This window comes from Hipposideros armiger, unplaced genomic scaffold (genome assembly GCF_001890085.2).
Source record: "Hipposideros armiger isolate ML-2016 unplaced genomic scaffold, ASM189008v1 scaffold_298, whole genome shotgun sequence".
Lineage (NCBI taxonomy): Eukaryota > Metazoa > Chordata > Mammalia > Chiroptera > Hipposideridae > Hipposideros > Hipposideros armiger.
Genome location: NW_017731648.1, coordinates 231713 through 298833, shown reverse-complemented (window position 1 = coordinate 298833; position 67121 = coordinate 231713). Strand labels below are relative to the sequence as shown.

At 51.7% G+C, this 67121-nt stretch overlaps 6 protein-coding genes across 14 annotated transcripts in view; 2 read left to right on the top strand and 4 right to left on the bottom strand.

The window, feature by feature from the left end:
• EIF3G (eukaryotic translation initiation factor 3 subunit G) overlaps positions 1-4489 on the top strand; it is a 12103-nt gene extending 7614 nt beyond the window's left edge. The window contains exons 2-11 of the mRNA XM_019659214.1: positions 104-150; positions 683-766; positions 877-965; positions 1111-1170; positions 1990-2094; positions 2190-2379; positions 3510-3617; positions 3743-3879; positions 3960-4066; positions 4375-4489. Of these exons, the coding sequence (XP_019514759.1) occupies positions 104-150; positions 683-766; positions 877-965; positions 1111-1170; positions 1990-2094; positions 2190-2379; positions 3510-3617; positions 3743-3879; positions 3960-4066; positions 4375-4390 (943 nt within the window). The 3' untranslated portion in view covers positions 4391-4489. The remainder of the gene's footprint in view (positions 1-103; positions 151-682; positions 767-876; positions 966-1110; positions 1171-1989; positions 2095-2189; positions 2380-3509; positions 3618-3742; positions 3880-3959; positions 4067-4374) is intronic.
• Positions 4490-4772: 283 nt separating this feature from the next.
• Positions 4773-6336, bottom strand: P2RY11 (purinergic receptor P2Y11). Its single transcript, XM_019659236.1, is given in 6 exon segments — positions 4773-4942; positions 4945-5505; positions 5508-5587; positions 5589-5615; positions 5617-5767; positions 6153-6336. Coding segments are annotated over 6 exon segments (1173 nt in total).
• Positions 6337-7479: 1143 nt separating this feature from the next.
• Positions 7480-11205, bottom strand: PPAN (peter pan homolog). The gene is made up of 12 exons (XM_019659412.1): positions 11104-11205; positions 10848-11018; positions 10241-10342; positions 9997-10047; positions 9714-9884; positions 9052-9128; positions 8769-8876; positions 8545-8668; positions 8380-8458; positions 8158-8287; positions 7924-8087; positions 7480-7843 (listed from the first exon to the last, which is right to left on the bottom strand). The coding sequence occupies exons 1-12, from the start codon at positions 11119-11121 to the stop codon at positions 7644-7646; spliced, it is 1395 nt and encodes a 464-aa protein (XP_019514957.1). The 5' UTR covers positions 11122-11205; the 3' UTR covers positions 7480-7643.
• Positions 11206-11258: 53 nt separating this feature from the next.
• Positions 11259-18931, top strand: ANGPTL6 (angiopoietin like 6). 5 transcript variants are annotated; one of them, XM_019659407.1, is made up of 8 exons: positions 11259-11423; positions 12318-12397; positions 13737-13842; positions 15586-16168; positions 16860-17022; positions 17586-17773; positions 17853-18123; positions 18632-18931. In XM_019659407.1, exons 1-8 carry the CDS (start codon positions 11380-11382, stop codon positions 18820-18822), a joined length of 1626 nt encoding a protein of 541 aa, XP_019514952.1. In that variant the 5' UTR covers positions 11259-11379; the 3' UTR covers positions 18823-18931. The 5 variants fall into 5 exon arrangements, with proteins under 5 accessions (XP_019514952.1, XP_019514954.1, XP_019514956.1 ...); XM_019659409.1 differs by lacking the exon at positions 11259-11423 and having other exon boundaries at positions 12316-12397; positions 13754-13842; positions 14385-16168; XM_019659411.1 differs by lacking the exon at positions 11259-11423 and having other exon boundaries at positions 12322-12397; positions 13754-13842.
• A 104-nt stretch (positions 18932-19035) lies between these two features.
• Positions 19036-23620, bottom strand: SHFL (shiftless antiviral inhibitor of ribosomal frameshifting). The gene is made up of 8 exons (XM_019659413.1): positions 23253-23620; positions 22672-22795; positions 22433-22482; positions 20994-21032; positions 20673-20822; positions 20117-20220; positions 19858-20012; positions 19036-19335 (listed from the first exon to the last, which is right to left on the bottom strand). The coding sequence occupies exons 1-8, from the start codon at positions 23271-23273 to the stop codon at positions 19112-19114; spliced, it is 867 nt and encodes a 288-aa protein (XP_019514958.1). The 5' UTR covers positions 23274-23620; the 3' UTR covers positions 19036-19111.
• Positions 23621-36141: 12521 nt separating this feature from the next.
• LOC109391674 (complement C3-like) lies at positions 36142-62156 on the bottom strand. 5 transcript variants are annotated; one of them, XM_019659439.1, is made up of 42 exons: positions 61995-62145; positions 61645-61852; positions 61007-61181; positions 60771-60841; positions 60586-60674; positions 60424-60506; positions 60113-60200; positions 59162-59264; positions 58943-59063; positions 58558-58673; positions 57773-57913; positions 57483-57692; positions 57071-57280; positions 56614-56772; positions 56240-56369; positions 55265-55342; positions 53485-53682; positions 53188-53299; positions 52805-52893; positions 52570-52709; positions 51956-52162; positions 51230-51281; positions 50982-51068; positions 50607-50810; positions 49352-49427; positions 48937-49105; positions 46004-46099; positions 45689-45842; positions 44663-44832; positions 44341-44499; positions 43159-43218; positions 41925-42015; positions 40350-40395; positions 39455-39529; positions 39289-39376; positions 38902-38988; positions 38573-38678; positions 38000-38089; positions 37626-37712; positions 37453-37542; positions 37213-37348; positions 36142-36364 (listed from the first exon to the last, which is right to left on the bottom strand). In XM_019659439.1, the coding sequence occupies exons 1-42, from the start codon at positions 62057-62059 to the stop codon at positions 36232-36234; spliced, it is 5049 nt and encodes a 1682-aa protein (XP_019514984.1). In that variant the 5' UTR covers positions 62060-62145; the 3' UTR covers positions 36142-36231. The 5 variants fall into 5 exon arrangements, with proteins under 5 accessions (XP_019514984.1, XP_019514986.1, XP_019514985.1 ...); XM_019659441.1 differs by having other exon boundaries at positions 51956-52033; XM_019659440.1 differs by lacking the exon at positions 39455-39529.
• Between the last annotated feature and the right edge of the window lie 4965 nt (positions 62157-67121).

Here is a 67121-nt window from a genome sequence, read left to right as displayed (position 1 = left end):
CCTAGGGGGTTCTCTGGGGCCTGGGTACGCGGAGGCCGCGGGAGCCTCGCCGACTCAACCCCTTTCTCCCACAAACTTGTCCCCTACAAACTTGTCCCCGCAGTTCGAAGCCCAGCTGGGCCGACCAGGTGGAGGAGGAAGGAGAGGACGGTGAGTATGCCTGGTCGCCCGAGTCACCGCGGCCAGCCTCCCAGCCCAGTCACTGCCGTCTGCTCCAGCCCCCTACCTTGGCACCGCCGTGCGACCCCGCATCTCCCTCCACGGCCAGCCCCTGCCCCGCGCCATCCTCATCTGGGCCAACCTATCGCCAGTTCCAGATGTTCACTAGCCAGCCCCTCTTCCTCCCACGCCACACAGCCCAAGTCCTCACAGCTGCGCCCCCTCTCCGGGGAGGAAGTTGTAACAGCCTGCCTTGTGCCTTTGTACCAGCTCCCGAGTGCTTTGATGGCCTGCCTCTGCCTTTATGCCAGGCGTGTCCCCTATCCTTGCCATTGCTCGAGGTTAACTATAGCCACTCGGTGTCTCCGAACGGCTGTCCCAGGGTACTTCCTGGCCAGTCCTCTGCCCTTGGTCCCACCTTCCTCAGCTCCTGGTGTGGGCATCATCGCAAAGGGCCCTTTATTTCAGCTTGGGAGCTCCCGCCCTTTCACCTCACCTCTCCTCCCCACACTCCCTCTCACAGACAAATGTGTCACCAGCGAACTCCTCAAAGGGATACCTCTGACCACTGGCGACACCAGCCCAGAGCCTGAACTACTGCCAGGAGGTGAGTGTTGACCTCCACTCCATCCCTGGGCTGCCTCTGTCCCCAGCCACATTTCTGCTTGGTCCCCATTACCCGTGGCTCAGTTCCTCTCACCTTTTCCTCTCTCCCAGCTCCACTTCCGCCTCCTAAGGAGGTCATCAATGGAAGCATCAAGACAGTGACTGAGTATAAAATAGATGAGGATGGCAAAAAGTTCAAGGTGAGGCTGGGGGAGCAGGTGGGGGCACTTGGAAAAGGAGGTGGTGGTCTGTGTTGGGCAGATTGGTGAGGAAGATCCCTTGGACCCAGGAGCCTTGAGGACAGGAAGCCCAAACCTCTCCTCTCCTCTCCTCTCCCATCCACAGATTGTCCGCACCTTCAGAATTGAGACCCGAAAGGCCTCAAAGGCTGTTGCAAGGAGGAAGGTGAGACCCTGCTCCCTTGTCTTGGGCGCTTACCCCAGGGCTGACTCAGAGGAATTCTTTTTCTTGGTGCCTTTATTTTTAGAAGTGAGGTCTAACAGTTTAACCTATTTTATTGGAGGAAAACTGAGGCTAGGGGCGTTTGTACTCTTTTGAGACCCCCTAAAGTCCAGGTTGCAGGAGTGGGTAGGGTTGATTCTTACGCTTCTTGGCTTGTCTACTAGGAGGAACAGAGCCAAACGCTCCCCTGAGGAGGTCATAGCGGAAGTGACAGCAATAAATACATTTGGCACAGTTATCTGCACACTGTGTGCCAGACTCCATACCAAATGCTCTGCGGGAAGTGTTTTCTCATTTTGATCCCCATAGCATCCCACGGAGGTAGGGAGCATTTGTGATCCCTGTTTTATAGGAGAGGAAGCTGAGGCTCACTTTGTTTATCCCAAGGTCCCTCGAAGTTTGGGTGACCCCTGCATACCCCTGAGTATTGCTCCCTGGTGGAAACTGGGCTACCACCTGCATAGCCCCCTGAGGAGCTGTTGGCTGTGCATCTGTTTCCCTGAGCCTCTGTTCTCTTTTCTGGAACATGGGGTTGGGAGCTGCCCCTGCCTCCTGGATCTGGCATTAAGCCTGGCACTCACTCAGGAAACGGGAACTGTCATTGTCACTGCTGTTAGGAGCATTTGGAGAGGGTGGAGAATGGGGTTTAAGGCTTAGACACCCTGAAGGGTGCTGTTGCAGGTCTGGGGTGCCGGAGGGATGGTCCTACCTGCCCTTGCCCTGACCTGTCTGTTGTCTGTACCTACCCTGCCCTGAGCCCAGAATTGGAAGAAGTTTGGGAACTCAGAGTTTGACCCACCAGGGCCTAATGTGGCTACCACCACAGTCAGTGATGATGTGTCCATGACTTTCATCACCAGCAAAGAGGTAAGTGGGGCACGAGGGCGGGGAGGTGGTGGCCAGGCTGGTAGTGGCAGGGGTGCAGCAGCCCCCCTCTGAGCTCCCCTTGCCCGTCCTGCCAGGATCTGAACTGCCAAGAGGAGGAGGACCCAATGAATAAGCTCAAGGGCCAGAAGATCGTGTCCTGCCGCATCTGCAAGGGCGACCATTGGACCACCCGCTGCCCCTACAAGGACACACTGGGGCCCATGCAGAAGGAGCTGGCCGAGCAGCTGGGCCTGTCCACTGGCGAGAAGGAGAAGCTGCCTGGAGGTTCTAGGGCCTGGGGGTGCAGCTGGCAGGCTATACTGCAGGGGGACCGTGGTGGAGGGGTGGTTGTATGCACTTCTGGAGAGTCCTGGGCTGTCACCTGCTCTCTCTGTACGGGCTGTCCCCATCGCAGCTCTCATCACCCACACTACAGTGTCAGCACCACAAAGGCTATGGCCATAGTCCGTGTTTGTGTGTGTGAGAGAGAGACCAGCCAGATGGGTGCTGTGACTGCTGGTGATGTCTCCTGTCTGTCCTTGTCGGCGGCTGTGAGAACCGCTCATGTGCGTGCCTGCATGTATAACACCAGAAGTAGTTGGGAGATGATCGACCCCTGTATGTGAGACATGCCTGCAGTGATTCTGCTGCTGACTTGGTGATGGTCCTGCCTTGAGTGTGCCATCTGTCTGCCATGGATGTGGCAGCTGCTCCGTATTTCTGTGCACGCGCGCGCGCGCACACACACACACACACACACCTGAGTAGACAAACAGGTGACTGTGCAGTCCTTGTCCTTTAGCTTGCTTTGCTGATGATGAGTTTGGAGTCCAGACAGCTCTACATTTGACTATTGTGTGGGGCATACTTGTCACCTGCCATGTGTGTGTCATCTGGGAACTGTCCTTGCCCTGTGTGCCTGTGTTTCTCTGTTGTGAGACTAGGCTGGGTATTCCTCAGCTCTCAGCCTTGTAGGCATCTCAGATCGAATCAATCCCTTTGACTTCTTGCTCTCCCTGTGCTGCTGGCTTCCCAGATGTAACTTTTTTTATTTTTATTGGGGTACAGCCATGGTCATTGGTTACACATTTCTTTCATGCTACAATGGCATAGTTGACTCTTTTAAGGAGGGCACAGCTCTTAGTGGCCTATGTGGGGATCGAACCGGCAACCTTGGTGTTGTCAGCACGACACTCCAACCAACTGAGCTAATCAGTCACCCACCCCCTTGCCGCCCCCCAGATGTTCTTTATGTCATCATGGCCACCAGGCCTCTGGGAGACCAACCAGATGCTTGTGGCTTTGACAGATGGTTCCCGGGCTAGGTCAGGGTAGGAACTGCCGGCATCCTGGGTAGGTCTGTCCCTCTGCTGTGCCAGGGTGAGTCATGACCTGACCGTGCTTTTGATCTCCAGAGCTGGAGCCTGTGCAGGCCGCCCAGAACAAGACAGGGAAGTACGTGCCACCAAGCCTGCGGGACGGGGCCAGCCGCCGCGGGGAGTCCATGCAGCCCAACCGCAGAGGTAAGGCAGTGAGAGCACCCTGATGCCAGGCTGGTAGGCAAGCACCTCCCAGCACCCAGTGATTATCCTGTGGGCGGCGCCCAGGTGGGCCAGCCCCTCAATGCTGCCTCTCCTTGTCTGCCTAGCGGATGACAACGCCACCATCCGTGTCACCAACCTGTCAGAGGACACGCGTGAGACTGACCTGCAAGAGCTTTTCCGGCCCTTTGGCTCTATCTCCCGCATCTACCTGGCGAAGGACAAGACCACCGGCCAGTCCAAGGTGGGCTGGTGGCCATGAGGGGGCGAGGGGTCACCTGTCAGGCTGTGCCCTGAACACCCGTCTCCCTCCCCCACCTCCAGGGCTTTGCCTTCATCAGCTTCCACCGCCGCGAGGATGCCGCACGCGCCATTGCTGGGGTGTCTGGCTTTGGCTACGACCACCTCATCCTCAACGTCGAGTGGGCCAAGTAAGACTGCTCCCCTGTCCCATCACCGTGTCATAGCTGTCACTCGGGCTGACTGGGGCCCCACGCCAGTTGAATAGTCACCAGTCCTGTTGTGGGTTACAGGTCATTTATTGTCCTTCTCATCTTGAGGAGGGCCATCGTGGCCGGGCCATGCTAGTCACCATGGGTCTGGCTCCAAGTGTGCCCTGTGCCGTGCCCCACCCCCAGAGGTCCCAGCTGTATGTGTGTGTGGAGGGGGTGTTCCCTCAGGGTCTGAAGCCCCTACACTTGCCCTCATCACTTCTGTCTCTCTCTCTCTCTCTCTCTAGGCCATCTACCAATTAAACCAGCTACCACTACTGCTGCTGCTGGGCCTCTGGCCCTAGAACCCTGCAGCGATAGAAGGCAACCTCCAAGAGCAATAAAAAGGCTCCAATCCTCCTATGCACGTCCTGTTTTTATATGGGTGGCACTTACTTTGTGGCAGGTAGCGTCAGCCCTCCCCCTTTCCCTCTTCCTGTGTGGGTTTGCTCCCAGGCCCTGCTCAGGGTTGGTGCTGTGGGCGGAAATACTTGCTGCTCTAGCCTGGGTGTTCATTGCTTCCACCCCAGGCCCTTGTTTCGGGGAGGAAGTGGGAGTTTGACACCTGCTGTGTTGTCACCCCTTCCGCTGCAGGGTCCTTTTGGTGAGGAAGAGGCTCCAAGATATGCCAGGTCATGGGCTCAGTTCAGGTGGTTGTGACATAGAGGGGCAGAGTTTGGCCAGAGCTCTCAGTGTTCTCTGGGGTCTGTCCCTCCCTGCAGCCGAGACAGCATAGGTGGCAGCAGCCCGAGCTGGGTACTACAGCCATGTAGAGCAGCAGGTGGATGCAGATGGCCAGGGGCATGAGGCCCGCGTCACCTGGTGGCCCACGTAGGACCCCAAGTCCAGCGCCTCCACGGCCTGAGCCGCGTCTGCAAATTCTGGGCAGTGGGCTCTCGAGCGCAGCTGGGCAGACTAGTTGAGCACCAGTGTGACATAGTAGGGCACATAGGAGCAAGCGTAGAGAGCCACACCACTGGCAACCAGCACTGCCAGTTGCATTTTCTGGGCCGCTGTCAAGCCGTGGCTATGCAGCACGGCCCACCTGAGGGCGCTGTAGGTCACCAAGGTGAGCAGCAGCGGCAGGCTGTACGCTTTGTACGCGTTGAGCTGGTTGTCACCTGCTGTCCCCAGGCACTTGATGCAAGCCTGAGGCATTTTCTCAGTGCAGTTGTCTTCCTGCTGTGGCACTGTCAGGTGGGAGAAGCTGAGTGTGGGTGCAGCCAACAGGGCTGCTAGCACCCAGCCAGCGGCGCTGATGGCCAAGGCATGCTTGGGTCGCAGGTGGCCGCGTGTGAAGAAGGGGTGGACAATTCCCAGGTAGCGGTCGATGCTGATGCAGGTGATGAAGATGATACCTCCCAGCATGTTGCAAAGAGGAAGCGCTCCAGGTAGCATGTGGCCTCCCCATAGTGCCACTGTTTGGATGGTTCCAAGTAGGAGGCCAGTGGGGACAGCCTCGGCATAGAGCAGGTTGCTGACTGCCAGCTGGGTGCCATGGGCGCTACTCCCCTGTGCTGAAGCAGAAGGCCACGGCCACCAGGAACTCGACCACGAGCAGGGGCTACAGGAAGCCTTCCTGGAAGCTATTCAGTTTCCGGTCAGCAGCCCCTGAGATGTTGGCTGGGCAGGGTGGGACACCTGTGAGCAGTGTCACCGAGCCAGCCCTATCCCTCCTTAACGTGTCTCCCACTACTTTCAGAGCCACACAGTGCTGTGCACCACACCTGCATGAATCCTCTGCCGACTCACTTTCTGCCTATGTCCATAAGTGGTGTCAACTGCAGCTGCTTTTTACAGAAGGAATGGGGCCCAAGAAAGGCAGAAACCCAGAGTTTGTCACTCAATTGACGTTCACTAGGCTCTTTCTGGGTCCGGCACCTTTGAGTCAGCTGGGGCAAGAACCAGGGGGTTGCTGCCCTGGCAGGATGCACAGAACGTGGCAGTGATGACTGGGAGCGTTAGGCCTGGGGTGGAGGAGCAGGAACCCAGGAGTCTGACTCCACTGCAATCCTCCAAGTCCAACCTATCAGCAAGCCCCCGCCTTCAGAATCTGTCACCCCTTTACTGCCACCAGAATCCAGCCTCTTGTCATCTATCTGCATCAGCAGTTGCTTCTGCCCTGGTGTCCCCAGCTCCTCCCAACAGTCCTCATCAGCTCCCCCCACAGCCTCCAGAGGGCGCCTGTGAGCACCTGAATCAGGTCGCATCCCTCTGCTCACAGCCCTCCAGGGCTTCCTCACTGGGAAAGCCAGTTCTCACCTCACCACAAGGCCCTGCTCTTGCTCCCACCCACTTGCTCTCATCTGCTGACTCCTACAGTTCCCACGCTGGCTTCCTCCCGGCTGCTCGTGAGACACCTCCTGCCTCGGCCTATGCACTGACTGTTCTCTCCCCATCCCCAATCATAGGCTACAGACATCCTTCAAGCTGTTTCCCTCACTTCCTCCTCTCTGGTTCTGAGGCCCATCCTGACCACCCTAACATTGTCACTGCACCCTGTGGCTCCCTTCCTGCTTATTTTTTGTCCACAGCCTGTATCTCCATCTGATCACTGAGGAAAGTCCCCAGGATAGTATCTCTCTTGAGGGCAAGGAATGCTGGCTTCTGGCTCCCGAGTGCTCAGAACAGCACCTGGGAACACTGCAGCATGGGGGAGAGCAGAGCCCTGGAGTTGATTCCCTCCCACAGACTTTCTTGAGAAATGGCCCATTACCAGTGGGTCCAATAGGCTGGCCACTGTGCTAGGTGCACAGACCCCGTTCTTGCTGCAGCCTGTTTCTGTGCTCTCACTTCTGCCTCTCCATCCCAGCTTCTGGCTCGAGCTCTAGGGGAAAGCCACTGTCCAGACATGATTCTTACACCATCTCCCCGCCCCCTCCACCCCAGTCCTGGGCTGCAGAGGTCTGGGCCCTGATTGTGCCCAGCTCAACGACCCAGCAGCACTCACTCAACTGTGGCGGCGGTGGCCATGGCACACCAACTTGCTTCTGGGTCTGCTGCACTCGCTGTCTTGGCCCCTCCCCCAAGTGAACAGCAGCTCCACATTTAGGTGGCTGATGTTACAGGTCAGGCACCAGCCTCCCTTCTGCTGATTTCCTTCCTCACTGTACTCTCTAGATCTGGGTCTGCTGATGGGCACTGTCTGGGGGAGGCTGGGGAGGGGCCCAGGGTCCAGAGCCACCAAAGACCAGAGTCAAATATACCCGCTTCCCTCAGCTGTAAAACAAGGTTCTGTACTTCCACTACTAAGGCTGGGGGTCATAAACCAGGTCCAACTCCCAGGGGCTGCTGGCCTCTCTGGACCCTGTGCCCCAAGCCCCCTCACCCCCCATTCCAAACACAGCCTGTGATTCATGAGAAATCAGTGTTTATTAGAGTAGGCGGTTGGGGAACCAGCTCCTTTATGAAAGGAAACAGGGATGCACCTGGACACCTGGGCCAGAGCCCAGGGCAGCATCTCTCGGGCCCCAATCTGGGGCATTCCATCCTCGGCTTAGGCTTGGCCTCAGGCCACTCACTTAGGTGGCCGAGGTCGGCCTCGCCCACTGTTCTGAGCAGCCCCTCGGGGCCCCAGCTTGGCCTGGGCCCTCCAGGGTTTGCCCTTTGCCTTTGGAGGCCTCCGGTCACTGCCTCGGTCCAGCTTCCGCTCCTTTACCCGCCGCTTCTTGCTTGGAGGCCCGTTGGGTCGTCTCCGTCGGGCCTTTGGGAACATGTCTGCAAGAAGAGACTGTCAGGGCCACCAGGGCACAGGAACAGGCCCACAACGCCCGGCCACACTGACTCCTGCCATGCACCTTCATCAGGCTCCTCGCCCACTGCCTGGCGGAAATACTCGGCTTCATCCTCCTCCTCCTGCTGGCCGGCCCCCTCTGCCTCAGGGGGGGCCCCAGGGTCTTCAGCATCGCTGTCCCCATCAGCCTCTGCCTGTGATCGTTTCATGCCCGCCAGGCTCTTCTTCCTGGAGAGGGGTGTTGGTCAGTGTGGCAGCCGGCTCTTAGGACCCACCTCCCTACCCGCCAGCCACACACTTGTGGGCCTCTCGCTGCTCCCGCTTCCTCTGTACATTCTGGGCCTGCTGGTCCTGCCTCTGGGCCTTGAGACGCAGCTTCTCCTCCTTGGCTGCCAGGATGGCCTGCAGCTCCTCCTCTGTTTTATGCACTGAGAAGAGATGGTTCACCAAGATCCAGGTGTGCCCACTACCTTGTGACCCACCTCGGAGGGCCTCAGACACCCGCCATCCCCGTCCTCACCGAAACTGTGGAACAGCACGTTCCCCTCCCCGACACCCTCCTGGATCTTGATAAGCTGCAGTGTCATCCGAGGCCCGATCTGGAGGGACATTGTGGGGGGTAAAGTCAGTTCTTCCTTGGGGATGGAGGCTGCCAGAGGAAGCCACTTCTGCCACTGGGTCTCACCTCAGTGAGCCGAATGGCGCTCTGCTGGGCCCGCATGTTGCCGCGCCCCGCGATAGCCTGGGGCAGCTCTGTAATGTTGTGTTCGCCATCGGGCTCTGCCTCGCTCTCCGACAGCCCCGCGCCCCTAAGCAGGGCACACACAGCTCAGCAAGGGATCCCAGGCTGCTGGGACAGTTCTGGGGTCCCCTGGACTGTGGTAGTCTCCTACCCCGCCCCCTCCTCACGTGGCCAGCAGCTCGCTGATGTCCTGTAGACGGCTCATGTTGGGGAACTTCTCCTGGAGAAGTTTCTTCATCCCTCGACTTGCACCCACAGGAACAACTTTGATGCTACTGTAGGGGCCGGAGTGAAGAGGGGAGTTAGAGGTCACAGGGTCTGAGGCCAGCCCTCCTCTCCCCTTTCCACAGTGCGTCAGGGTGTTTACTTTGAGATTGAACAATCAGCCTCAGCAGCAGTGTTGTCATCAGCTGCACACAGAGCAGCCCCTCCACCCCCGCCCATGCTCACTAGTGGCGGAAGTCCAGCTCCTGGGAGTCCGGGTTGTAACTGATGAGAAGGCAGCGCTTGATGGTGTTCAGGTTCACCTGGAAGAGACAGGATAAGGGCATGGCACACATCAGCTGCCCCCGGACCTCGCTGCATGCCGGAGCCCAAGCCAAGCCCTGCAGGAATGGACGGAGCTACAAGTTGTGTCCGTGGACTGCTGGCTAGAAATCCTGGTTTCAGGGCCCCCAGAAGGCCACCCACATGATCGCATCTAACAAGCCGAATTTGAGACCCGCTGATGCCAGGAATTAGGAGCTGGGATTCTGGAGCCAGCTTAGAAAATACAATCCTCCCCTGATGCCTTATATCTAACGTCAGGCCAGTTATTTCACCTGTCAGCATCAGTTTCCCTTTCTGTAAGATGGAGTCATGACAACACAGACTACACCCCTTAAACCAGGACTCAACCAAACACCATTGGGTTTTCCACCTGCCAGACGGGAAGGCAGCTCACGGGGAGCCTCTTGCCCTGTGTCACACAACATAAGTCAGATTTGACTTTGGGAGCCAGAGATCTCAGCCTCAGTGCTGGGAAGTGAGAACTGAGCAATCAACCACAGGGCCTGTGTGGTACCTGCTACCAACCATGTCCACCCACACCTGCCACTCCAGGCCCAGCCCACCTTGTGCACATTGATGGAGGGGAACAGGTTCTGGAACATGGTGGCCATGAGCTTCACATGCATGCCGTGGGGGCCAAAGCTGTTGAGCACCAGGAGAGGCGGGTGGGTGAACTGTTGCTCGTGCATGCGGTGCCGGCGCAGTGAGGAGACCACATCACGCACCAGTGTGTACTGCAGGGGGGCGGGGGTTAAGGAGTGGGTGATGGCCAACCACTCACAGCTGGCGCCATCCCCAAGCCCAGCTCCCACCCTACATGGCCCTCATACCAGCTCCAATCCTTACCTTGTTGATCTGGAAGGTCAAGGTGGGGCCTCCTGGGAGGCGAATCAGCTTCTACAGAAAAAAGGATCAATGAGGGTGGAGGCTTCCAGGTAAAGAGTAGGGGGAGTGGGAACCTCTGCCCCATCTCTTCAGAGCGTTTACTTTGAAGCCAGAATCACAGCAGCTCAGAGGCACGTGGGTTCATCATGAGAGTTGGGGGAGAAGGAGGGTGTGGGGGAAATAAGGGGTGTGGGTGTCCACTTACAAAGTAGATACTGGTCTCCGTTTTGCTCAAGATCAGGAAATGTGTGACCCCAAGGGGCCCAGCCACTGCCACACAATCCTTCAGAGAATTTTTCTTTCGTACCTGGAAATTAGAAAAAAGAAAAAGGAACGATCATAGACCCCCCCTTTCATCAGACTATAAGCTTAAAACTGCCATGCCCTTTCTTGCACCTAATCCTCCCCAGAAGGGAGGTGGGTTGGGGGGGGGGAGTGGAATGCTCTTGGTCTCTAGAGCCAATGAGACTTGAATTCGAGGACCGCCTCTTGTTTCCTGCGCCCATGTCCTCATTTTGCAGATAAACCAACTGAAGCACAGCGAGATTCAGTAACTTGTTCCAGGCCTTTGAGAGAAGCCAAGTTTCCAACCCAGTTCTGCTGATTCCAGAGTCCCCCTCTTAGCCACCAGTCTCAGGCACCCAGCAAAACCCTAAGCTGAGTGCGTTCACTGCTGCCCCGGAAAACCCTGAGAGGCAAAGACGACGATCCCCAAAGGGGTCCTTCTCCACCCCGGGAGGCTGAAGCCCCAAGCGGTTGGAGCCGCGACGACGGGGCCCAGGGCAGGTGAAAGCCGGCTGAGGGGTGCAGACCTGCAGGCGGCTGGCAGTGAGCGGCTCCATCACCCGTCGTAGGTCCAGGCTGAGCTGCCGGACGCCGCGACCCGCGCGGCCCCGAGAGAACACGAACGAGTGCGGCTGCGCGGCGTAGGCCTCGAGGTTGCGGAGCTGAGCCTGGGCGCGCGCGCGCTTCTGGTGCCGGGACTGCAGAGGCGAGAGGCGAGCGGTGAGCGCTGCGGCCGCCGCCCGCGCCGCCCGCGCCGCCCGCCTCCCCGGCCGCCGCACTCACCCGCCCTGACTGCCCCATGCCGCCGTCTTCTCCACGAGGGCCGTTCTGCCGGCCGCTTCCGGCGCCACACCACTCATTTCCGGCACCGGCGAAGCTATCACGTGAGGCGCCGCTGCGCGGTGATGTCACTAGGCAAGCTAACGCACCAGATAGCGATAGGGGAAAAAAGAAAAAAAAAAAAAAATTGGAGGGGTTGCTATGGAAACACGTGGTGCCTGTTTCTACGGAAACGGGGGCGGGCTGCGAGAATCAGGAAGTCCGTGACAGCGCTAAGAAATGAGTCGCGGGTTCGAATCCTGCCTCGGCCAGTTCTGCCAGCGGTACGATTTTGAGAGCCACTGTCCCCACCCCGAGACTCCTAAAGGACCCTAAACTGAAGATAATTATCATTTACCCTCTGATCTGCGAATTAAGAGAGACGATGTACGCACAGTGCTTGGCACAGTGGCGCTAGGCACTTGGGGAGCAGCTAGAGAAGCGGGGTAGCGCTGTGGCTGTTACTCATTTGGGCCCCCAACTCCTGACGGCCAGCTGTCCTCCCACGGGGCTCTGCCTGCGGATGGGTTGAGGATGGAAACTCCACATCACCTTCTGGAAACTTAGGGCAATGTGGGCGCTTGGTGAAAAATTCATCCCCTCCCGGTTTCCACTCCAAGCCCCAATCTTGGCCTCAGGCCCCTGGCTTCTTCCCCAGAACCTTGGGGTGGGGGGAAGAGACGCCCCCAACATCTCTCTCCCTGTCCCATTCGCTTCCCTTCCTCCATCTGCCTCCCCTCCCCCATCTGCCTCCCCTCCCCCTCTGCCTCTCCTCTTCATCTGTCTCCCCCTCCCCAATTCTTCCCCCACTGTCTCCTCCTCCCCATCTCTGTCTCCTCCATATGTCTGTCTCCTTCTCCCCCAACTTTGTCTCTGCCATCAATTGTCTCTTTCATCACCTCTAAGTTTCCATCTTTCTCTTCTGTCTCTATCGCCATTTCTCTCTTATCCTGTCTCTCCAGACTCCCTGTGTCTCTCCCCTTCCCTGTGTCTCGGACTCTCCCTTCTATCAGCCCCTCTCTGTGACTTAGGAGGTTTTTCTCTTTGCTGCCAATGGGGGAAGCTGGAGGGGGCTGCGGGTGGGGGGCTGAGGGGCCCAGTGTGGGGGGCCTCAGCCCAGGCCTGGAGCCCAGCCTGGCAGCCTGTCTCAGATCTGGGACGACCATTTCCTCTTTCAGGCCCGGAGTCCACTCAGGTTACGAGTTCAGGACAGAGGAACTGGGGAAGGAGGCTGCTAGTCTGCAAGGCCTTCGCACAGGTTGGAAAACACAGGCCTGTGCTCTGGGGTGGGGTTGGGAGGGTTGGGGGCTCTGCGTGAATCTCTGTACCCCTGAGAAATGGTTGTGTGGTTACTTCAGCCTGTTTCTGTGCCTGCATGACTGGCCCTGTGTGAAGATGTGACTGTGTGTGGGAGACAAATGGACACATGCGTGCTGTTGTTGGGGGTGAGCTGTTGCCAGGGGCTTGCTCTGTACCCGGTCTGCATCTCTGTGCTTGCCAGTGTGTGATCCTCTGTGTACCTGGGTATGTATGTGTCTGACACACAGGTACAGACACACTCAGCCCACAGGAGGTTTTCCTTTAAGTTGTGATGTATATGTGTGTTTATGTGTGTGACCAAATTTTGAACACACAACTGCTGCCCGAATCTGTGTTGTATTTCTGGTTGTGTCTTTGGCAAATGGAATCTGCGTGTGCGTGTGCCAGGCAAATCCATAGACACACATGCACACACACATTCCATCTGTCTATCTTTGCTGCTTTGTGCAGCGGTTTGCATGTCTTGTTGGATGTCTGTATGCCTTTGTGTTATGTACACATGGATGTGTGTGACTATCACAGCATACAAAGTCTGATAATTAAGTTCCTGAGCTTGTTGCAACAATGTTGCTAACCTGTTTTTGATATCAGAGGGATTATTCATTATGAATTTGTACCAACAGGACAAACAGTTAACCAAGTTTACTATTTGGAAGTGCTGAAAAGGCTGCGTGAAAAAGTTAGATGACTTGAACTTTTCGCCAACAATTCGTGAACTTAATTGTCTGACCTCGTATGTATGCGAATTCTGGAGCCAAGCTACTTGGGCCGAATCCCATTGCCAACCCTTTCCAGATGTGTGACCGTGGGCAAGTCACTCACCCTCTGAGGCTAGTTTTCCCTGCTATAAAATGAGGCTACACACAGAAGGCAGTTCAGGTTGCAAGGATTAAATGAGATAAAAGGTGTAAAGAGTTTAGAGTCATGCCTGACCCACAGCAGGTGCTGCTGTTGATTATTGCCCTTCTCTGTGGTGTGTGTGTGTGTGTGTGTGTGTGTGTGTGTGTGTGTGTGTGTGTGTGTGTGTGTGTGAGGCCCGGATCCCCTGATCCCAGGGCCTGCAGCCTGCCAGGCTCTGTGCTCTGCAGTGGGGGGAATGTCCAGGGCACTGACCTGTGTTATCAGGCTCTGGTGGCCTGGACAGGGGGTCTGGCAATTCAGCCTCAATTCTCATGTGGGAAATCCTAAATATTTACAGTTGGAGCTCCTGGTCTCAGCATCACAGCTTTAGTCCCAGGCTCTGGGACTAAGCCTCCTCCCTCCTGTTCTCCCATCAGCCTCTCCCCTTTCCCAGCTTAGAGGCCCCTGCTGGAACCTTGGCTCCTCCTCAGACTTCTGTGCCTGCTGCGAGCGTCACTGGATTCAGGGTCTTGGTTGTGAAAGGTGAGAGAACAGGAGGGTGGGAGGGCAGGTGAAGGCTGATTCTGTCTGTTGAGAGACTGGGGCCTCTGCTTGACTGAGGGGGCTTCGCAGGCCTCCTCCTCACCCCAGGCTGAGATCTTGGAAGGCAGCAGATGTTACACACTCTAGCTCCAGGAGATGTGGCCCATTTTTGTTGTGAGGGGCCTGGTGGCCCCTCAGGTAGACAAGTAGAGGACCCCGCTCTCCTGTTGGGAGCTCCTGCTTCATGTGTGAGTTCAGTTATAAATGTGCTTTGTCCAGCTTAGAACCCCCCACCCTCCCCTGGTTCCCATATGACTCAGAGTAAAAGCTGAAGTCCTTCTCGAAGCCCTCAGGGCCCTGCACACTTTGCTCCTCACCTCCCTGCCTTCACCTCCTTCCACTCTCCCCCTCACTCTCTCTGTTCCAGCCTCACAGGCCTCCCTGCTATTCGTGGGGTACATCAAGCAAGGCCCCACCTCAGGGCCTTTATACTTGCTGTTCCCTCTGCCTGAATGCTCTTCCCCTCCTCTCTCTTCTTTCAGGTCTTCACTCAAGTGTCATCTCTTTAAATAGAGGCCTGACCCCTCTATTTAAAATGCCACCCAAGCCCAGGACTCCCACCCCCTTCCCTGCTTGAGTTTTCTCCTAAGCACTTATCACCCTCTGACCTATCCACTGTCCATTTTCCCAACTAGAATGTCAGCTCCTCGAGGGCAGGGATTTTGTCTGTGTTGGTCACGGCTGTGTCCCCATTGCCTGCAACAGCTCCTGGCACACAACAGGCTGAGGGAGTGTTTGTTGACTGTGAATGAGGCAACGTGTGACGATGGAGACCACAGGACATGTGCCTGGGTGACGACCAGGACACGTGGGTTAGGACATAGTGGAACTTGGTACAGGGTGTTGAGTGGACACCTGAGACATGTTCTGAGTGTCTGCAGGTACACATGGGAGGCATGTGTGCCCCCCTCTGAGAGTCTGTGAACCCCAAGAATGAAGACAATGGGGACTCGTGTGTGGACCCTACAGCGTCGGGGGTAGGTGGCCACAAGTACACACCCTTTAGTGAGGACACTTGTAGGGGGCCACTTGTGTGAGCTAGGGAACACCTCGGGGCACAGCAGACCTGGGGCATGTGGGTGTTGGGGGGTGGGGAGGTGTATAGCACCAGGCCCTGTTTTAGGTGCTAGGGACGCACTTGCTGTTTCCCCTGCCAGGGCCACTCTTCTTCCTCAGACAGCCCCAAGCCTTCCTCCCTCCCTTACCTCCTTCAGGTCTTTGTCCAAATGTCACCTCCTCCAGGAGGCTTTCCCTCTTCTCAGATTTCCCCTGCACAGATCCCCATGTCTCTCCGCTCTTTATCTTTAGCACTTAGCGCCACCTAATACACTTTATTAATCTTATGCTTTATGTTTTTCCTGGTAGGCAAGGATTTTGTGTTTTGTTCCCGCCTGTATTCCCAGCTCCCAGAATTTAGGGCGGCACACAGTAAGCTCTCAATGAATGCTTGTTGAATGAATGTATGAGCCACGGCAGTCCCTCAGGGCTTCTGGAACTCAGTGGAGAGTCCAGGGCGGGATACCATTGGGTCGTCTCCAGCCTCGGGCGTTTCTGGACTCGGAGCCACGCAGGTGTAGACACGACTCCACCTGGGAGCAGCTGGGTTTAGCCCAGCCTGAGATTCAGGGGTCGAGTCTGGGTTCCCGGGTCCCCCCTTCCTTCCTGTTCGTCCTCTGCCTGCAGGTCCGCCATGTGGGCGCCCAGGCTGCGCACGCTGCATCTGCTGCTCCTGCTGGGCGCATCGTGGGCACGGGCAGGTGCCCCGCGCTGCACCTACACCTTCGTGCTACCCCAGCAGAAGTTCACGGGCGCCGTGTGCTGGAGCGGGCCAGCAGCCGCGGGGCCGGTGCGAGAGGCGGTGAACGCCAGCGAGGTGGCGGCGCTGCGCGTGCGCGTGGGCCGTCACGAGGAGCTGCTGCGTGAACTTCAGCGGCTGGCTGCGGCCGACAGCGCCGTGGCCGGCGATGTGCGCGCGCTGCGCAAGGAGAGCCGCGGCTTGAGCGCGCGCCTGGGCCAGCTGCGCGCGCAGCTACAGCACGAGGCGGACCCAGGAGCCGCGCCCGGCCCGGGAGCCGAGCCCGCCGCCGCACTGGCGTTACTTGGGGAGCGCGTGCTCAACGCGTCGGCCGAGGCGCAGCGCGCCGCTGCCCACTTCCATCAGCTGGACGTCAAGTTCCGCGAGCTGGCGCAGCTGGTCAGCCAACAGAGTAGCCTCATCGCCCGCCTGGAGCGCCTGTGTCCAGGGGACTCGGGCGGGCAGCAGCAGGTAACCCCGTAGCCGTCCCCTCAGAATCGCAGCCACTTCCTGTACGCATTGTCTGTAAGATGGGTCTCCTGCAACCCCAGAATCTCTTATCTGCAGTTATGAAAATACGAAGTTCCAAAAATTGGATTCCTCCCTCTCCTCCTATATCTCATTTGGGTCAAAACGCAACTGGTGGCTACTTAGTCTTTACTTAATCTACTTCATATGACTATTTTTAGAATCCTGTAATCAAGCATATTGTGTGGGTAAAGACCAAACACCCATGTTATGGAGGTGTTATGTAATACACAATATAGACCCTATGTTACTGTTTCTAACTCCTGCCATATTATTCTGAATTCTGGAACATGTCTGGCGCTGGGTTTTGAATAAGAGATTGTTGCTTTGTGACAGCCTCTACCATACAGGGTTGTTGGGAGCATTCAGTAAATTAATACTCATTGTTGGAGGTACGCATATTATCCTTACTTTACAGAAAAGGAGTTGGAGGCACAGATTGGTTAAGCTGTGTACACCAGAGCAGGAATTTAGGCCCAACTGTCTGCTTTGACAGTTAGTTAGGCTTTTGGGGAGGATCAATCCATGCCCCTGCCTGATCTCCCACCCATCTGGGTGCTGGCAGATTTAGGAGCTGAGAGTGGCCTAGGCTGAGGGTTAGTGCAATCACATCTGACTTTCTTGGTCACCCCAGGTCCTGCCACCGCCTCTGGTACCTGTGGTTCCGGTCAGTCTGGTGGGTGGCACGAATGACACCGGCAGGAGGCTAGACCCAGCCCCAGAGCCCCAGAGCCAGCAGGAGCCCTTGGCTTCTTCCATGCCCACAGGGTACCCTGCTGTCCCCACCAAGCCAGCGGGTAAGATGAGGGCAGGGCTGTTGGGGGTGTGAAGAGCCAGGGGACTTCCAGTGCAGCATTAGTAGAAGGAAATAGGAGTCAGGATTTTAATGGCAGATTCCTCTCATGGTGGAGGACTAGAGGAAATGATACTTTTAATCTGGTGATGGAACGTGGAGCTACGGCTCCTACTCTGGTAAAGACCAAAATTCTTAACTACGGTGTGAAAGCAGGACATGAGGCTCTCTTATATTGATGAGGGGACAGGGAATTTAGGACTGCTACTTTGGTGAGAATTTGAGCTGGTTCAGAGTGCCATGTTCAGCACTTCTATTCTGGTGAGGCCATAGAGACAGGATTTAAGAACCCCAGGCTCCACATGTGCTATAGTGAGAGAAGAGTGACTTAAGAGTCTTATTCAGGTAAAGAAATGGGCATAGGCATTTGGGGCTCTTATTCTGGTGAGGGAATGGGAGAGGCAGGACTACTATTCTGATGAAGGAACCAGTGAGAATTAGGAGTCTTACTCCAGTAAGGGGTTGGTTGGTCCAGGCTGTGCCTCCCCCGTATCTCTGTGCTCACAGGCCCGTGGCAGGATTGTGCAGAGGCCCATTGGGCAGGCCATGGGCAGAGTGGAGTGTATGAGCTGCGACTGGGCCGGCATATGGTATTGGCATGGTGCGAGCAACAGCTGGAAGGTGGAGGCTGGACTGTGATCCAGAGGCGGCAAGATGGCTCTGTCAACTTCTTTACTACCTGGCAGCACTATAAGGTGGGTGCAGGTGGGCAGGGGCAGGGCTGGGCAGGGGAGGGGACCTGCTCCTAACTTCCTGACTTTCCTGCCCTGCCAGGTGGGCTTTGGGCAGCCTGATGGAGAATATTGGCTGGGCCTTGAACCCGTGCATCAGCTGACCAGCCGTGGGGACCATGAGCTGCTGGTGCTCCTGGAGGATTGGGGGGGCCGTGGTGCACGTGCCCACTATGATGCTTTTTCCCTGGAGCCTGAGAGAGACCACTACCGCCTACGGCTTGGCCAGTACCATGGAGATGCAGGAGACTCTCTTTCCTGGCACAATGACAAGCCTTTCAGCACTGTAGATAGGGACCGAGACTCCTACTCTGGTAAGGAGCTCTTATTCTGGTGTGTGTGTGTGTGGAGGGGAGTGGGGGCAGTAGGACTCCTAGTGAGGGAATGAAAGGGATAAGACTTCCTTCTGGTAAGAATCAGGGTATGCAAGAGAACAGAGGATAGGACTTTTATTCTGGTGAGAGGATGGGGCGATTCCTTCTCTGATGAGGCAATAAAGATAGTCAGGACTCCTGTTCTGGTGAAAGGCAGGGCATGCATGTGGGGAAGTATGGGGGTGTTGTGAGAGCTAGGACTTAGTCTATAAAGGAGACAGAAAAGATTTTTTTCCTGGTAAAGGAATGAGGGGTAGAGCTCCTAGTTTGCAGAAAGGGTAGGGAAAGTATGGTTTGTACTTTAATAAGCAGATAGGGAAGGAATTAAGACCATTACTCTGAAGAAGAAAGTGGGGGCCACGGGATGCCTGGCAAAAGCCTTGCACTAGTGAAGTACTGGTAGAGGCTTTTATTCTGGTAAGAGGACATGGACTCTCTCTCCCCTCAGGTAACTGCGCCCTGTACCAGAGGGGAGGCTGGTGGTACCATGCCTGTGCCCACTCCAACCTCAATGGTGTGTGGCACCGTGGTGGCCACTATCGCAGCCGCTACCAGGATGGTGTCTACTGGGCTGAGTTTCGTGGCGGAGCTTACTCTCTCAAGAAGGCTGCCATGCTGATCCGGCCCCTGAGGCTGTGACCATCTGTCCATCTGTACCCCAGGTCCCATGGGATGTTTGTCAGCAGAAGCCAAAGTTGTCCTGGCCACACCTCCTTCATGGTTTAGTATGGGCCATGTCCCACAGACCTTCCTGTTGTCGTCAGTCTGCTCCCCAGGGCCCTGAAAACAGGACCCAGGAATCCCCCTGCCAACATCTCTTAACCCAGGCAGCTCCCCAAGGGCACTTAGATCTCTGTTTGAGCTCATATTTTATAATAACACAAAATATCCACAGACCGTGTCTGGTTTGCATCTGCACCTGGTAGGGTCACTCCCTGTGCCCACCCTCCTCCTCTTCCTCTTCCTCCTCCTCCTCCTTCAGGTCGTCCAGGATGAGGTTGTCCAGGTCTTCCAGCAGGCCCTCCTGGCTCAGGCAGGTGGCCACAGTGGAGCCACTGCTGATGTGGGGGTTGCTGGGGTGTAGGACTTTGGGCAGGTGGTTCTGTTTCCGGCTCTTCGGGTGTGCGCAGGATGTCCCAGGCACATGGGGCTCTGGGGAGGGAGAGGTTCTGAGGTCACATGAGACTCTGGGGCCAGCAGGCTGAGGCCACAGACTCAGAGCTGAGGCCACAAGCTTAGAGCTACAGGAAATTTGGAGGTGAAAGCCATAGGAGATCCAGGGACATGGGTGTCACCTGAGGCTCCAGGAGACAAAACAGGAGCCAAGAACACAGAGACCACAGAGGCAGAGGCCACGGGACATGGGTGTGGGTCACTGGAGGGAAATTACAGAGCCTCATAGGCAAGACCGTGGAAGGTGGCTGATGCCAGTGGAGGTGTGTTTTAGGAAGTTCAGGGGTCCTAGATGAGGTGCTATAGGTCATGGAGGCTGGGGAGCCATGGAAAACATGGAGGCGGCGATGGCATGGGAAGTGGCCACGGGGACAGGCCTTGAGAGGCATGTGGAAGAAGCAGGCAGAGACTTAAGGCCTCAGAGGTGGATATCCTAGGACTCAAGGCCAAGTCGACCGCCCACAGTCGGGAGAGACCACTGGGGAGGAGCCAGGTCCTCACCTCGCCGGTTGTAGCAGTCGGCAGCTGAGCAGGAGTGGGTGTTGGTGCTGCGGTGGTCCATGTCCCGGTCCCGGCGCGGAGGGAGGATCCGTGTCGGATACACAGGAAAGCCGCACCCGTAGCAAGGGGATGAGGACCCCATCTGTGCCCAGCCCCTGGGGGTGGGCAGGGCCATGAGGGTCCAAGGGAGAGGGCAAGGATGGGTCCAGGGCAGGAGTAAGGCAGGGCTGAGGGTAAGGGGGGGGAGTCAGGACCTCACCGGAAATTGTGTCGGCACTTTGGGCAGTGGAATTCAGCCACGCCCCACATCTTGTCACATGGCACAGGCTCATAGCGCTTCCGACATTTCCTGCACCGGGACACCTGCAGGTGTGGAGAAGACAGAAGGCTCGCTATCAGAAGGAACTCTGCTAGCTTGATATTGGCCACGGGGAATATTTACACCACAGAAATTGGCAAACACTAGAAATCTGGGGTTCCTCCCCCCGCCACACCCACAAGAGCTGGTTGTTAAGCATTGACCAGAAGCACACCATTAGTTAAGGGGTTCAGATACCAGATTTGGGGTTGTGGTTTCGGGGTCAGATTTGATTTCTGTGGTAGCTGTCAAGCTGTGGAGTCAGAGGTCAGGCTCCAGGGTAAGGGTTGAGTTCCTCAAGTTGAAGGTCAGAAGTCCAGGTCAGGGTTGGGGGTTAGGGTGTGAGATAAAGGTTGAGCTCTCAGAGGCTGATGTTCTTAGGTCAGAAGTTCAGACATTGAGGATGAGGGTTGGGAGTGGAGTTCAGGACAGACTCAAGGTTGGATTGGGTTATCACCTCCTTCCGCTGGGGCACACGGCGCCACCAGACATGGTCACAAGAGGAGCAGGCAAACTGCCGGTCCACAGCAGGGATGAGGTCTTCCTGGGCGCGTTGGAACATGCGTAGGTTGGCTTCTGTCAGTGGCAGGAGGGAGGTTGCCACTGCCTGTGGAATGAGGGGGAATGGGCACTAGAGGGTGGTCACCCCTCTTCCACCAACAATAACAAGTCTCAGCCCTCCTTTCCTAGCAGATGCGTTCCCCCTCCCCTACAAAGACCTCACTCCCATGCATGTCCTCCCTGCCCCACCTCCCCCATTCCCACACCCTGGACTCACCTGGATGTCCTGGTCCTGCTTCATGTCCTCTGGCGGGTCCTGGGTGGAGACACCAGGGGCAGAGGCTGGGGATTCAGCTCAGGCCTCTTTTCACCTTCTTTGTTGGGGGCGGGGCTCCTAGATGGGACCCTCCCAGCCCCATATAAGAGTAGGGTGTTCCTAACACACAAGGAGCTGATTGAGCAGCGCCCTTACTGAGAGCCAGGTACATGACCTCAGTTATCTTTATAGCAGCTCTGAGAGGTGGGCACACCTGTTATCCCCATTGCTCAGATGGGGAAACTGAGGCCCAGAGCCAGGAGAGGGCTTGTCTGAGATCACCCTGAGTGTGGGGGAGCAGGCCTGGACCCCATGCTCCCTTACTGCTGGCAAGTACCACACATTTGTTGGCATTGGGATGAGTTGCCTCTGAGGCCATGCTGCTTTAGGCTAAGTGTTCCGGCTCTGAGTTCAGATAGATGCAGGTTCGATCCCCAACCCTGCATTACTTCCAGCTATGGGGGTGTGGCCAAGCTACTCCCCCTGGGTCCCTAAAGAGGGGCATCTCAGAGCCCAGGCTCTGACTCTGAGTGCCTGGGGTTCAAATCCCAGCTGCCGCCTGCATGCTGCATAATCCTGGCTGGTGACTTCATCACTATCTTAGTTTCCTCATCCATAAAACCGGGTAATAAATAATAGGACCTGTCTCATGGGGTTGTTGTGGTGATGAAATGAGTCAACAGGTAAAATTCCTGGAGTCCAGCAAGGGAAGTGCTCAATCAATTCTAAATGCTACTCTTTATTTTTTATCATACTCTTTATAGGTATCAATGTCAATGTATAAAGGTAAAGAGTATAATACATACTTTATTATACTCTTTAACAACTCTATGCTGGTCTTTCAGGCGGGCAAAATCCACAGTGCATCAGCAACCAAAGCCATCTAAAGGGCAAAGTGGCCATGATGTATATCTGTGCTTCAAAGCGTTCATTCATTCATTTTTTCAACACAAGCCCCCTGCCCTTCTCTCCTTCCCTATCTCCTGTTCATCCCAGCCTATTTGCGTGTTTCTTTGCTCACACTATTCCCTCTTCCAAGAAGACATTTCTGACCCCTCCATTCCCAGGTATCACTCTTTTTCAGCCTTTAACAGTTGACACCACATCCTCCAGGAAGCCTTCCCTGACCTCTAGGGCTCCTCTGTGATAACATTAATCCTGGCTCATGTCACTAGTTTCATGTCTCTCTCCCCCATTTAATACCATTAGCATGTAATGAAGACCTACTGTTTGCAGGCTCGCTGGCAGGACACACAACAGTTAAGTGAATAAGTAAATGTGGTTGGACCATGAGTTGTGGACGGGCACTGCACTGAGTAGGGCTCACCAAGGATGGGCAGGGTTCCCTCTGTTCTCCCTCCCCAGTTACACTGTCCTTTGAGCGGAGGGGGGCAGTTTACCTGGGCATCCAGGTCATTACTCAGTTCCTGTCCATCTTTCTGCTTTACCCCTGGTGGGGAGAGTTAAGTGTAAGTGAAGGGCCCTTGAAGGATCTTGTGGGAGTTTCAGGGTCTCCGGAACTCCAATACAGACCCTTCCCCAAGAGATTATCTCAACTCCTCTTCCTACCCTCCGCACAGACCACGGCACGTTCCCCCACGCGAAAAGCCCACCAGTCCTGGGACCCCTATCCGCTCACCGTACACGATGGAGCGGCCCACTCCGGTGTGGTCGCTGTCAAATTTCCTCATCAGAGTCCCCGCCTTCCTGTTGGAGACCTTCCCATAAAACTTCTCCCGGAGGCGCCGGACGCTCTTCTCCAGCTGGGGTGGGGGAAAAGGGGGGCTTCGATTGGGGAAGAAGGGCAATTGCCCCATCCACTATTTCTAGGCATCCTTCTCCCGGCCTGAACTTGACCCTTGGTTTTGGCCTCCGCATCCCCCACCCCCATCCTTCCACGGCATTTCCTGGAAAAAGCCAAAGTCCCCACCAGGCACTGGGGGAGGGTGCGGACTGGGGCGAGCGTCCTAGACTCGGGAGGAGGCCGGCCAGGTAAGCCCTGGCCTCTGACCCTTGACCCTGCAGCCCCCGCTTTTCGTCCAGGAGGCCGCATTTCGCTCTGGGGGAGGTGGCGGTCACTCTCCTTTCTGGGGGGGTGGGCTAAGGAGGAAGGTTTGGGCTTTGGATGGAGTCCCAAGGAACTGCGAAGCCCCCTCCCCGGCCCCGGCCCCTTCCCGGCGTCTCTTGAGGGCCCCCGGCCCAGCCGTAGCCATCTCCTACCTCTACACCTTCTTGAGACATGGTGGCAGCCTCGCAGGTCTCCGCGAGAGTCCGCACTACGCGCTCAGCGACCCCCTACCTGGGCGCGCCCCGCGGTCCAGCAGCGCGCAGGGCAGGGGGCGGGGCTCCGGACCGGCTCCGCCCTTCCTCCCCGGCCCCCTCTTTCGCTTTCGATTGCGGGGGAGCGTTGGCTCCACCCTAGCTCCGCCTCTGCTCTTGTGCCCCAAACCCAGGAGGGCTCCCGGGGTCTGCACTCTGCGGCTGAGCGCGCAGACCTCGGGCAGGAGAGGCGGCGCGGCCTCTGCAGTCGGTCACATGTCCCCACGCTGCGCGGGGTCCGCGTCTTCACGTCCCTCGTGGGGGCGGGGCCGCATCGGAAGGCCGCTGCGAATCTCCGGCTTCCCCTTCTGCCCCCGCCGCAGCTCGCGCTCCCCTAGTTCATCGCCTTCTCCCCTCCCCCAGGAATCAGGCGCTAATTGGGACCTGGGCACCTTCCTGACTCTTGAGTCTCTTACCTGGCCATGTCCCTTCTCTGAACCTCAGTTTACTCCTCTATAAAATGGGGGCGATAAGTGACTATATCCTGGGGGTGTGTGTGTACGCGTGCGCGCCAGGATTCCAGATCCCGGATAGAAAACTTACTAGCGCTTGGCATGCAAACTAGTAGGCAAACTAGTCATTGGGCCAGCTATTCCGTACCGGTCCAAAGGGACAGGCAGTGGGGGGATGGGGAGGTGTTTGTTAAAAATACAGGTTCCTGGTCCCAGCAATCCGGCAGAATCCGGCTGTCAGCGGTTCCAGGGAATCTGCATTGTAAATCCGAAGGTTGAGAACCCCGAGGTCCAGGAGGATTCTAACCCACCTAACACAAGGGGCTGGAGGATCTCTGGCCCAGACTAGAGACTTCAGGGATGGCTTCTTGGAGAAAGGGATGGCTTGTATAGAGAGTCCATGAAGCTTGGGGTCTTAGCTAGGTGAAGCATAGAGTTGGGAGAAGGAAGCAGCTGGTGCAAAGACCCCAGAAGCAAGAGAGAGTCTGACATTTTAGTCCAGGGCTTCTCAACTTCCTCACTGCCGACATTTTGGGCTGCGGAGTTCTTTGTGGTGGGCCCTGTCCTGTGCATTGTAGGGTGTTGAGCAGCACCCCTCCCTGGCCCCCACCCACTGGATGCCAGTGGCGCCCCCCACACACCAGCCGTGACAACTGAAAATGTCTCTGGCGCAAAGTTGCATTAGGATAAATGATTCTAAATTTTTTTTCCCAGTTATGCACCCCTATCAGTAAAAATGTTGAAACTCTACCTCCAGATGGATATTTATTTATAATGATATAGTAATACAATTATACCAATAGATTCTGTAGATTATTTTATAATAATATATTATTACATATTCTTTAGCAAACAAAAAATGGAGATTAAAAAATAGGTGTTCTGCTATTTTCTACTTGAACCCCAAAGCTTCATTTGTGGCTCTGGAGACTACTCTATTAGCGAATGTAAACAGTTCATGGTTCTTTGTGGCTGAATGGTGGAGTTTCAGACAGGGATGGGGGCCTGAAGTCTGCACAGAGGACCTGGGATTTTGTCCTGAGGGAAGTGGGGAGGTGTGGGGGGCTTTCCCATTACAGTTGCCAATTACTACTTACCCAATGGAGGGGGAGGTCACAGCTATGTCCCATCCCCTGGCCAGGGTGGGCACGAGTGGGCAGGAAACAGGTGGGAGACTGATTAAGCTATGACAAGAATCAGGACTGCTAGATTCTCATAATAATGGCCACCATATAGAGTGCTTACACTATGCCAGGCAGTGTTTCAGGCACTGTGGACAGAGCATTCAAACAAAGCAAAGATCTCCAGCATGTAGAGTGGGCATTCTAGTGGAGGAGACAGACAAGAAACAAATATATAATAGGACAGGAAATAATAAGTGCTAGGGTGAAACACGAACTGAGGTAGGGGGATGGAAAAAGGGGGATCAGGAAGGCAGTGGGAAATAACATCTGAAGGGAGACCTGAAGGAGGTGGGGGAAGAGTTCCAGGCAGAATGAACAAGTGCAAAGGTCCTGAGGTGGGAGCATGGGACTGTTGTTAGTAGTTGTAGTATTTCTCTATTGCAGTGTAACAAATTAGCCCCAAACTTATTATTTCATATAGTTTTTGTGTGTCAGGAATCCAGGAATGGCTTCGCTGGGGTTTTCTGGCTCAGGGTCTCTCATAGGGTTGTCAAGATGTTGGCGAGGGCTGCAGTAATCTGAAGGTCTGACTGGGACTGGAGGATCTGCCTCTGAGGTGGCTCACTTACATGGCTGGCAGGTGGGTGTTGGTTATTGGTGGAATGCCTCAGTTCCTCCTTAATGGAGATTCTTGAGTATACTCCTAACTTGGCAGCTGGCCTCCCCAGAGCAAGTGATCCGAGAGAAGGAAAGCTGGGTGGAAGTCGTATCTTTTTATGACCCAGCTTTGGAAGTCACATTGCATCACTCCTGCTGCCACCTCCTGTATGTCACTAAAACCAGCCCATGATCAGGGACCGGGGAATAAAGACTCTACCCTCTCTCTCCTCCCACTTTGCCATCTCCTGCTGGAGTCTTTCATTGGCTGCACCAGAGGGGCAAGGGAGCCAGGCATACTATCAGCCTCTCAGGGAATAGAGCTGGGGGGAGAAGGGTGAGAATCGATTGCGAAGGACAAACAGAAGATCAAACCAGAGTGTCGAGTGTTGGCATTGTACAATAGATGAACAGAAAAATAAACATTCCCAGCGATCACATGGGGGCGCTGCCTACCCACCAACGGTTTTGTTTGAGATTTGCGGCCATCTTGGCCGGGCCAGATGTAGCTTGTTTGTGCAGTGGTGTGAGCCTTACTGCATTTTATCCTTGTCCTTATAAAAAGGTATGGAAAGGGAGAAAATGGATGCGCTGATAACAGTGATAAGAAATGTAGCCTCTGACACTTTAGTATAATTGAGTCAAAGATGGAACCCATTTGATCCATTTGTTAATTTGACAAATATACATCAGGTGCCTTTTGGGGGGGTAAGCATAGTGCTGGGCACCATTTCTGCCCTTCTGGAGTAACGGTTTTAATGGGAATTTTAAACTATGTATCTCATTTGATCCTCATAGCAACCCTATGAAGCAGGTAGTATTATTATAAATGGAAAAACAACCCCCCCCCTTGATTGCAAGAATCTGCTCAAGGGGTGAATAGGAGTTACCTAGGTGAAGAGGAGCAGAGCAGAGGGAGCAGCATGTGCAAAGGTCCTGAGGTGGGAAGGGGCTTGGTCCATTGAGGAAGCTAAAGGTCATTGTGGCTTGGGCTTAGCAAGGAGCAGGAAAAGTGGAAGGGGGTGAAGCTTGTGCCAAAAGCAGCAAATCTTTTTTTTTTTAATTAAAGTTTATTGGGGTGACAATAGTTAGTAAAGCTACATAGGTTTCAGGTGTACAGTTTTGTAATACATCATCTATATATCACATTGTGCGTTCACCACCCAGAAAACAAGCAGCAAATCTTGACCTTCAGCTGGACCCTTTGAAGCTTAAGCTGGTGACCATATGTTTAATTGTGGAGGAAGTGGACACAGTTGGAGCATGTGTGTGGTTTGTGCAATCTAGTCAATTTTCCCCTTAATTTAACCAAATGAAGAACTTTGGGAATGCCCAGAGTTGGAGGTGTGGGGAAATGGGAAATCCCCAAACTGTTGGATAGGGTGTCCCTTGGTAGAACCTTTGGAGAGGGCAACTTGGCAAAACCTACTAAAGCATTAACTATGCTGAATTAACCATTTCTTTCATTTTCTGTATTCTGATGCTTTGACCTTGCTGACCCTGGGGGCACTACCCCTCCCTGGCCACACACAAACCGTTTGTGGGCATTTCTGCGCGTGCATCTCCACACAACCTTTACTTCGCACATTGCTTATTTCTCTTAACAACTGCATTTTTTTGGCATCGCTTTTGTAATCAGAACCAAAATACACACAGTAAGATAAATCCAATTATTTTTAAAAATAACATGTATGAAACTCTGGAAATATATCTTTGACAATGACACCTAACTGGAGAGAAGTAATTTGGGATTTCATAATTTGTGTAGTCTTCAGTGAATAGAATGTCCTTTACAACACAGAAATATGTTGTTCAAGTTTTGCGAAATCAGTTTCAAACACATTTCCAGTAAAGCATTATGTGCAAAAGTTGGGTAACTTGTCTGGAGCCCTGCTCAAATTAATTCAGTGAGTGGAGAAATCTCAGTGGCTAAAATACCCTGCATATATCCAAGGCTTGCTGAGTGCCAGGATCTCTGTGGGGTGTCCTCTGGGCTTCAGGCTACAAGTCATCCCTCAGCCTTCTGGCTTAGGTACCACTGTTCCTTTTTCAGATGAAGAATCTGAGTTTTAGGGAGATTAAGCAGATCATGCAGGACACCCATAAGTGGCATAGTCTGAATTTGAACCCAGGCCAGCTGGCCACAATGCTCCTTCAAGCCAGAACTGAGGACAAGAAGTACAGTGGCCAAGGGGTGCACTTTGGAACCAGACAGTCTGGGTTTGAGTCAGTTGCTATAATAGCTCTTTGAGCAATTTCTTAAACTTCCTGGGCCTCAGTTTCACTATCTCTGAAATGGGAATAGAATTGTTGTGAGGGTTCCATGAGTTAATACACTTAGATAAACCATTTAGACCTGTGCTGTCTGACAGGGTAGCCACTGGCCACATGTGGCATTTGAGCCCTTGAAACGTGGCAGGTCCTAATACAGATGTGCTGTCAGTGTCAAATGCACACTGGATTTGGAAGACTTATGTAAAACAACAGGTCAGGGCCGGCCGAGTGGCGCATTGGTTAAGAATAGGCTTGGGATGCCAGAAGGCCCCGGTTCGAATCCCACATATGAGGGCCAGTGACACTGCCCTCTACAGCTAAGATGCTGAAGAACAGCTCAACCTGGAGCTGGGCTGCTGTGGGTCGCCAGTGACGGCGTAGGCTGCAGTCCCTTGCTGCAGTGGTCTGCCATAAGCTACCATGTGTAGCCGGCTGCCAGCATGAGTGGCCAGCAGCCACCGTGAGCGGCCATCCAGAGGCCGGCAACTGATCTGCCTCGACCGGGAAGAGCGCAATGATGGTACCAGCTTGGGCCAGTGAAGCAACATCCTCCACAACTAGACTGAAGAACAAAAAAACAGCAACTTGTCTGTTCCCCTTCCCCCGAATCCCCAGTGCTGTTCCCCTCCCCCAATTCCCCAATTAAAAAAAATTAAAAAAAAAATAACAACAACAGTTCAATGACTTTTTATATTGATTACATGTTGAAGTGATAATAGTTTGGATGTATTGGGCTAAATAAAATTATTATAATTAATCTCACTGGGTTTTTTGTTTGTTTGTTTTTACCTTTTTAATGTGACAACTAGAAGATTTAAAATTACATATGTGGCTTGCATTATATTTTTATGGGATTTTACTGACTGAGAGGATACCAAGGAAATAGTGACCTCCAAAAAACATGTAGCTATTTTTATTACCGTACCACCTTGGTTTCTGTTGCTTTTCCTAAGGCGTGGCCTGTGCAAAACAGTCCTCTGCTCCAGGCCTAGGCTTGGTGGCCCTGTCTCTGCTCCTGGCAGCAGAAACATTCACAGTTAATCATTGATTCTACATTCCAGAAAGCTCACAGGGACAGTATCGGGAAAGTGCATGAGGTGCCCGCACCAAACTCTTAGCTCTGGGAGCTGGGATGGCCAGGTGATTTCATTTCTTTATTTTTAAATTTTGAAATATCAAATTTGTGGATAGCTCCCCCACCCCCAAGAAAAACAGAACACTCTGCCCTTTTTCTTTTCTGGTTGCAAAAGTAAAGCATGCTTGTTTGCTTTTTTATCCCCTAAAGCTAAACATGAAGAAATGTTTGATTTAGGAAGAGGAAATCTGTATACACAGGAAAAGAAAACCTTCAGTTATAGTTTTGCCTGTGGCCATTGGGGTGTTTGCAAACTTGGAGGAAAGGGGACATACATGGACAGCAAATCATGAACAGCTCTAGTTCCTGGGGAGGGGTACAGTGTGGGGGCTTGCAGTGCGGAGCACCACACCTTCGTTCCTATATGCCTGCCTGTTGGGGAATCCTTTTGCTAGAATGTCTTCATGTATCCTTAAATAATAATAATTAATAATAATAATAATAATAATAATAATAATAAGGGGTAACTCCTAATTTCCCTTCCCCCTGGGATAACTCCCATTAAACATGATGTATGTTCTTCCAGATTTTTCCTTTGAACTACTTATTTTTCTATCTGATGATATATTCAAAGAAAAACAATAGCTTTAAAATATGTTCAGATTTCTGAACAAACAGGTTTGGGATCAAAAGAAGAACTTTGTTGCCGAGCACTCCAGGAAGATACACACCATTTCAGTGTCTCTATCTTCTTATTTATAAAATGGAAAGAATACCCCATCTCATGGAGTTGCTGGGAGAAGAAAAGACATTAATGTGGGTGAAGTACTTAGGCCAGAGCCTGCACGTAATAGGTGATCAAAAAGTGTTTGTTTTGACTCTTGTTACAATACAGAGGTTCAGACCAGAGTCCAAAATGCCTCTCTGCCACTTAAGACCCTGAGCCCATGGCTGAACCCACAGGAGCACCTTGTTTGCTCATTCATAAAATGGGATCATAGCACTTGTGCCCATTATAGGATTAAATGACAGAATGAGACACACAGGAGGTATTCACTCTTCCATTAAGGGGTCCCAGGGGCATCAATAAAGAATCATGATGGTCCACATGGATGTCCTGGCTGGAGGAGGAGAGAGTATCTGGGCAGTATTCTAAGAGGTGACGTTATGTGAGATGCAAGAATCTATAGGTATGGAGTTGGGGTGGGAGAAGGAGAAAGAGCTGAACTAGGAGTTCTCAAACTTTCCAGAGCAGGGAAAGATCCAAGATGGCTGAGTAGATAAATGCTGTGCTTGCATCCTTCAGTGACCACATTAAAATTATAGCTTAATTATAGAACAATCAACCTGGAGAACCATGGGAAGTCTAGCTGAACAGAAGTTTCACAACTAAGGATATAAAGAAGAAGCCGTGTTGAGCCTAAAAGGTAGAAGGGGTAGAAATGCAGAACGGGCAGGCCCCACACCTGGTGGTTGAGAATAAGGAGGGTTGAGACTCAGGAGGGATATCTCAACTGCGGAGGTTCCCCCCAGAAGAGCGAGAGACTCCAGCCCCATGCTGGGAGCCCAGGCCTGGAGTATCGGTGTCGGAAGAGGAGCTCTCACATTTGGCTATGAAAAACAGTGGGGACTCTGAATATCCAAGTGAGACGGAAAGCTGTGGGAAACCCAGACATTGTCTTAAAGGTCCTGCATACAGACTCACTCACTTGCAGGCACTCACCCTGGGCTCCGGTGGAGAGACAGTGACTTGGGAAGTGTCAGAGACATACAGGGAGAAACTGAGTTGTGTGGCTGCAGGGAGAGGACTAGAGGGACAGTCACCATTTTCTGTGTGTTGAATTTTTCTCCCATGCAGGGGGTAGGTGGATGCCATCTTTCGTGCATTAAGCTCTCCCCCACATGGCCAAATCTGAATCTACGTTGACCTGGTGAACTCCACTTGCTCCACCTAGTGACTCCCTGAGATACTGCCTTACCAAACTCTCAAAACTCCAGAGTGAGCAGCCAATCCTGCCCACATTGCCTATTTTGTTGGACAACTCTTGGGGGTCTGTGGGCCCCAGTGGGGGTAGTGGCTGGCCTCGGTGTGCTCTGAGACCTGCTGAGCAGCTTCAGGCTCAGCACTAGCACCAAATCAGAATCTACATTAACCTGGTGAAGACAACTCGTCTCATTCTGGTGACTCCCTGAGACCCCACCTCAACCAACTTGCATACCAGAAGAGGCTCTATCAGCGGCTGACCTTACAGGAGCTGGCAGGTAGTTTGGGGTGTCCTGGGCTTTTTGCAGAGCTACCCCAGGCCCAGCTTGCAGTGTGGCCTCTTCTATGTGCCTCCAGGCCCAGCACAGGGAATGACCAACCACGGATCATTTGTAGCCCCTACCAGGTAGTCACCAGCCGGTCACAGGTAGTGGCTGACCTGGGTCTATACCAGAGCCCCTCCCAAGAGGCCCCAGAACCAACATACATGGAAGTTGGCTTCAAATCACAGAAGAGCACCGCCCAGTTAACCCCACAAGCAGCACACCCAAAGGGCAGTCTCACTAGGCACCAGAATCCACTGGGGCCAACACTGCTGTAGGGGGTAAGCCCCCTGCACAGCAGCCTGTAAGCTATGGATGTGGCCAAACCCCACAGTCAGTCAGCCTGAGGGTCAATCCCACCCATTGATGTGCCAATAGCATTCAAGGCTCAACTATAACAGGAGAGCATGCACAACCCCCACAAGGGACATTCCTGGAGCACCAGGCTCATGTCACAAGGGAGACTGCATTACTGGGCCCTACAGGGCACCTACAACATAAGGCCACATAGCCAAGACTGGTAGACATAACAGATCTACCTAATACATAGAGACAAACTCAGAGAGGCAGCCAAAATAAGGAAACAAAGAAATATGTCCCAAATGAAAGAACAGGAGAAAACTCCAGAAAAAGAATGAAAGGAAATGGAGGCAAGCAACTTACCAGACAGAGAGTTCAAAACAATGGTTATAGGAATGCTCAAGGAACGTAGTGAGAACTTCAACAAAAAGATAGTAAGCATGAAAAAGGACATAGAAACCATAAAAAGAACCAGTCCATTCAGAAATGAAGAATACAGGGGCTGGCCGAGTGGGTCAGTTAAGAGTTGGCTTAAGAGCGCGAGCTCTGAGCAACAGGGCCACCAGTTTGATTTCCACATGGGCCAGTGACACTGTGTCCGGGCTGACCTGTCACTGAGCTGCCAACAGGTGGCAGGACGGCTCGGCTGGTGTAACAGCAAAGATTGCCTGTTCAGTGGTGGCCTACGCCCACCCGCAACTAAGACTGAACTCAGCACCTTGAGCTGAGCTGCCGCCCGGATGGCTCAGTGGATAGAGCGTGTGCTATTAACAACAAGCCTGCTAGTTTGACTCCCACATGGGATGATGGTGACACACACTTGCAACTAAGATTGAACACAGCATCTTGAGCTTAGAGGCCATGAGCTGCCAATGGGAAGCCAGATGGCGACTGGCGCCTCCACAACGAAGATTGAAGAGCAGCTTGGCTGGTCCCCTTCTCCAATTCTCCAACACTGCTCCCCTCCCCCAATTCCCCAATAAAATCTTCAAAAAAAAGAAATGAAGAATACAATAACTGAAATGAAGAATGCACTATTAGGCATCACAGCAGACTAGATGAAAAGGATCAAATCAGTGATTTGGAAGACAAGGTAGCAGAAAACACCAAATCAGAATAGCAAAAAAGCACAAAGAATAATAGTAAGAAGAAAATGAGGATAGTTTAAGAGACCTCTGGGACAACATGAAGCATTACAATATACGCATTATAGAGGTACCAGAAGGAGAAGAGAGAAAGCAAGAGGTTGAGAACCTATTTGAAGAAATAAATACTGATAACTCTCATAACATGGTGAAGAAAATAGACATACAAGCTCAGGAAACACGGAGTCCCAAATATGCCCACACCAAGATGCATCATAATTAAAATTGCAAAGGTTAAATAGAAAGAGAGAATCCTAAAAGCAGCAAGAGAAAGGCAACTAGTTTCTTACAAGGGAGCTCCCATAAAATTGTCAGCTGATTTCTCAACAGAATCTTTGCAGGCCAGAGGGATTGTCACAAAATATTCTAAGTGATGAAAAGCGAGGACCTACTATCAAGTCTACTCTACCCAGAAAGGCTATTGTTTAAAATTGAAGGGGAAATAAGGAGCTTTCCAGACAAGAAAAAGCTAAAGGAGTTAATCAGGTAATAATAATAATGTATCAATATTGGTTTACTAATTATAACAAATGTATTATACTAAAAGTAATATGTTAATGATAGGGGGAAATTTGCAAGAGTATATGATGTATATGAGAACTCTCTGTACTATCTCTTCAAATTTTCTGTAAATCTAAAACTAATATAAAAATAGTCTATTTAAAAAGTGAACCCACCCTTTGCCTGTATATGGTGGTGAGTGCATAGACTTTAGAGCCAGATTGTTTAGGTTCAGATTCCAACTCTGTCACTTACTATCTGTGGTTGGCAGCCTCCAAGATTGCCCCAGTGAACCTTGTCTCCTGGTAGTCATGCCCGTGTAGTCCTTGCTCACACTAAATATAGTGCTGGCTTGTGTGACCAATAGAGTTTTGCAGAGATGATGTGTGATTTCTGAAACTAGGTTGTAAAAGACATACTGGTCTCCTAGTTCTTCCTCTTGGATCACTCGCTCTGGTGAAAGCCAGCTGCCATATTGTGAGGACACTCAAGCAGCACTGTGGAGAGGTCCACATGGCAAGGAGCTGAGTTCTCCTGCTAACAACCACCAACAACTTGCCAGCCATGTGAGAGAGCTACCGTGGAGGTGGCCTCTTTAGTCCCAGTCAAGTCTTCAGATGACAGCAGCCCCATCTGACCTCTTGATTGTCACCTCACGAGAGACCCCTGAGCCCAAACTACGCAGCTAAGTTGCTCCTTGTGGATTCTTAACCCACAGAAACGTGATAACTAATAAATATTTATTGCCTTAAGCCTCTAAGTTTTAGGGCAATTTGTTCTATAGCAATAGATAACTAATGCACTAACTCAGAGGTAGGCATGTTTTGTTTTTTTTCCATAAAGGAACAGGTAATAAATGTTTTAGGCTTTTCAGGTCATTTACAGTCTTTATTGAACATTATTCTTTTTTTTAACGCTTTATAAAAATATAAAAAACATTCTTAGCTTGAGGGCTGTACAAATACAGGTCATGAGCCTCCCTCCGTTACTCCCTCACTCCCTCCCCCATTCCTCTTCCTCCCTCCCTCCCTCCTTCTTTTTTTCCTTCTTTCCTCCTTCCCTCCATCCCTCTTTCTTTTTATCTCTCTCTCTCCTTTGACCTGCCCTCCCTTCGTCTTTCTCTTTCACTTATTCAGTCATTCATTCAGCAAAATTAGCACCTACTATGTGCCAGGCCCTGAGCTGCAGCTATATCTGTGATTAAGACAGACAGCCTCTCTGCTCTCCCAAAGCTCCCAGCCCAGTAGCGGAGATAGACAGCAAAGGTGTAGGTACAGAATCTAGCATATCATTATGCACTGTGACATTTACTCTGGAGGAAACAAGCAGGTTGCAGGGAGAGATAACTTCAGGGGTAGGGTCCAATTTCATCTAGCCAGGGTGGCTGGAGAAGGCCTTTCTGAGCAGAGATTTGAAAGATGAGGAGAAAACAGTCATGGGGAAAGCCTTCTGGGCAGAGAGCAGCTTGTGCAAAGGCCCAGAGGCAAGAAAGAGCTTGGAGTTTCTGGGGACCATGGAGGAGGCCAGTGTGGCTGGAGTGGAGAGTGGGGGGACATGGGACCAGAGAGGTGATGGGGCTACAGTGCAGGGCCTTGAGGGCTGCAATGTCAGAGCGATGGGAGCCTGGGAGGGTTTTGAGCAGGGGTTGCTGTGACCTGATTTTCTTCTCTGACTATTGTGTGCATTCTAGCAACTCTATTCTCTCCTCATGGCCTTTTGTCTGGCTTATTGATAGTAAGGCTAGTGAATGTTTATTGAACACTTACTATGTGCTGGGCACTCACATCAACTCTCTGAGCAAAGTAATGTGAGAAAAGTGGAAACCAAAACACAGAGAGATGAGTAACCAGGCTAAAGTTATACAGCCAGGAAGAGGCGGAGGCAGAATTTGAACTCAGGTAACTGCTGCCATGCTACTGCAGCACTACAGCTCCAGCCTCCTCCTCAGGTTTTTGCCATCAGCTCAGTTTCCACCCATCAGCCAGCTGGACCTTCTACCTCAGGGCTGGTCAATTTCTTTTCTGCTCAAACACCTTCCATGGCTCCCCACTGCCCTTGATAATGACCAAGCCCTTTAGCCTGGTATTCAAAGCCCTTTATGAAGTCAGCCCACCAGATAGCCTCCTCAGCCCCATCTTTCTCTTCCTCCCTCCTATCTTCAGTCCCTCCTTCACACCCTGCGTTCAGGCCATCCTGAATGCTGTGCAGTCCCCAGCATTCCTGGGGGGGGGTGTCTCTGGACCCACATGGGTTGCTGCCTTGGCTTGGCAGGTCCCCCACTCCCACCCCAGCCCACATTGTTGAAACTCATTCATCCTCCCCTGCCCCTTGTCTTCGCTCCCCAGTTGCCTGGGGTTCCCTACTAAAGCTTCCATCAGGACCAGGTGCAGTGTGGGCGCCAATTCATTTATCAGTTCATTCATTCATTCATTCAAATCATTTCTTTAGTACCTACTGTATACCAGCCCTTGCTGTAGGAACTGGGAATACTGCAGTGAGCAAGGCAGATATGGTGCTGGTCTGCAGGAGCTAACATTGTGGGGTAGGGGAAATTCTCACTTAACAATAAACCAATAGATGCCATATACAATATATTTATGTGTTATTGAGGGAATAAAGCAGAGTAAAGGGAGACAGAGTGATGGGAGAGGGTCTATTTTAGATATGTTACTAAAGCAAATGTCTTTGAGGAGGTGGCATTTAAACACCTTCTCCAAATAAGGCCAGGGTTCAAGCCATGTCGATATCTGGAGGAAAGGTGTACCTGGTAGACAGCGCAGTGAGTGCAAAGGCCCTGAGGTGGGAGTCGTGTTGACTCCCACAAAGGACACAAAAGAAGCCAGTGTGATTGGAATGGAGTAGGAGCGAGGAGGAGACAGGTGCCGGCAATGCCAGGGCAGGTGGTGCAGAGGCCCCACTGAACGCTGGGACAGGAACAAATGTCCAAAGCTTGGCTATGACATCCCATGTTCTTTATTTGGGGTTAAGCCCAGTGGCCCGGGCCTGCTTGGAGAGAACCCTGAGAGCAGCAGAGGCCTCAGAGTCTCAGGACTCGCAGCCATGGGTGCCCATGTATTCCGAAAATCCCTCCAGCTGGCCCAGCAATTCCTTCTTTCCCACATCCCCATCGGCCGGCCAATGCATGAGGAACGTCTCCTTGCCCAGGACATAGATGTAACTGTGGGACAGAGAAGGCAAGGAGGGTGAGGAGAGCCTGGTGCCCCAGAGGCGTGGAGATCTCCCTGTCTTGTCCCTCTGCCCTTCTTGGCAGCCTTCCAGGGCCTCAGCCTATGTCCTCTTCACTGGGCCATCTTGGGTCCCCCCAGCCTCTAGCCCATTCATCTGGAAATTAAAAAGGTCCCCTTCCTGCCGGCCAAGAGGCGCGTTGGTTAAGAGCTGGCTTGGAACTCCAGCTCTGAGCAGCAGGGCCCCGGTTCGGATCCCACATTAGGGCCAGTGATGTTGCGCCCTCTACAGCTAAGATGGTGAACAACAGCTCGACCTGGAGCTGGGCTGCCGTGAGTCATCGGCAACGGTGTAGGCTGCAGTGAGGCTGCAGTGGGCTGCCATAAGCTACCGTGAGCGACTGGCAGCCAGCGTGAGTGGCCGGCAGCGGGCGTGAGCTGCCAAGAGCCGCCGTGAGCGGCCGTCCAGTGGCCAGCAACCGATCTGCCTCACCCGGGAAGAGCGCAATGATAATACCAACATGGGCCAGCGAAGACGCCCTCCACAACTAGACTGAAGAACAAAAGGACAGCAACTTGTCTGTTCCCCTTCCCTCAATTCCCCAATAAAATCTTAAAAAAAAAAAAAGGCTCCCTTCTTCTGACTCTACTGCCCACTGCTGGAAAACCAAATCTACATCTACAGTGTCTCCAAATCTACATCTACAGTGAATGGTGTTCCCTGGAGTTGTGCAGTGCAAAGCCTGCACCTCCATTCAAGTGCAGTAGACATTCTGACACCAAGGACTGGGCAAAGGGGCCCAGGCCAGCATCCCCGGGGCAGCAGGAGGCCTCCACGCACTCAGATTTGACTCTCCACAGGTCTGATGCCTGGCCCATGATGAGGTATGTCTCCTGTTCTTGCAGCTCCAGGGAGTCGTGGCAGGTGGCATGGGAGACAAATTTCTTCATGGTGAACGGCGTGACAGAGTCTGTGCCTGGAGGAGAGGAGACCCAGTGTGTGGGCATGCACAGGCCTTCCCCACGCTGGCTCCATCCCCATCCCGTAGGCCTCACACCTTCTCTGCCACCTGGGACATACCAGTCTTGATGATGGATTGGAGCCGCATGTTGTAGTAGACATAGGGGTTGGAGGCAGAGGCCTCCACAGCCTCCAGCCTGGCCTTGTACACTGGCGAGAGGCGGATAGGAGGGCCTTTTGGCATCTGACCAATGGTGGGCCTCCTCCTGCCCCCTGCCACGCCTGCCACTTACCAAAGTCCACGCCCACCTCACAGGCCGCTGCCTGGAGCTCGTCCAGCTTCAGCAGGCTGCTGTCCTTCCTCGGGGTAGGGCACAGTTCTGGAGGGTGGGGTGGCAGCTGCTCTGGCTGCACTGGGGAGGGGGCTTCCTCCCCGTCCGACCCCCATCTAGTCCCAGGTCTCTGTGTCTGGCCTTTCTCCAACTTCGACTGTGCCTGAGTGTATGTGTGTCAATCCCTATCTCTGGGTCTCCTTTTCTCTGTCTTCCTATCTCACTGTCTCTCTCTCTCTCTGCCTAAACTCAGCCCAGATGGCACTCAGAAGGTGACAAAGGGCTCCTGGACCCCCAGCCTGGCAGCCCAGGCCCTCGTGTCCCCACGACCTCACCCTCGGCGCATCTGCAGATGTCTTTGTGGCAGATTTTCCGCAGGTCCGATCGATCTGTGGGCAGGTTGTAGAAGGACCTGCACCTCCGGGCTGCGAGAGGGGGCACATGCCTCGGTTTGGCTAGGGCCAGCGTTCCTGGGGGCTGGGTGCCTGCCTGGTTCTGCTTCCAGAGCTTTCCGCCCCCCCGCAGGCCACGCCCCACAGGCCCCGCCCAACCTGGCCCTCCCCTTTGAAGACTCCGCCCCTTTCTTGCCCACCCCATTCCCAGCAGGCCACACCTTTATCCGGCTCTGCCCCACCCCCGTTCCAGGCTTCCCCCCACTTTGACCTCCCAGGAAGGCCCCAGCCTCTTCCAGACCTCTCCACCACTTTGACCACCCCCTGTCACCACACCCCTTTAGGTTCCTCCCAGCATGCTTCTTGCGCCCCGCCCCCCCCTATGCCCATGGCCCTCTCAGCCCCGCTCTATTTCCCCTTCCTGGACCTGCCTGTCATCCCTCTCACCTGGCCCAGTCCTTAGCAGGCCTCTTCCCCTCAAGGGATACCCTTACACCCCCAGGCCCTCCTGCTCACAAGGCTCATAGTAGTCATAGACTGTGACCTGGGCGGCCTGCAGGAACTCCGCCTGCAGCATCCTGTGGACCCGGAAGCCCAGCACCGTGTCCTCCTTGTGGGAAAGCTGGGGGAGGGAGTTCCGTCTGAGCTGGCCAAGGCCACTGACCACGGGGCACTTACCACAGGGCCTTGGTCATAACCACTGGCCATGTGACCTTGACTACTGAGGCTCTGACCTCAGATGGCATGGCTCTCTGACACCACCACCCAAGAGACCCTTGCTGACCTTGGGTTCTATGCCCCGGGGGCTGCCCACAGGCCTCTGGTGGACATCTGACCTTCCTCACCTTCTCCAGGTACAGGACAACAGTGCTGTCACTGGAGCTCGTCTTGGTCTCATACTGGAAAGCATACATCTCCACGTCGCTGGTGAGCTGGGGCACAGGGTGAGGATGGCAGGTCAGCAGAGACCCCAAAGGCTCACAGCCCTAGGAGCTCCGGTCAGTGTGAATTGACTCTTAGAACTCCCAGCCTCTGTCCAATCAGCTTTAGTGTTGGGGAAACTGAGGCACTATCAGGGCAAGGATTTGGCTAAGGTCAGGCAGGAAGACAACCAGAGGTGACCATGGGACACTAACAAAGGGTAGATGCTGCCCTGTGCCCACACTGGGAGTATGAGATGTTGCAAGGGCACTTTGCCCTGCTCAGCAGTGGGCAGGTGGGACCTGCATTACCTGTTTGAGGTCATCTTGGTTGGGGTAGAAGCCAGTGAGCAGGGAAACCTCTATGATGGTCATGGTAGCCTCTCGATGACCCTGGAACCTGGGGATTTCACAGCTCCAGTCCCTCTCCCTCTTGCTTCTTCCCCACCCCCATGCTCCCACTGCCATCATTTCTTGCCTGGAAGAGTGCAGTACCCTCCTCCTGGGTCTCCCCAACACTCTTCTGCCCCCAACAGCATACAGCTTTAACAAACTGGAATCTCATATGTCACCTCCTTGCTTAACAACTTTTACCAAATGCCGCTCACCCTCCCACTTCACCTTCTCCCACCCCAGCCTCCATTTGATTGCTCTCAAGTGTCAGTTTCTCTCTCCTGCCACTGGATCTTTGCACATGCTGTTCTCTCAGCCTGGAATCCTCACTCCTCCCTCTTTGCCCTGAAACATCCTTTCATCTTTGCAATCTCAGCTGATGCATCACTCCCTCTGGTAAGCCTTTTCTGGTCCACACGCCAGATCATTCTCTAATTTGCTGTCCTGTAGCTGTATGGAACGCCTCTTTCCCACATTTAATCACAGTTGTCACTTTACATTGATTCTGGGTGATTATTTGGTTATTGTCTGTCTCCCCTGATAAGGTGTGAGCTCACCAGGCAGGGAGGGGTGCCTCAGGTCCTAGAACAGAGCCTGACAACAAGTAGGCAGATCTGGAGAGATCTGGGAGCAGACCTGGGAGATGGCATTTGGGAGACAGAGCAGGACTGGGTTGGGGGCTGGGGTGTCTGGAGGCGATGAGGATGGGACAGCTGAGGAACTTGGAGCCAGTTGGGCAGCTGGGGTGTGTTCATCATGGTGGAGCCCACCATCCCAGGACATAGCAGAATGGGGGCAGGATGGTAGACAAGCATGAGAGGGCAGGGTAGGGGGCAGAATAAGAGACAGACAAGGGAAGACAAGGGAAGGGAGGTAGAATGAGGGGGCAGGCATGAAAAGGCAGGGAGAGCTGCTAAGGAGTCTGGATACCAGGAAGTGAGGCCTTCCTCCTGCCTAGCCCAAGATCCTGGTGCCCTGACCTTGTTTCCATCCGGAGCTGGAAGGTCTCTTCCCCCTTTTTATTTTCTGTAAAGAGAAGACAGGAGTTTAGAGGCTGGGTAATATAACCTCTGGAGCTAGCATCCTGGGTGCAAATCCTTACTGTTGTGTGACTGGGCAAGTTGCTTAACCTCTCTGCTTTGGTTTTGTAACCTGTAAATAGGGATCATAATATTCCCAACCCAGCATGGTTGTTGTAAGGATTAAGTGACCTAACACGAATAAAACACTTAATACAGCACCTAACCAGTGTTTTATAATTGTCAGTTATTATTATTACATATTAAGAAATGGGGCCCAAACGAAACCCTTGGTCTCTTAGCCCCTAAAAGTCCTGGGGCTGGTGAGGCTTGCTTTCCCTACCTCCACAGTGCGCTCCCAATGGCAGTGTCCTCTCTCCTTTTTCTTGGTCCCCCAGACTGTGAACTCTAGAGTCCCACCATTTCTGACCATGTCCATAGCCCCTACCCTAGTCCAGCCCTCATCATCTCCGGCTGGACCAGTGCAGTCGCCTCCTCCTTGGTCTCCCAGCTCCTGCCCTTGCCCTCTGCAGTATGTTTGCCCCACGGCCACCAGAGGGAGCCTGTGCAAAGCTGTGCCAAGTCACATCCTTCCTCTCTTCAGAACTGTGTGTGGCTCCTACTTCACTCAGAGCAAAACTGAAGTCCTCACTGTAGCCTCCAAGTCTCTGCACCCTCTGTCTCCATTACCTCTCCAACTCTTTCTCCTAAAACTCTACCCCTTCCTTCTCTGTAGCCTCACTGACCTCTTCGCTGTTTCTCAAACCAGGTGAACTCATTCTTGCCTCAGAGACTTTGCACCTGCTATTTTGCCTGCCTGGAATGCTTTTCCCTCAAAGCCTTAATAGATCACTCTCTCACTTCTTTCATGACTCAGCTCAAATGCCACCTCCTCCGAGAGCTCCCCCTGGATCTCCTCCAAGTCTGTATCGTTTTTTTCCTACTTCATTTTTTTAGGGTACTTATCATCACCTACTATTATGCTATATATTTATTTTTTATAATGTAAAGTCATTTATGTTGCAAATAAATAATAGTGGGGGGTATAATACCGGGGGTGCCAAAAAAATGTATACAAGTGGATACTCTAGTCAGTGTTGCTCAAGCAGTAGTTTACTGTAATCAGAAGTGCCTGGATGCTGATGGTAACCATTTTGAGCACCTCTTGTAATTGCGGAAGTCAAACGTGACTTGTATTTATCTTTTGTTATCAGTATATATTATTACAATTTTAATGTTTTTTTCCCTTTCTTAAAATGTGTATATATTTTTTGGCACCCTCTGTATATTGTTATTATTGTATTATTGCTTGTCTCTCCCTAATAAAATGTGGGCTCCAGGAGAGAGAAGAGGGGATATTTTTCTTGTTTATGCCTCTAAACAAAAGGGAAAACCAGGAAGCAGTGCATGGTACATAGTATATGCTCAATAAATATTTGTTGAATGGCTAATTGAAACAACAAATGTGCTTACTGAATCATAGCTAAAGTAAAATAATAAAAAAGAAGGGTTGGGCATCGCTGGATCCAGGCCTACCTTCCAGGGCACGGTGGAGAGTAGCATTGAGGTGATACATGTTGCAGGTGTCCTCCCAGGACTCTAGGGACCTGTGGTACATGGTCAGGATCTACCAGGGCAGATAAGGTGTCAGAGCCCATCTGCACCCACTCCCTTTTCTCCTCTGTCCAGTCCTTACCTGCCCAGGTCTCTGCCCCTGTGGGAAATTCACAGCAAATTTTGCCTCCCTCAATCCCTTAGTGCAGTAGCCAGAAAACCCTATGGAGTCTAGACCAGCCCCTTGTACCATGTTTCCCTGAAAATAAGACCGGGTCTTATATTAATTTTTGCTCCAACAATCTACAATTATTCATTTATTCATGTGCAAAAACCTACATTTAGTCCAACAGTCATGTCTGGCTGACGGTCTTAATTGGGGCCTATCTTTGGGGTAGGGCTTATATTACAAGCATCCTGAAAAATTATGCTAGGGCTTATTTTCCAGTTAGGTCTTATTTTCAGGGAAACACTGTAATAAAACCTTCTGCAATAATGGCAGTGATCTCTACCTGCCCTGTCCATGTTGTAGCCACTAGCCACATGTGGCTGTCAGGCACTTGAAATGTGACTAGTGTGACTGAGGAACTGAATTTTAAATTTTACTTCATTTTAATGAATTTAAATTTAACCAAGTCTCAAGAAGTGTAACATGCCCAAGGTCACACAACAACAGAAATTCAACCATGACTCCATTGCCAGAAACATGAGAGCAAGCTGCCTTAAATTTGGTGAACAAAGGGCTATCCTCCTGAGCCACGAGGCAGGGGGCCTGAAGATGTATTGGATTCAACAGCTCAGATATTGGGGGAAGGGTGAAATTAGCCCCCTGGGTATTGGGAGGCACCCTGGAGGGAGAATCTTGCCTTGGGAGCCAAGGAAGGAGACACCCTCTCAGGAACTCAGCATGGGAGGGGCAGAAAGGCTCAATGACCTCTGGCCTCTACTTTCTCTGACTTTTAACTCAGCAAGTGAAAAGCTTTCTGATCCTTTATTTCTCCACTTGTTGCTTGGACTCCATATTTTTACCAGCTTCCCAGGGGTGAGGGTTGAAGTATCCTTAATTTGGTTTGTAGCAAACAGTAGTGCTGTAAATGGTAGCTAATTTTTTTTGCTGATTTCCATCTTGTCGGAGTCTAGACTTGCCTCTATTCCCACCAACTAGGGGGACCCTGGGCTCCAGCTGTGGAACACAAGGATGGGACACCCGACCTACCGAGATGGTGCCTCTCCCATGGCCGCTGGCTGTGATCTCTAGGTCATCTTCAGCATAAAACTGAAAGGAAAGGGAAGGTGGATTTGAGGTGGAGAAAGCAGCAAAACATGGCTCAAATGCAGTGAGGGTGGGGAGGAAAGATGGTTTTACTCTTCCTTCTTGATAGAACGCTTGTGGTGTCTACTACAAATCAATTACAACTGCTGACTCAGGCTGTGCCCTAATATATATGTCTCTGATCTGTCCACTTTGCAGTGTCTACAAAGTTCCCCATGTGTGGAGCCCCCACAAGACCCTTATCCCAGGCATCTCTATGTCTACTCTTGTTCCCCTCATATATTCTTCCCTCGTGAGCCAGAGTAAAACATTACAAATTCACATCCAACCATATCACCTCTGCTTAAACTTCATTGCTGTTCTTGGAACACTTCTGCCTCAAGGCATTTGCACCTGCTGTTTTCTCTGCCTGGATATCCACAAGGCTTACTCCTTTCTTTCCTTAACATCTTTGCTCAAATGTCATCTTCTTGGTGAGACCTTCCCTGCCCATCCTATCTAAAATTGCAACTCCTTGATGTCCCCACCCCCATTCCTGCTAAATTTCCCCCACAGCACTTGTCACCATTTGACACACTACATATTCTACTCATTCACACTTCTTTATTGTCTGTCTTCCCACCAAAACATAAAATTCTACAGGGACAAGGATTTTTTTCTGTCTTGTTCATGGCCATATTCCTAGCACTTAGAACAGTGCCCAACACACAGTAAGTGTTCAATAAAGATGCATCAAATGATTGAAGGTAAATATCACCTCCTCCATGGAGTAAGGTTGTGAAGATTACCTTACTCTTCACACCAGGTTATTTTCCTCTTTACACATATTTCTTTGCTCTGTGTTAAAAAAGATTAAAATAGAATATATTTATTGTCTTATTTTCTTTCTAGACTGTAAGTCCTGTGAGCAGGGACCACAGATCGTTCATAATGTATCCCCAGGAGAATGCTTAGCATACAGTTGGTGCTCAAGAAATGTTTGTGCAATAAATGAATCAACACAGTGACAGTATAACCAATAGTGTGAGATAATCCTGAGGAAGGAAATTGGCAGGCACACGATTCTTGGCCTTATCTCCAATGTCACCTCTGTGTGGACTTCCCGTCTGCCCTTCAACACCTTACCTTTGCTGACCGCTGCTGGTAAGCGTTGTTGTGATTAATGAGCCACTCCACGTTCAAGGCTCTCTTGGGGGCACTGATCTGGACGCAGAGATCCTGGACATTCTCAAAGGGGACAGCTTCGCGGAAGCGGGTGAGAGCCTCAATGGCCACCACCGTGGCCTGGGTGTTGGGATGGGGACTTTGGATCAGCACCACAGACAGCGCCCCGGGAGCCCAAGGGTGCGACTCGGCACCACGGACAGCTCTTTCCGGTGGGCGGTCCGAGGCAGCACTTCGGCGTCCCTCCCCCGCCACAGCCCCCACCTTCCGAGGCCCGTGTCACCTGAGTGGACTTGAAGCCTCCTCCCAGCTCCCGCTTCTCCAGCAGCCACTTGGAGATGGCGTGAGTCTCATTATACCGACCCAGCTTCAGCTTCTGCATCAGCGCATACGCAGTGGCCTCAATGGTGTACTGGGACTTCCTGTCTCTGTTTACTAGCCAGTAGTTTTTGTCTAGAAGATGTATACCCACCTTGTCACCCAGATCTGGGCCCACCTAAACTTAACTTGCCTTCTCCTTGTGTCATCTGGCCCAATTTTTCTCATCTGCTATTTTATCGAGCACTTACTTCATGTGAGAACCTCTTTGAGGAGGCATATGGACATTGTTTTTTTTTTGGAATCACTCTAAGAGACAGGCTAACTATTTAGAGATGGAGAAACTGCATTTCAAAGGAGCTCCTCGGGGTCCCTCCAATCCCACAGAAAGCAAGTTGCCTTAACTCCACTCCTTGACTTGGGGAATGGAGAGGATGGTAAAGGCACTTGGGGGTGAGATAGGGCAGGCCAGGGGAGGCAGACCTTTCCCAGTTACCCACGTTTAATGACCTTCTTTCCATCCTTGTCCACTTCAAGAACCTTCCCACTTCAGGGTGTTGGCACGTGCCATTCCCTTAGCTTGGAATGTCCTTGGCCTTTCACAGAGGTAGGCCTTTCATTCCAGCTGAGGGTTCCCCTTTTCACAGAAGCTGTCCTGGCCCTCCAATCCGTACTCCTCTCCCCTTGTCATCTCTCCCACCCACTTTGTATGTTTCATATCAGCATTTATCTCACTTTGTAATTCTCTAGTAATTTGTTTGTCTTCTGCCTGCCTCTCCCAGGGACGGTGAGAACTTTGAGGGCAGGGATCATATCAGTCTTGTTCATCTTGGCTTCTCGGGGTCTGAGCTCAAGGGTTGGCACCCATAGGTGCTCAAAAATGCCAAGTGATGAGTCACATATTACTGGATTTTAGATCATGCAATCTCCCTCCCCCACCCCCATGACTATGGTTAACACACAGTTGCTTAAGAAATGGCCCCACACCCACTATGGCTGGCAAAGCTGTCCAGGCGGTCATTGGCTCGGGGACTGTCGGTGAGGGCCAGAGCATAGGAGGCAATGGCTATGGCAAAGGTTGTCTGAATGTCAGGGAGGCGTCTCTCCAGGAAGGCACGAGCTCTCTCCATGCTGGCCATCAAATTCTAGAGAGTCAGAGAGAGGAGGCTAGAGGGAGGTGATCAGAGGAAAGGGGTCTGGGAGTTAGGAGAGAGGGATGTACTGAGAGGGACATGAGGGTGGGGGAGATCCCTGAGTGCAGGGGGTACGGCACCCTGCAGATCCTGCCCTCCTCTTTGGGTCCTACCGGTATCTCCTGGCTGCACAACTCTTTCCCCTCATCCAGGGCGATCAGCACAAGAGCTGTGAGGGATATGTTTGCCTCGGAGCCTCGATAGCCACCCTGTGGATACAGAGCCACACCCATGATTCCCTTAGCATTTTGGAGACACTTTCCCTAACCTCTCCTGCCTGACTTTGAAAAGCTTCCAGGTGCTCAGCTCTGGGCTGGATGATGCTAAAAGCAGGATGGAGAGAGAGAGGGAGAGAAAGGAGGCACCATCCTGATATCTGCCTGTGTGGGGTCTGCCTTACTAACAAGAGCTAACGGCCATGGAGAGAGCTGTGTTAAGATCCCTATGCTATCTCAGAGCATTCTTGCAGCAGCTCCATTTTACTGGAGTGAGGGAAACTGAGGAAACTGAGGGTCAGAGAGGCAAAGTCTCCCCTTTGTTAGTAAATGACTGACTTAGGGTTCAAACTCCTCTTTAGTCTCCCAGCTTCTACCCTCAACTATGGTACTGAGTTGAATGGTGTCCCCCCAAAATTCGTGTCCACCCAGAATCTTAGAATGTTATTTAATTTGGAAATTGAGTCTTTGCAGATGTAATTAGTTAAGAAGAGGTCATACTGAATAAAGGTGGGCCTTATACCTAGTGTTTTTATAAGAAGGCTATACAAAGACACACAGAAGGAAAAAGCGCATGTGAAGTTGGAGACAGAGATTGGAGTGATGCAGCTACACGCCAAGTAGCACCAAGTATTTCCAGGAGCCACCAAGCTAGAAGAGGCAAGGAAGGATTCTTCTCTAGAGCCAGCCGAAGGCATATGGCCTTGCTGACACCTTGATTTTGGACTTCTGACCTGCAGAACTATGAGAGAATAAATAAATTTCTGTTGTTTTAAGACACCCAGTTTCTGGTACTTTGTTATAGCAGCCCTAGAAACTAATACACCTCCCCCATAGTCTCTTCTTTTGACAGTGGCCAGTGAAGCCTGTGAACTCTTGAATCAGGTTATGTCCCTCTGCTGCTCAGAACCCTCCATGGCTCCTACCTCAGAGGAAAAGCTCAAGTCCTTCCTGCAGCCCACAAGGTCCTGCATGATCTATTCTGTCACCTCCCTGTCCTCACCTCCTCCCCCTACTCACTCTGTTCCAGCCATACTAGTCTCCTCACTGTTCCTCAAGTGTAGTGGGCACAGCCCAGTCTTAGGGCCTTTGCACATGCTGTTCCCTATGCTTGGAAGACTCTCTCTAGCCAGTCACATGACTTGCTCCCTCACCTCCTCCTGTCTTTGTACAAAAATCACCTCCTCATGAAGCCTTTCAAAATTACACCCTCACCAACTTGACCCCCCTTTTCCTGCATCTTGCTCCATGTCACTTAACATGCCGCATCAATTATGTCTACATTGTGCTTATTGCTTGTCTACCCCTCACTAAAATGCCCACCCCACAAGGACAGGGGTTTTCATCTGTTTTTTTGGCCCGGGATCCTCAGCACTTAAAGGATGGCCTGGCACATTGTAGGTGCCTGATAAATGTTTGTTGGTGGAAAGAAACTCAGATCTATGAGCTTGTGAAGCCTGTGTTTGTAACCCCTCTCTGTATCACCTTCCTGTACAGTGTCAGGCTCTCACTCACACAGTCCTCTTGATTCCTTAAGTCCTCCCTTTCTTTGAGGGTGCAATCTGTCTTTGCTGCATTCATTCATTCCTCTAGAGTTTTATTCAGCAAATATTTGCCAACTACGATGAGCTAGATTTGCTTCCCTCCCTGGAAGGATTCACAGTGTAGAAAAAGCAAACCCTGAAAAGAGTATTTCAAGTCCTCACTGAGGTCTCCAAGGTTCTGTAGTCTTTAGGACCTGACATCTTTCCTCCCTCTCTCCTCCATCTTTGGGCTCTGGTGACACTGGTCTCTTTCCTTTCCCCTCGAACATGATAGAGCCTCAGGCCCTTTGCATATGCTGTTCCCTTTGCCTGGAGCTCTCTTCCCATTCTTACCCCACCAACTCCTATTCCTCTTCAAGTTGCTGCTTTATTGTCACTTCCTTTTGCAGGCTTCCTCTGACACCTGCAGGGCCAGGCATGACCCCTATTACTCTTTTCTGGTATTTACCTCCCACGGAACATGGCCAATTGTGATTTAAACAATCACTATCTCTAATTATTTGGTGAACTTCTGCATCCCTCCACCCCCAGCTTATGAGTTCTACAAAGTAGGGGCTGTAAATTTCTTGTTTACCGCTGTGTCTCTCCTCTGCCTAGCACAAGGCCTGATACACAGCAGTTGTTGGGTAAATGTTTGTTGAGTGAATAAATGAATAATGTGATAGATGAAATGATAGAGGCAGACACGGGGCTGGTATTCAGGGGAGACTTCCTGGAGGAGGTGGTGTCTGAGCTAAATCTAAAGAGAAAACATAATTGGGCTGGGTGAAGAAAAAAAAGGGATGGGGTGTAGGTATTCCACGCAGAGAGCAGCATGAACAGAGACACGGAGGTGAGTTGCGGGGACCGTGAGCAGGGAGTAGAGAAGGGTGAGGCTTGGGAGGAGATACAGAAGAGAGGTATATAATAAAGATGTAGCGAACTATGAGTCACGGAAGGTGTTTGAGCATGAGAGACTTCCCAGGCTGTTTGAAAGCTGCTTTTAGAGCCTGGTATGTTGGCTGGGGGGGTGGGGAGGACTCAGGCCCAACGAGAGGAGGGACAGGAAGCGTGACTGCTTGAAGTGAGAGTAAGGGAGAGATGGGGCTCCAGATGTACCCAGCCTCCTCCACACTGTAACAGAATGCAGCATGGCCCAGAGCAGAGGGAGGTGATACGAGGCACTGGGTCTCGGCTCTTTCCTTTTCTCATTCTACCTGAGAACAGGGCAGGGGCCTGAAATCCCCCTATCACTGTACAGAGGCCTGGGTTTTGTTTGAACAGCCCAATCAAGGGGGCTGTGGGCACCTGCATGGACGTCATGATCACGGGCCCCTTCTCCAAGAAATGCCCGTCCTCTGCCTGCCTCTCCGCGATGATCCACTGGGCAATGGCACAGAGAGAGCGCAGGTCGATCACTCTGATGGTTATGGTGGAGTAAGCCAGAGTGAAAACTCGGAACACGTAGCTCGTGAGCCTGTTGGGAGGGCAACGCGGTAGGTGATTACTGGGAATGGCAGCCAAGGCGTTTTAAGAAAGGGGTGTCTACACTCTGCAGACATCTCTCATGGGCCACACTGCTCCAGACTGACACCTAGTTTGCGTGGAATGCCACTGGCCTGCAGGCTGCCTACCCCAAGACCCTGCAGCATGGATGCTACTGGGGCCATCAAGCCCCAGACTGGCCCTTGGCCTTCCTCCAGGCCAGTGTCCTTGTCCTTACCAGGTGCTTCCCGGCTTCCCCTTGTGGATGTGGTAGGTACCATCTGCACTCCGGTGGGTTAGCATCCGGGTGTATCCTGAGGAAACAGGTGGAGGAGATCTTGCAGGAAAATTGATGTTGGGGGGTAGCTGGGGGGTCAGGGTGTGAGTGTGACTTGGGAGTGCGTCCCCTGTACACACAACTTGGAGGAGGGGACTTGTCCAGGTGTATAAAGGGGGAGCTGCGGGGCCTAGGTGTAAATGAAGGTCACAGCCAGGTATGACCGTGGGAGCCAGTGCACAGTTGTATCGGGGAGGAACATGGGAAACCGCCCCATCTGGGGAAGTGCAAGACTGGGAACTTCCACTCAGAGAGCTCAAGGAAAGTGAAACCCAGGAAAGTGGGTACCCTGAGGGGCCACTACCTAAGCGTTTTCTTTGGGGTCTTTTTTGGCTGCAAACTCGGGTGTAAGTGTGTCTGTGTAAACTTGAGGAGGTTACTCCTGGGTGTAGTCTGGGGGGACGCCTCTCAGGTATATTCTGAACATTGCTAGTTGAGTGTTATTTGAAGGTTACCTGGAGGTTTAATATTTGGGTGTAACATCGGGGGTAACAGTGTCTGGGTATTACCTGGGGATCACTGTTGAGAGCACCTGGATGGACAGTTGGTGTCAGGGAGCAACCAGGAAGAGGGGGCCAGTGTCCAAATTAAGTTGAGGGTCTCTGACTGGGTGTAACCAGAGGTGTTCCTCTCTGGTTTGGATGTAAGGGGAGGTTTGGATGTAAGGGGAGGTGTCAGTGTTCAGGTGTAACCGAGAGGGAGGCCACCACCTGGGATTATTCTGGAGTTTTCTGCTTGAGGCTCCCTGGGGGTGACCCAGGATTTGGCACTGACTCGGTGTAACCTGGGACAGCGTCTGAATATAACATAACCTGAGGGATTGCTTCTTTGGGGTAAATCAGGGTGTCTCTTGTCAGGCTGTAGCCTGGGAGGGGGGTCCAGGTGAAGGAGTAACCTGGGGGTCACTGTTTGGGGTCACCTGGGGGACTTGGTATCATGTTGTCAACTGCAAGTGGACTAAACGAAGGGTCACCTTGAGATGACTATTTGGGGATCACTGTATGGGGGGGTCACATGGGGGTTACTATCAGGTTGTGATCTGGGACATGAGTCAAAGTTTGGGTTTTATTGTCTGGGAGGGTCCCATGGGGGCCTCCTTTAACCCTGGGGGTGCCACAGACACCCTCCTCGAGGTCCCGGGGTGACTGGCACTCACCGCTGACAATGTTCTCCATCACCTTGTCCCTGTGCTCCACCCCCACTTTGCCCCACTGGCCCGTGGAGTCCAAATAGCGGGTCAGGATGATCGCGGGTGTCAGGCTGCTCAGTGTCTGCTCAGGACAGCCGGTTGGGAGCCTCAGCAGCTCATATGTTTCTCTGGGTGTCAGGCTGCCCAGGATTGTCTCACCAAGAATGTCACCTGTCAGGTGGGCAGAGTCACCTCGGGAATGGCCTAAGCCACTATAGCCTCCTGATCATCACACATGGGCACTCCCAGCCCCTCTTGCCGCTGTGCCCAGGCAGGCCCTGGAGGAGCCATCTCCCACTGCCCCGTCCATGTCCCCCCAAGAGCCAGTTCTGCCCTAAGCACCTTGGACGCTGATAAACACTTCTGCCTCTGTATCAGGCACCTTGTTCCAAACGTCCTGTCTTTGCAACAGCTCCACCTGGGTCTGACCTGAGCAGGCACAACCTTCTGTGATAAGCAGGTCTGGGGCTGGGGAGGTCAGAGGGCACAGAGCCTGCGGGGAGCGCAGGCTGCCTGCCTGGCTGGACTCCCTCATTTTAGCCCCTTTTCCTGCCCTGGTATCCCACATGCCCCCTTCAGACCCCACAAACCTTGGGGGTTCAGGACGATGCTACGGAATAGTTGTTCTTTCAGCCCCCCTGCCTGTGAGATGCAATGAGGAAGCAAGTTAAATACAACAAAACAACAATAGTAATAATGACAATTACAATGACACTTAAGAGGAAGCATTGCTTAGCTAGTAAGATCACGGACTCTGGAGTTTTAATATATCTGGGTTCAGATCTCAGCTCTCCTGCTTTTTATCTGTGTGGCCTTGGATAAATGATTTAACCTCTCTGTGCCTCACTTTTCTCACCTGTAAAAAGAATAATAGTTCCTACCTCCTAAGGTTGTTCTGAGGGCTCCATGAGTTAATATTTTTAAAGCGCTGTAAGAGCTAAACATGTGTTTGCTAAGAAAATAAAGTATTATTGATGGGTCACACACAGTTGTGTGCAAATTTCACAGCTGTCTGATAATTTGTGGGTATGATGATTATCCTCACTTTGCAAATGAGGAAATGGAGGCTCAGAGAAGTTAAGTGAGTTGCCCAAGGTCACACAGCAGAGACAAGATTTGAATCCAGGCCTGACTCCAAAGTTGCAAAGTGGGAGCTCTGTGATTAAACTTTCAAATTCATTCTCTCACTCACTTCCATCTGGGAGGCCTGTTTGTTGATTCTGGGCCCAGCTGCCCCTCCTGTGATCACACAGCCAGGGGCCCAGGGTAAGCTCTGCTGTCTGCACTGGCAGCAAGGTATGGAAGACGTCCATTACCTGGACCAGTAGTGTCTTCTTCACGTGATCCTGTACCCCGTAGCCCACGACCTTGACCTCCACGTCCATTTTGCCTATCTCAAGAGGGAGAAGCACAAAGGGCACCATCTTGGAGGAGGTGGGAGGCACGACCACCACCTGGCGGGATGGGGCTCCTGGCTTTGATGCGCTGCACAGTGGCTCCTTGTAGGGGAACTCCACACGGACCTGGGGCAGGGTGGGCAAGTGGGGTGTCCTGAAGCATGGGGTGGCCCAGGACCCTAGAGTTGCAGTCCCCTCCTGCCCCGGCCCTGAGAATCCTCAGCAGGTGATAGCATAGCATACTGATTGATAACAAAGACACTGCCTGGGTTCAAATTTCCTCTGCCACTTATGTGCTGCGTGATCTCAGGAAAACCTGTTAACCTCTCTGTGCCTTAGTTTCCTCATCTCTAAAGAACAATAATAGCACCCATCTGCTGAGGTTATTGTGAGGTTTAAAGAAGAAAATATCTTAGAAATTTTTCCAAAGGGCTACCCCTTTGCTGGCACTTTTGAATAATGACACACTCCATCCCCTTTATAAAGCACACTGACAGATGTTTTGGCAGGAAGGGGAGGGCTGGAGGCTTCACCTTGGCGGGGCGGTTTCCGAAATTGTACAGCACGGCTTGGATCTGGACTTGCTCATTCCTGACCACGGAGAAGGGCAGCTTAAGATCCACAAAAAACAATTTCCTAACTGTCAGCTCAAAGGGGTCTGAGACACAGAGTCCTAGAAGCAGGAGACCATGTTGGAGTTAAGCAGAAGCCCACTGTCGTGGGGCTGGAGGTTTTCCTGTCCCCTCAGCGTTGGGCTTGTGGGGTCACCTCGTCCAGCCTTGAGACTGATGGCCACAAACTGCCACGTGGTCATGGAATCTGGCATGGTCGCAGGAATGTTGTAGTGCGAGATGCTCCTGGAAGTGGCAGGGCGGGGCAGGGATGTCAGTGAGGCGGTGCTTCCTGGACAGAGCCTATCCAGGGTTATGATCACTAGGGAGGGGTCAGTGGGTCACCCCATAAGAGGAAGCTTCACGAGAGGGTCATCATTTTGGGGGAACTGAGATCTGTATTCCCATTCAGGGAGGTTCCTATCGCGGGACTATGCTGAGAGCTCAGTGCCACTACTGGGGGCATTGTCTGTGATGGATGTGCACTGATGCGTGGAAGGTCCCGGGACCAGATGCTGGCATGGGTGGTGGTGGTCCTACCCTGATTCGCTTTTTGGCAGAGTAAATTTCTTCCAGAGCCAACTTTCAGGGAACAAGGTCCGAACAGGCATGTCCTCCAGAAAGATGTCTTCAAAATCCTCCTCTTCATCCGCTGCAGGGAGGAAGTGTGGGGCAGTGTCTCCTTTGCACCTCTCCCTTGGCTGGCTCAGCAGCCTCCTCAGGAGGCTCCTCCCACCTCATTTCCCTATGGCCCATATCACCCCTTGACCTGTCTCATGGCTTCCTTCCCAACCCTTCAACCCCCCAATCCCATGCTTCCTGCCGTGGTCCCCTCACTTGTTCCCAGGAGCAGCTGCTCTTCCCGGGCCTCCCGAGTCAGGGCCTCAGATAGATGGCAGCAGCTCAGGAAAGCAGTCACACAAGCTGGCCCATAGCGGACATGCTGGATCCTCTCCTCACACGACAGCCCCACTGGGTTCTCCCGGAGCCCAGCCTCACAGCACTTTCGCTCCAGCTCTGTCTTGAACTTGCTCACTGTGGGCCAGAGTTAGAGGGATGAGGAGGGACTGGGCAGGACCTGAGGAAGCTTGGAGCAAACCACCTCAGTACTATGTAGACTTGGCCTCTATTTAGCCATAACTCTGGCAGATGCTGGTCCTAGCACTTTGCTTGTAGCTTCCTTCTGAAACCTCGCATTGAACCCATATGGTGAGTTCTGGTAAAGAAGCTGAACAACAGAGAGGTCTATTCACTGGCCCAGGGTCACACAGCTTGCAAGTGGCAGAGCTGGGGCTAGAATCCATGTTAATGGTTTACACGTTAACCTTTTGACCCCAAACCCACATGCTCTTACCTTCTTCTGTGTAAGCTTGTGTTTGCTGTTCAAGACATAGATAGCCTTGTCCACAGCCACCAGCCTCACTGTGGCCTCTGCATCACCTGTCACCTTCACTTCCACCTGGCTGTTGGGCTCCAAAAAATATAGCTTCTCCTTCCCTCCCCCGCCTCCTCATTCTCCTTCTTTTTAACAGGGATTGGTGATGTCACGTTTATTTATAAAAAATGCCATTTTGACTCCCAATTTTCATTATGTATTTTTAAGAAATGAAAACATAGACCTTGCTGCAAAGCATGATGTCAAGTTGAATGCTTCTAAATTAGCAAACTGAAGGAATGCACTTAAATATAAAATTATAGCAATTTAAAAATCTTATTGTCCACCATGTAACACAGTTGGAACATCTATAGTAACTGATCATTACCATAAACAAAACAACAGTTCATATTATAAACTTCCCCGAGAAGGTTAGCATGATTTTTGATATTGTAATTAGTTAGGGTTTTACCTCGATTTTTATTAGATTTCATTTATTTTCCCTTTATTTAGATCCATCAAGTCATTAGTGTTGCTCAAAGAGACTAAAAAATCTAATATTCTTAGAAAGCATGCTTCTAACACCACACTCAGATGTTATCCATTGGAACTCAGTACCCAGTACCCATTTCTCCTTCCAGTATCACAGAAGCCTGACATCTAAAAACTACATTTCCCAGATCTTTTCCTGCTAGAGTCCTGGATGCGATTAGATTCTGCCCCCCAAGATGCGCTTGTGTAAGATTTGGAAGGTGGAAGAGAAGCAGAGACCATTTTCCCTGCAGCAGTCTAAGCTGACGTGTGAAGCCCAGTCTATGTGTGGGGTTTTTTAAAAATTGGTTTCAGGTATACAAAACAGCATAAGGAATATAGTCAATAATATTGTAATAACTATGTACAGTGTCAAATGGGTAATAGACTCTATGTGTGTTTTTTTAATGGGAAATATTCTATGTTCCACTATCTACCCTCTAGCTTCATGAGGGATATTGGCAGCAGTTTTCTGAGGTTTCATGCATTGCAAGAACTGCAGTGGGGTGATACTCAGTTCCACCAAGCAGCCTTCCAACTCCCACTCCTATAGCCTGCCAAATGATGTTGAAAGCACTAAACTCCTATAATTAAATCCCTCCCACCCTGCTTGAAATACCTAGAAGAACTTCAGTTTTCTGTCCCAAGCCCTGATGAATACAGTAGGTTAGGGAGCCAAGAGGGGCAGCTACATCCAGCTTTAGCTCTGACCTGCATTCCTCTTGGTCTCCAGTCTCTTCAGGGAGCGTCGGCGGCGGCTGGGAGAAGGGCTCTGGGGGCAGTGCCAGTCTAGGGGTCAGAGGGAAGAATGAGGACAATTGTCAAGGTCATTATAAATATCTTTGATGATATTTACTAGGTGCTTACTTTATGCCTAGTGCTTTATATGCATCACTTCATTTTTATTCCACAGGTTCCTCATATTCAAAATTTACCACAAAAGCTATGAGGTCTTCAGCAAGTCACTTAACTTCTCTGGGCATACTTTCCCCAACTATGGGGGAAAATGAATATAATCATAGTTCTATCAGTGACATCATGCCTCTAGAAGTACTTAGCACAGGGTCTAGCTTGCAGTAGAAAGAAACTGTTATTAATATCACTATTTATAGCAGAAAGTTTTCCCCAATACCCAATCACCTCCCCTCACCTGTGGCAACTAAATCGCCATCATTATATATCACTCAGAATGAAGACTACATTTCCCAGCTTCCCATGCACATAGAAGGGGTCATGTGACTGTGTTATGGCCAATGACATGTGAAAGAAGTGTCCTCTCCTTCCCTTTTAGCCTTCATCCTGATGCCTGGAATGAGGTCTTGATGAGGTGCCATCTTGGAATATAGCAGAGCAACAAATTGTAAGAAGCCTGAGTCCCAGAATGATTTTTGGACTGTTACTGAGACAGAAATAAACTTTTATCTTATTTAAGCTACTGTTAGTTTGTACCTCCGATATACATGACCAAACCTGTATCTTAACTAACACACAGTGAGTTACTTGTATTATTATCCCCATTTTATGGACAGAGAAATTGAGACCCAGGGAGGAAATGTGACTGGCCCATGGTAAGTGCCAGGGTCCTAAGTTTTAGTCCATCTGTTTGACGTCATTGTTCTTAACCATTAGACAGCATTGCCTCTATCCTTGACTGCCACCTGCCCCCCTTCCATCTCCTGCTTGTACCTGAGCTTGCCAAGGTGTCCATCCCTGTGCTCATCTTCATATCCAATCCAGCATCCTTGAACACAGCAAGTCTGTCTTTCCCACTGCCTGCTGTGCAGCCAATGTCGTGCTCCTCCACCACATCCCAGACCTGGGGGTCAAGAGAGGAACCTGGATTTGGAGCCTATATGGCCCCATCCAGGAAAGGTGCAATAGTGCACTGTTATTGCTGGCTCCCATTTATTGAACCCTTACCACCTGCCAATCTCTATGCTGTGCACTAGGCTCCTTGAATCCTTGCAACTATTGATGTTGCCTATTTTACAGCTGAAGAAGGTGAAGCTTCAGCTAGAATGTCCAGGCAACCTTTTGACCCCAAACTCACATGCTCTTACCTTCTTCTGTGTAAGCTTGTGTTTGCTGTTCAAGACATAGACAGCCTTGTCCACAGCCACCAGCCCCACCGTGGCCTCTGCATCACCTGTCACCTTCAGTTCCACCTGGCTGTGGGGCTCCAAAGAACCGAAGAGTTCATTCTTTAAGCCAACCTCCAGCTGAGCTAGGAAAAAGAGAGACATCAGAAAAAGGGGCTAATAGGCTACCAAGGGGCTTCCCAAAGTCCACTTTCAGGTTCATGTTACCTACATTTCTAATGGAGCATTAGAGAACTCCACCAGGCCAATTCCAACTCCACACATTTACTTGCATTTTCTCTACCCCCAGGTTGAGCTTTTAAGGCCACATTGCTTCCTCTTACACTCACCTGTCCCTAGTTGGGGGGCCCTGGAAATTGAACAGACCTTTCCCCAAACTTTATCATGGTGATGTACAACTTGAAGGAGTTTGGCTCACCGTCCCCATGCATTTGTCATTCACATCGATCCATATGGAATCGGCCACCAGTTCAGGGTCCTGGCCTGTTCCCCTGGGCAGTAAATAAAAGGCCAGGATGCGGAAAGAGGGCAGCATCTCTGAAGTCACATCAATAATGGTAGACGTGTAGACACCTCCTTGACTTTTTAACTGATGTTTGGCACGCACGATCTGACCCTTACTCAGGACCTTGGAGACAAGGGAGGCCAAGGATGAGAAAGTTAGGATCAGCCTACAAAGGGAGTCCAGAGTCCCTTTGCTTCAGCCCCTTGGCCTGAGCTCATCCCAGATGGTTCCCACCTTCACACCATTGTTCATAGTTTCTCCAACCCAGCTAGCCAAGATTGTCCCAGAGAATTCCTTGACTCAAGTCCTGGTCCTAGTCTCTCACCAGGATGGTGAAATGAGTGATCTTATCCTTGGTTTCAGGGTTCTGATGCTTTGTGTTGAGGCTCAGTTGAATGTTGCTGCCAACTTCTGTGCCTAATGTCTTCATCTCAATGTGCAGGAAGTTCCCTGACCCATTCTGAGTTGAGTAAGGCCAAGCCGTCATCTTGGCTGAGGCCTGCTCCTCTGGTTGGAGAGCTGCATCAGTTTTCACCTGGGGAGAGTGAAGGGCAAGTAACTCCCAACCCTTCCAGCTCACACAACCCCATCATCCCTGCCCTGTCAGGTTGGTACCAGGATAGGGAGCTGCTCTAGATTTGCATCTGTGTTGATGGTCAGAGTGGCCACCCCACTGTCCGAGGTGTACACTTTGTTGTCTTGGCAGTTGACGAAGACTTTGGAGGCTGGGGACCCATCAGGATTTGAGACAAAGACCTGGAGTGAAATGTGAGGTGAGATGAAGGACAGGCCTGGGAATAGCCTGGCGTGAAAGGTGGGAACTGGGAATGCAATCAGGATAGGACTGCCTTGTACAGCAGTGCAAGTTGTATACTGGACAACACCGGGGATACCATTCATAATAGAGTCCCCTAGAGCTTTGCAGTGCACAACCATATGTGGTGTGCTCAAGGGATGGGGGTAGTGTGGAATTGGGGTGGAAAAGGTAGGTGGAGACATGGAGGCTTGGGGAAAACTCAGAATAGGATTGGTACTAAAAAATGGCTCTAGCTTTCCTAATGCCCATCAAACATCTCAAAGTCAACCCAAATGAATGTGAGAAAACAGCATGCTTGCTGTACAAATGTAGCCTCAAGATAAAACCTCCTAAGTACCACATTCTAGCCCGACTGTGACTCCTAAGTCCCCATAGAGATATTCTGGAGCCATCAATGTGCTTTGGAAAGACATGGGTTGACTTGAGGGAACCTTGGGATTGGTCTGAGGGGCATGATAAACTCAACTCTCAGAAAGATGAGTTATCAAGAGCAGATGAGTCCCATATGGGTTTTTATTTCCTGGGGAGTCATTTTTGGGGTGGGATCCCTGAATCCGTAGGTGGAATGAACCCAAACCCTGACCCTAAAATGGAAGGGCATCCCCGGCTTGAAATACGGGGGTGTCCTGATGAACTTGATATTGTATGGACTCCGGACGATCTTCACTCCCGAGGTCTCGGCCTGGACCATCTCACCCCCTGTAGAGACAGTGGGACCATGAGGTTTGCAGAAGAGGTTCAATTTCTTGGGGGAGTGATGGGGCTGCTGGTATGGGAAGCCCATCTTGGTGAAGATAGGGAAAGACAGTAACACAATTTCAGCTCCTGCCAGCCCTGTGGATGTTTTCCCATTTCTCTGATGAGGAAACTGAGGCAGGAGGTGGCCCAAGGTTACATGGGCAGAATATATGGGCTGAGAAAGAACACAGTGTCATGACCTCAACCAGGGGCTTGGGTGAAGGTGGCACCTGAGGAGAATACGGTGACATTGACAAAGACTGAGGCCCCAATGAAGTCTTCTTCTGGGCCTTGGAATGCAGCCATCAGTGTGTCCTTCTGAAGGGAAACGTGACCCTTGCCTGTAGAGATCTGCTCTTGGGGAAAGAGAAAGGAAAGGATATGGTTTCCTGGGGAAGTGGAAGAGGGTTGGGGGAGGGGAGGCTGGGGAGTAGTCCAGACTTGGTCACCTCCACTCTCTGCAGGGAGCTTTGAATGGGTATCCGGCGGGAATCCAGCTTCACCCCGAAGATGGCCAGGGCATGTCCATCCACTGGCTTGTTGAATACATACCTGGAGGATAAAGGGTTATTACACTGGCTCTGAAGCACCACACAACCTCATGTAGCTGTAGAGGTGGCCTGTATGATCTCACGGGACTGCAACAATGGCTGGGAAACTTTGGAAGGGGCAAAGGTGGCCCCTGGAAACATTAGATGACTTCACTGCTGACCTACAAAATCCTGGGAGGTGATAAATATGTCGTGTAAAGCTGTGTTGGGTTGTAGGTGTGGCCTATGCAACCTCATGAGATAATAATAGCTTGTATTACAACCTTATGGAGCCACATAAAGGTCTGGACAACCGATGGGATGGCAGAGGTGGCCTTTGCAGCCTTGTCAGGTGGCCTGTACAGCATCATATAGCTGCAGAAATGATCTGTACAATGTTAAGAGGCGACAGACACGGCCCTTACAACCTTAGGTAGACAACATGGCCTGTACAAACTCATAGAGCTGTGGAGATGGTCTGTAAATCCCATAAGGCAGCAAATGTAGCATTTGCAATTCCATAGAACTTCAAAGATGGTCTGGATAACCTCACAAGATGCCAAAGGTGCCTGTGCAACCTTGCGGACCTTCAGAAATGGTTCAAACCATGAGATGTGGCACAATTCTATTAGGTAAACAAGGTGGCCTGTACAACCCCAGAAACCTGAAAGGATGGTCTGCACAACCTCACAGGTGGTGACGTAGTCTGTATAACCTCACCGAACAATGTAAGTGACCAAGAATATCTGATGGATGGCAGAGAGTGCCTCTACTATACCCTAAGAGCTACAGAAGTGCCTCCCTTCTCTCTACCCTTGAGTTTCTTGGTGTCTTTGGTCCTCTGGCCAGGCTGGGGGTATAGCGACTCACCAAGCCTGGATTTCCACACCCAGAGCTTCATCACTGAGGTAGAAGAAAGTCTTGTTTGGGATCAGCCGGACCTCAAATGATGGGAGCACTGGGTGGAGGAAAGGCAATGGATACCCTCAGCATTTCACTGTTCTCCCTCATCCCCTCGCTGTCCTGCCTCTTCCCTGGTGACTCTGGCAAACCCCAAGGGCTGGAACACACAGTCCTGTCCACCAGTACCCACACGGAAGGTGTGCCATGAGCTCTCCTTTTCATTTTCAGCTCAGTTTCTGGCATGTTCCTCCTCACCCTCCCTGCCACACCCTGCTCACCATACTCCTTCACGTCAAAGGCTGCCTTGAACTTCTGCTTGGCTGCACTAGGGTAACTGGCTTCGATGCTCCAAGTCCCAAGACTGAGGCACAGAAAGTTAGGAGAGATGAAGACTGAAGACACCCTCCCTCCTTCCATCCCCAGGGTTCCCAGCAGGGCACCTGATGAGCTCTGGGAGGCGGAAGGAGTTGGCGAAGACACCTTCCTTGGCCAACAGATCCTGGCTGATCACAGTGATCCCTTCCGGGTTCTGTGGGGACAGGGGTTGGGTGGCTCATACCCACAGGCTTCAGCACATGCTATAACCCCAATGTCCAGGATCCACCCTCCCATCAGGAGAGGCCACCTTGATGTCCAGAGTGAACGTCCTGGTCACAGGATCCATCTTGTGGTTCACAGTGAACACCCGGTATTGAACTAGAGGAGGAGGGAAGACTCAGTGTGGATAGAGTTTAGAGGGGAGGTGCAGTCATTAGGGTCTTGGGCGGTGGGGAGACCTTGGAAGATGAAACATGTCGGGCATTTGGGAGGGGCTGGGGGTGAGTCAATGCCTGCCCCAGGCCAAGTGCCCAGAGGCTGTACCCATGTGCTCAGGGGTATAGATGGTCTTGTCTGTCTGGATGAAGATATAGCCTGCGTGGGGAGCCACCAGCACCATCTTCTCCATGAATGAGGACGTCGAGGTCGGTGTCCAGGTTGCCCGAATGATGACGTACTGCCGCCCCGGTTGTGGGGGGGATACCAGGCTTTCGGGAATCTGGGGAGAAATGCCCACATTCCTCAGGCCCCTCTGGGGTCTCCATCCCTGGGGGCAAAGCCCTGGGCCAGATCTTGAGAGAAGCAATTGAGTGGGGGCTCCCTGGCTCTGCCTATGGTAGTGAGGTTGCCGTGTGCAGCTGCGCACCTTGCTCCTGCACAAGGACATCCAGCCGAGGTTGGGATGCAATCCAGACCATTCTCAGTTTCCCAAGCCACCAGCAGAAGACGCCGTTTATTAATTCACACAGAGGACTCTGGGCTAATCACAGCCCTTCTTGGAGCCCAGACTTAGGGGACTTTTGATTTCTAAATGGACAAGACGTAAGAAGAGCAGTAGATATAGCCAAGTCCCGTGTCTGTCCCCGTGTCTCTTGTGGGAAGTCCCTCTACCGTCTGTCCCTCTCCAGCCTTGCTGCTGGCCCAGAGCCTCCCAGAGCCACCCATCCTGGCCTGTCACCTACCACCACAGATGCCTGGTTCATAAAGTAGTTTTCTTTTGAGAGAATGAGCTGGCTCCTAGCCAACACTGTCTTCTTCATGGGAAAGTCCCACACAGTGAGGTTCACTTCGAGGATCCCGATGAGGGCCTGCTCGGAGTCTGAGTGAGCCTGTACATGGATGGTCTCAGGGCTGCCAATGCGCAGGACTCGGGGGGTCACCAGGATGTACCTGCCGGTAGACAAATACAGAGGCACATGGGGACTCTAGCAGGAGAGGCAACAGCAGAGACACATGGGGTCCTGTGCAGGGGGTCATCAAGAACACAGATATGCAGGCAGCCGGCCAAGTCCCCTCAGTTTCCCAGACTCACAGTGGCTCAGCATGGGTGAGGTGGATCCCCAAAAGCAGCAGAATCAAGCCCAGGGGCCAGGGCATGTCCGTGGCGGCGGGAGGATGATGCAAGGTCACTGGCCACAGACGCCTGTCCTCTTGTCTGCCCCAGATCTGGTCTGTTTGCCTTGGCTTGTTCTGGCTGAGTTAATATCTAAACGATGTGGGGAAGGAATCTCCATTAACCCAATGGGGGCAGACGGAGCTGCTCCTCCCTTCTCAACCAAGCCTCCATTGGGAGACTGGGGACAGTTGCATTGAGAGGGGTTTTAGCTCCCCTTTTGGGGGCCAGAGTGGTAGAGGGGTTGTCCTTTCCATGAACCATGGAGCCCTAACCTGAAGCCCTCCCCTCACCCGGCAAGGATCCTAGGCCATGTGGATCAGGGCACTGGACTTTGGGATTGGCGGGGATTGACTGGAAGGGGCTGAAGGGAACAGGATTTTCCCCACCTCTGTCCTTGCGAAATTGGTGAGGTTGCTGGTGGAGCTGCTCAAATAGGAGAGGTGCAGGCCTTATGTGTTCATTTCCTAATCACCGGCCTGAGCAGCCATACGGCATTTAGCCGGCTGGCCCTAGGATTACCATAATGGAATCTTCTGAGAAATCCATGGGTCAGACCCTCTTGCTCTTGTTCTTTCTGTACCCAGCATGCACTGCTCAGTTTTCTCCTTCCTTACAGGAGACAATTACGTTTGGTAAACTGTGACCACTGTCACTTGTCCCTAAATCATGCCAAGCTCTCTGGGCTCATTTTCCAGAAGGCAAATTACACATATTAAACCAGGGATGAAAACACATCATGTTTGAAGCATTCCTGGAAGAAAGCTTTCTCTGTCCTGGAATAATTCTCACTGGCTGTTTAATGTGCCTATTAAAGATGTTGAGACTGCTTTGTGGTGTCTGCCTCTTAGAAGCAGACAAGTTTGCCTGATTTCCCTTTTTTTTGGTGACGTCAATACTGCTAGCTTGGGGAGTCTTGCCTACTTGGAGGGCCCCAGTTCTCCCAAAGCAATGATAATATGCATTTAGCCAACAAAGATTGATTAGGTATTTACTAGGAGACCAGGCCTATTTAGCATGCTGGGGATGCAGGAGTGACCACAAAACAAAATGCCTGCTCCTGTGCAGTGTCCATCGACTGAGAACTTACTAAGAGTCTAAGGTGCACTTTCTCCTTAAACCTCATAGCATCCCGTGAATTAGGTTCAACTTGTGCCAACTTTCCTGACTATCTTTGGAAAGCGCCGGAAAACCTAGTGTGTTAGAAACAAAGAGGGCATGTGGAATCTAGTCATTTATTCCTCAGGCATTTATTAAGTACCTACTATGTGACAGGTGTATGTACTCACAGAAGTCTCACAGCCATGCTGAAGTAAGAAATTAGCACCCACTGTACAGATGAGGAAACTGAGGCCCATGGAGGGTAAGCCACTTGCCCCGTGTCAGGCAGGTGAGCTGTGAGGTCAGGCAATGCTCTTAAATCTATGGTAAACAATCTCTTATGAAGCGAAGAATCAACAGAATCAAATTAAGGTCTGGATTGGCAAGCAGGTGAGGCCTAATTTGGAAGGTTCTAGATCATTGGCGTTCATTTAGGGTGGTGTGTTCCACTGCTGTCCCAGGCTCTCAGGGAATCTTCACCAGTTCTGTTAAACTCTCCTTAGGTGGGAGTGAGTCCTCCCCTTCACACATCCCCACATAGGGTCTCCATGTACCCCCCACAGCCCGTTCTGTGGGCTCCCAGGTGTCTAGGACAGGAGTTTGTCCAAAGGCAAGGGGCAGCAGGGGTCTCTCCTCAGTCCCCCCCTCCCACCTTTCTCTCCAGGCTAGGCTCCCTCCAGCAGTGCCGGTGTCTATCTTTTGAGTGGGAATCCTTGCCAGGCAGGCATGTGTGAGCCTTTGTGAAGCATGCTGAGGCCTGCCGTTCCCTTGAGTTTCTGTTGGACTTGGGAGGTGGTCCTGGGAAGGGAAAAACTGCCTTTGGGTGCCTATGAGTAGCAGAAGAGGTGGGAAACACTTCAAAAGAACATGGGGGGTAGAGGGTGGGGTGGTGGTGGAGGGTGTCTTTTGGGATATAGCCTTGCCATCCGATGAACAACTAGATGGAGGCAAAAGTGGGTGTTGGGTGAATGAGTGATAACAGGAACTCACATCTCACACACCTGTTCCCTCTACCCCACCCCAATCCCAGGTCCCCCAAAAGAAGAATGATAAGCGTTTGTTCTTTTACTGTGTATTGGGCCTCTACTGAGTATCTGGCTTTGTTGTAGGAGCTGGGAGCACAGCAATAAGCAGTACAGAAACCCTTGCCCTTGTGAAGTGGATATTTACTGTAGCCACGTCTACCTGGACTCTGTCCTTTAATCCTCTTAACAATTTCATAACCCAAGGACCCATTTTGCAGATGAAAGAACTGAGGCAGTGGGCGACGTGTCCTGTCCCAAATTTTGCAGCTAGGAAACTGAAGTACAGGGAGGCTAAATGACTTTCCCAGGGTCACAGCAGTTACGTGATGGAGCTGAGCTTCTGAACACCGGTTTAACAGGGAACCGGAGGAGGACAGGAGGTGGGGAGAGCAGCTGTAGGCTTTGCTCCAGCCATTAATTGTCAAGTCTAGCCACGAGAGAGCGCCAGCGAGCCTCCGGCCAGACACGAAGTAGCGCTCGGCCTCCTGCAGGAATACTGCTGGCGGAGGGCGGGGACGATGGCCGCATGCCCCAAGCATCTGCTGCTGCTGCTGCTCGGATTCCGCCCGCTTTCCTTTCCCTGGAACACCGGGTTTGCAGCCAAGATGCCAGGACAGGAGGAGCGGCTTTACTGAGAGGTGTGGCCTCTGTTTTCTCCCCCTCCTCCTCCTGGGCTTCCAGCCGAGGCTTCCCTGTAAAGTCTGGGCTGGACCTGAGAGGCAAGGAATAATTCCCATATCAACATCACAATGAATGGCTGTCATTTCTGAAACAGCTACTGCTAAGTTCTGGCACTCAGAAGGGACTTGCTCACCAGCGACACATCTATTTTACAGATGAGGAAACTGAGGCTCAGAGACTTTTTCTTGCTCAGGTAGGAGGCTGTTTCTTGCTCAGGTAGGAGGTGTCAGGAACTTCTTAGCTTGGACAGTGCAGTCAGGAGGTGCCCAGGTTGGTCACTTCCAGTCCCAGCTTAGGCTCCTCTGGTCATTCCTTGGTTCCCGAGGGCTTCTAATCACTCCAGTTGTTCTCCCCAAGGCTTCAGGAACTGGCTTTGCTCCCTGATCCCTAAGGATATCGCATGCCCCCCCCCCTCCTGGTCTAAGGAGGTCTTGGCAGGCAGTGAGAATTTTCAGGAGAAGCTTGTTGCTAAACTGGGGAGAAGAATAATTCAGCAGTCTTTGTCAGGGCTGATTACCGGGTCTGAAGGCGCCGTGGAATTACAATGTTATCCGTAGTACAGCCTGGTCAAGGAGAACTATGCATGAATAAGCAGCTGTGAGGGCCCAGGCTCCTCACTCAACCAGCCCGGGGAGTCAGAGAAGACTTCTTGAGGGAGGAAGCGGTATTTAGGCTGAGACCTGAGAGTCTTAGTGAAGTAAGAGTAATCAGGTGAAGGGTTAGGGGTGGGAGAGAAGATGGTTTTGTTTCTGGGGGGCAGGAACAGCCTGTTCAAAGACCTGGGAGAGAGATGGAACATGGTATGGTTTGGGGAGCAGAAAAAGATATTTAAATCCTTCTAATTAGGCCAAGGAGAGTCTCATGAATTCACCCACTCATTCATTCATTTATCAGATATTTGGATGTTTACTATGTGCCACATACTGTTGTTAGGTGCTGGTGATGCATCTGAGCAAAAGGACAACAATCTCCTCCCCATGAAGTTGACTTTCTAGTGGGTGGAGATGGGCAAGAAACAAACTGTAGTATATGTCAGTGATGAGAAATAAAGCAGGTGAAGGGGATAGAGTGATAGGGTGTTATTGTGTGGTGATCAGGGAGGGCCTCTCTGAGAAGGTGACATTTGAGCTCCTAAAGGAGGTGACAGAGGGAGTCCTGTGGATATCTGGGAAAAGCATTCTAGGCAGAGGGAAGAGCCAGTGCAAAGGCCCTGAGGTGGGAGTGTGCATGGCATGTTTAAGAAACAGCAAGTAGGTGAGTATTCCTAGATGAAGTAGGTGAAGGGGAGAGAGTGGGAGATAATTTGAGACAGATATTCAGGGGTGAGATCATGTAGAAGGCCTCATAGTTGTGGATTTGAATCTAAGTAAGAGGGGAAACCACTGGAGAATTTTGAAAAGAGGAGTGATATTATATTTCTGTTTTAATAGAATCATTTTGGGAATGTCCTTTGTTATTATGACTGGAAATCCAAAAGTACCCACTCCAAATGAATAATTCCACATCATAAAAAATAAGGCAAAATACCACCACTGAAAAATAAAAATGAACAAAAAAGGAACTGGGAAAAAGTGTTCATACTTCATATTACAGACTTCCTATTCTCCATAATATGTAAAGAGTTTCTAGGAACTAATAATAAAAATGTAAACAATTCAATAGAAAAAAATTGAACAACAGATGTCAGAATCTCCACAAGAAATGAAACACAAAAGGTTCTTTAACATATGAAAAGACATTCGACCTCACTTGTAATAAAAGAAATGAAGCTAAAAATAAGACAGATTTTGGGCCGGCCGAGTGGCTCAGTTGGTTAAGAGCTCGCTCAAGAGTGCGAGCTCTGAGCGACAGCGGTTGAAGTCCCGGGCCCGAGCTGAGCAGCCGCTGAGCTGCCAGCAGGTGGCAGGATGGCTCAGCTAAAAAAAAAAATTTTTTTTTGCCCACTACATGGGCAAAAATTTAGAAGACTGATAATGCACAGTGTGATGAGGCTGTAGGGAAGTGAACAAGCTAACATGTGGTCATCAGTCCTCCCTCAATAGAGATGCATTTGATAATGTTCATAAAAATTGCAAATGCAGTTTCTTTGACCAAGTAATCCCATGACAAAAACACTTACACATGTGTGAAATGATGTATGCACACAAGGATATTCACTGCAGCCATTTATATACTAGCAAAAAAAATTGGAGAGAGACCCAAAATTCATCAGTACAGGATTGGTTGCATAAATTGTCGA

Excerpts from the sequence above, each read along its gene's own strand:
- SHFL (XM_019659413.1), bottom strand. The coding sequence starts at position 23,273 with ATGTCTCAAGAAGGTGTAGAG. Across the intron at positions 20,221-20,672 it reads GTGTGCCCCAGCGGAAGGAG|GTGTCCCGGTGCAGGAAATG; the intron begins GTGATAACCCAA and ends CCACACCTGCAG. Across the intron at positions 20,013-20,116 it reads AAGTGCCGACACAATTTCCG|GGGCTGGGCACAGATGGGGT; the intron begins GTGAGGTCCTGA and ends GCCCACCCCCAG.
- ANGPTL6 (XM_019659407.1), top strand. The coding sequence starts at position 11,380 with ATGAGTCGCGGGTTCGAATCCTGCCTCGGCCAGTTCTGCCAGCG. Across the intron at positions 16,169-16,859 it reads ACTCGGGCGGGCAGCAGCAG|GTCCTGCCACCGCCTCTGGT; the intron begins GTAACCCCGTAG and ends TGGTCACCCCAG. Across the intron at positions 17,023-17,585 it reads TGTCCCCACCAAGCCAGCGG|GCCCGTGGCAGGATTGTGCA; the intron begins GTAAGATGAGGG and ends CTGTGCTCACAG.
- LOC109391674 (XM_019659439.1), bottom strand. The coding sequence starts at position 62,059 with ATGCCCTGGCCCCTGGGCTTGATTCTGCTGCTTTTGGGGATCCACCTC. Across the intron at positions 59,064-59,161 it reads GCTCCCTGCAGAGAGTGGAG|ATCTCTACAGGCAAGGGTCA; the intron begins GTGACCAAGTCT and ends CCCCAAGAGCAG. Across the intron at positions 53,300-53,484 it reads GCAGCTGCTCCTGGGAACAA|CGGATGAAGAGGAGGATTTT; the intron begins GTGAGGGGACCA and ends TCCTCCCTGCAG.
- PPAN (XM_019659412.1), bottom strand. Across the intron at positions 8,877-9,051 it reads GAGCTGGACTTCCGCCACTA|TAGCATCAAAGTTGTTCCTG; the intron begins GTGAGCATGGGC and ends CGGCCCCTACAG. Across the intron at positions 8,459-8,544 it reads GCGCCATTCGGCTCACTGAG|ATCGGGCCTCGGATGACACT; the intron begins GTGAGACCCAGT and ends ATGTCCCTCCAG.